Genomic DNA, 71545 nt, shown 5'->3' on the forward strand with positions numbered 1-71545 from the left:
TTCTTGCTCCTTGCGAGGAACAGAGAGAGAGCTTGTTCCAGCAGACGGGCCCCATCCGCTCCACCCGGCTCCGCTGGAGCGAGGGCTGGAAAAGCGGGATGCAGGCGAAGGGGGATCTCCCACCCCTGCGGGGCCCCCGCGCCGCCTGCGCGCCGCTTCCCAGCAAATACGGTAAGCGCTCAGCCTAAAAATGTGAGTCTGATCTCATGACACAGGGTGGCCCTGCATTCCTCACCTCTGACATAACCCGCTGGGAGTGTGCTCCGCAGAAAAACACAAACAAGATGTCCTGGCGGGCTGGCGGCGGGGGCCGGGCAGCTGGCAGATGTTCCGCAGAGCCCCCCGGGTGCCAGAGCTCCGGCACAGGCTGTACCCTCGCGGGGAGGGCACGGCCACAGCCCGTGCTGCCCGCACACAGCCGGCCGCTGGTGGCCGCCCAGCCTCCCCGGCCCTCGGGAAGGTACCGTGCTGCGGTTCTCTATCACCCGGGGAGGCAGCTGGACCTCTTCCCAAAATCTCCCCTGGGATTTTGCTTGGCCGATGCCCGAGGGCATTTGTAAGGACTTTGCGGTGCTTTTGCAGGCGGTAGGCGGTTGTTATTTTTTTGCCTTGTTTTTTGTTTCTTTCCCAGTGTCCCTGGGACGGGCTCTGCTCTGGGTCTGCCATGGCCATGGTCCCCTGTCTCCGTGTGCCTCCCGCTCCTGCAGCAGCTCCACAGCGATCCCAAGGCTCTGTTTGGTCTGTGTCATGCCCAGGCTCACGCTGTGCCCCGCAGAGCTTGGCACCCACAGCCCTGGGTGTCGTGGGGCGGTGATTCCTCCCTGCACCCAGACACAGCGCTGGGATGGGGTGATTCGCCAGGGATCACGTGGAGAATCCGTGTCCCGCTGCCGTAAACACGAAGCTGACTTTGCTCCCAGCCAAACCCTCCTTCAAGCACGGCCTTGTCTTGAGCAGGGGCAGATCCTGCTCTCCCCTCTAGCCCGGCCACGCTGCACCACTTGTTTACTTTCTTCTGCAGATGCCCTAAACCTTGACAACGACCTATTTTTCCCTTCTGTTACGCAAAGCTTCTTTCCTAGAAAGAGGCTTTGTAACACTCGGTCCAACCAGCCCAGCTCTCCTCCATGTGTGTAAAAGCAAACTGTAAGAGCCTGGCAGGTTCAGCTCAGCTCCAGCACATCCAAAACCCACACACAGATGAGTCAGGAGACTCGGGCAGATGTTACCTGAAACCATCCTGCGAGACAGTTGGCCCCGTTTGCAGGGGAATCAGATAAGCAGGAAGGCAGCCTTCAAGTCCACTCCTCAAACTTTGCTTTTTTTTAGTGCTTTTCATCCATCTCCTCCTTCTCCAGCTTTCAACAAAGCTGGGAGACAGCTTTTCTCCAGACATTTCTGTTTCTCTCCTTACCTTTTCAATGGCAGAGAAAACATCTGAGGTTTTGTTTTTGTTTATTTTATTTTCACATTTTTATAAAGGAAATTTAAAAAAACCCTCCTCCTTCCTCCACAATACATCCAAGTTTTCAAGATTGCTACTCTTCTGGCAGAGGATGGTTTGCAAGAGAACACAAGACAAACAGTGGTAATGAGAAACAATAGTAACAAGAGAATAAAAAAATGTTTCAAATTTGCTCCTCCAGAGCACACAACGCTTGATCCCAGAGTGGAAGAGAGCCTTTTCTCATGGGTCCAAGGCTCTTTTCAGACACTCCTTTTATCCTGGGGCTCTGATTCTTTCCTTTTTCTCAAGGAGGTGCTCTGGCCATGCTCAAGCTGTTGGCAGCATGGAGTTGTCTCCTCCTCCCCTCACTGGTGATCACAAACAGCTCCCTCCACAATTTCTTCTCCATCTCCAATCCACAACCCAGCTTTTTTAAGCAAAGTCAGGGATGGTTTATTTTAACATGCCAGGCTGTAACCTGAAGCTGGAGATACAAATTCAGCCTAACAAGTTTCCCTTGGCCAGCTAAGAGTGCAGGTTAGAGATTAATCCAACAGCAGCAGATGGTCTGGGCTGGACGCTTGCTGCTTGCCACAGCTGCTCTTTCCTGTCCCCTCAGTACCTGCAGCCTGGCTTGGCTTCTGTCCCTGCTCTTGCCTGGACAGGGACGAGCTGCTTTACACAAAAACAAAAGCAGAATTTGAAGCCCGATGTGCTGGGGGCAGGGTCTGGTTGTGAATGTCTCACAACACCAACACCCACACATGCACACTCGTGTTTTCCATCACTTGGAACCATCAGACTTCAAATCACTGCCAGTGGCTCCTTGTGTCTCTGTTACCTTGCCCATGCAGGACAAGGATGATTAGGACAGCTCAGTTTAAGCCAGAGGAGTTCTTCTGTGGATCTTATCTCCTGTTCAAACCAGTTTGAGATGACAGAGTGAGTTCAGATACTGGGGTAGGTAACAGACTCCTACTCGTTGGGAAGCCACTCATTAGAGGGATGAGTGATCCCATACATGACCTGGTCTTCCCTGGTTGTAAGAGTTCAGGTTGAATCCTTGGATGGGTTCTTGTGTCCCAGAAATAGTAAATCCCCCCTTCTCTCTCTCTCTCTCCCTCCCCTCTATACCTGGCTACCTGTTGGCACAAGCCTTGTAGGCTTCAGCTCTTTGGGAATGCAAAGGTACCATCAAACAAAGCTGGAAATTATCCCTTGGTTCACAAACAGTGAACAGGAAGTGACAGAGAAACTGTCTGATCACATCTACCTGTTTTCCTGCCAAAAATGCCAGGGACTACTTAATCCCAAGGTGCTGATGAATACTTTGTGTATGTTGCCCATAACAGTCTATGCCAAACCCCCAATTTTCCATGCTTTTAGACCAAAAGCAGGCAGCTAGAATGTCAGCAGGAGCAAAAGGCATAATTTTAATTTACCTGGAGAGGTATAGATCAGGTGAGGAGGATGTGGACATTCCTTCCCACTGTAGACCTGATAGGATATCCGTGGCCACACAGGAGCCATGAGGAAAGCTTTCCCTGGTCTGAGCATTGCACTTAAAGTTATGGTGGATATAAATGCATTGAGGGGCTGTACAGATCCCCCTTTCCACCCCTGGAATTAAAGGAAGCAATGGAATTAAAGGAAACAATGATTTTCGTGGTAATTCTGAAAAGCATCACATGGGGGCTTTTCCCAGCTAAGGGCAAAACTTGGAGAGGGTCACCAGGGTGTTGTGACTTCCCAAATCCTCCTGCCTGGCTGAGCAGAGCTGTCCTGCTCCTCTCCCCCAGCCCCTGGCCAAGGCAGGGGTCTCACACATGCCTGGAGAAGGTTTAATATCCTTGGAGGAGGGAGCAGCCTGCAAGATGGGTTTGTAGGAATTTTTTTACTCATTCCAGCTGACTCCTTTGGGATGAGATGAGCTGTGCTCTAAAAGGGTCATTCCTGGGTGGAAAGGGAGTACAGGGAGATTTACCCAGGGACTGCAGCTGTGACCCAGTGGAGCAACAGACAGCCCTCAGCATCAGCCACTCTTGACTGTCCCTGGGATCAGGAAGATGCAAAAGGACCCAGGTGTCCTGCCTGGAATCTAGTGGTACGACACAAAGCTGCTTTCAGTACCCACCAGTTTTCCTCCCTGAAATTCTTTCCTGAAAAAGAACATGATCCCTACGTCAACTACATAAGCCCTGCCTGCAAACCCCATGGAATAAAGGGCCCTTGACTGGAGCTGTTCTTTGAGCTTCGATAGCCCTGCAAATAATTTCCCCAGGTTTTCTAGTGAGTTTTGAATGTGACACTCAGCTGAGGTGATCTGAAATACAAGTGGTCTTCCAGGGAGTGTTATCCACTCACGCTATTTTACTTTTTGCCTGCTTCTAAATGCACATTGAATGCAAACAAGCCAGGAGCTGGCTGCTAGGCTGGTTCCTGTGCTTGCTTACACAGGGATTATTGGGCACCTGGGATTTCCAGTGGCACAGCATTTGTTAGGGGTGCTAACAATGTGCTGTAGCAGTGGCTGGGTTTTGTAGCTGATGTGCTGGTTCTGGTACTTTGGCCCATAATGATGAGCAGTCAGTGCCAGCATCCCACAGAGACAGAAGCTAAAAGTTGGATGTTATGGACAGAGCAGGGCTGGGAGGTTGACAGGCACCCTTCCCATGGAGGCAGCACCAAGGTATTTCCAGTTTCATCCATTTTCTCCATTGTAAAACTGAAACCCTTGGAATCAGCAAGTAGGGGAATGCCAATGTTAGGATTAAAAATAAAAATAAACTAAACTAAAAAAAAACCACAAGAAAAAGCCTTCTTTTGAGCACCCAGAAGGCACAGCACCCAGGGGGAAATAAACCATGTCCCAGAGTTATTATCTTGCTGTAATTCCGTGCACAGCTACAGGATAAATGGCCTATTCCTGGAAGTGCTCTTTCCATGGTTGCATCTCTGGGCTTGGATTTAAGGTCAGATTTCCTGATTTAACAAATTGAAGAGTGTCAGCTGATCCCAGTAACCAGCCAAGTGCGTGCAGCAGTAATGCTGTGCCTCCAACCTTCCACCTCGGTGTCTGAAACCATCTCCCCTAAACTAGCAGTTCTCAAACCTCAGTGTCTGGGCTGTGATTCAGCAGCATAAGGAACATCCCAAAATACCACCCTTGAAGTATTCAGGCATCAGCTAAAACCTATAATGGTCCCCATGCTTGAAAATTCCTTTTTCCGAGGCTTTCAACATTTCAAAGCTTGAAATTGCCTTTCACATTCACTTCTAACTAAAGGATGTCAGTGAGAAAACACAGCCCTGTGTGTAGTCACTGCTGGACAGAAAAGTCCCATTTCTGCTTCCTCCATCAGGCAGGAAGGACCTTCAGGCTGATGCTGGAAGGTCACATATTTCATTGCTGTCTTGTTTTCCATGGAACTGCAGCCAAAGCTGAGGATCCAGCCCCTCTGGGCTCACCTGGGAGATGTCACTGACTTGCTGCCATCCCTGGGTTTCCCTGATGAGAAGTTGGTCAGCAAGCTACTGATCCTCATTGCACTGGTGTGTCTGGAAATCTGCTCAGCTTTGCTCTAGATCCAGCATGGCATCATGAGCCCAGGAGCAAAACAGTGGCACTGCAGAAGTCTGCCATTTTTAATTCCTCGTTCTGATTTCCTCTTTCTGAACCCAAATGTGCCGGCAATTGGGTTTCCTCTTCCCTGAGTCGCCCAGAGCCGTAGGCATGCAGCAGTGAGAGTGGGATTTAATGAGGTTTGTGCTGTTGGTTGATCCAGGGATGGACTGATGTGGATAGCAAGGCAATTCCCAAAATCTGCAAGGAGAATTGCACGGGCAGCATCATTGTGTTCACAGAGTCATTTAGTTTGTAATACCTTTATAGAGTAAAACACAAACCCCAGCCTTTGGAAGATGTGTGACATGGAGGGGGAGGCCTGGAGCCAGTGACCCTGAGATCCTCAGATGGATTGTGCCAGATGCAACAGGAGGCTGGAAAACCTCAGGAATTCACTTGGACCACATTCAACTCCCTTCCTGTGGAGTCTGATAAAGCCTTAAACATCAGCAGGGCTGGGGACAGGTACAGGCACTGTCGTCCAGAGCAGTGAGGGACCCAGTGTGCTCTGTGGCCTTCAAACAACCCTGAGGTGGTGCTTTTATTCCTCCCCACTGATGAGGTGCAGGACTAGGGGCCTGGCAGCCCTGGAAATGGAAAATTCCTGATGTAACCATGGTTTTCCTGATAACAGCGGGCACTGAGTCTGTAACAAGCTCTGTGGCTGGCAGCTTGAGGAGAGTCCTTGGTTTCACAGTGCTGTATCCCTGCACAGTGGCCAGGACTCCCTGATGTTTGCAGCTGGAAAACTGCAAAGAAAGAAGCCCATAGTGCCCCATTTGCTGCAAAATACAGCCATTAAGGACCGGAAACACTCCTGATCAAAGTGCTACAGAGATGTGATGTTGTTTGTTCTCTCTGGAGCTGAGCCCAGGGCCTGTGACTGAACCTGTTGAACCCCCACACCTTCAAAGCCAGAGCCTGGTCTGTGTTCATGCTCTCCTATCTCAGGGTGAGAGCTTTCCTGGAGCCACCAAAAAAGCCCAAAGCCTTTCTTCTGTAATCTGTCCTGCCTGTCAGGATGCCAAGAGCCATGCCAGACCTGGAGCCTGGGCCAAAATTGCTATGTAGGCATGCCCAGAGAGGAGAGCTGGCACAAGGAGCTGTATAAAGTGAGATATGTGAAGCTGCAGGCAAATAGTTTGGTAATCACATGGGTAGGCTGGGCTTGGCATATACACATAGGAAGAGGCAAAACAGCTCGGGAAAGGTTTGGAGCCTGGTTTAGGGAGAGCTGAGGAGAGCTTCAAGGGGTTAAACAATAATTGTCTGAGGAAGGCTGAGGTGAAGGATATCAGGGATATCAGTGATATCCCAGTGAGGCCACAAACACCCTTTCAAAAGAGGTTTTCCCAGGGGGGAAAAAAAAAAGATCCCATTCCTGATAATGAATCCCATTCCATGATGTGGTTCATGGGGGGAGGAGTGTGTACCTTGCTCAGCACTTGTGCAGGGGGATATATTCCCTGGGAGGCTGTCACTGGTGCTCATGGCCAGCCAGTCCCCCAGTGAACATTTCTGATCAAAGCCTTCCCCAGCTGATCTATTTTCAGCCCAACCCACTCAATACCTTGATTGCCACACAGCTCTTTTAGCTGCTCTTAGGTAAACAGGCTGTCGCTCCTTGGCATTTTGCCTCGCTAAGCCCAAAAATACAAGTGGCACAGAAAATTAGAGAAGCTGCTCTCCCTCGCCAGGAAAAATGATGCTATTTCTGAAATAAACTGGTTTTAATACACCTCACTGGCCATGCAGGGATAAATATGCATAAATACACTTGAACTGGAGGTTCAGCTGTTGACATCTCAGTATGGAGACTGAGGCAGAGAGAATTATGTGTCTCACAGGAGATGAAGCACTGCACAGGACACTTTTCACATGTCCTCCCTCAGCCAGCATCCCTGGGGCTGAGCCACAGGCTTGAGCAGATCAAAAATAGAGCTCCATCCACGGCAGATCTTATTTTTGAGGAATGGCAGGAACACTGGCCAGAGCTGGAAATTGTGTTTTCAGTTTCCCCTTAGTAAGTAAACACAAAAAAGTCAACAACAGATGGAGCATCACATGGAGTTACACAGGTCAGCACAGACTGCAGAGAACCCCTGAGTCTGAAAAAGGAATAATTTGGAGGGGGGAGCAGCTGGGAGATTTTTCTGTGAGAGTGAGAAAGAAAACAAAAAACAAAAATGACATGAGCAACCTCCTCTGCAAGAAGCAGCTGAAAACCTTGGGTTTGTGGAAGGAGACAAAGATGGGCAGGTAACAGGGTAAGCTGACAGCTCCTGGGTAGGACGGGTTCTGGATTTTTTTATTTGGCTGGAGATTAGAGAATGCAAGCAAAAAGGTCTTGAACTGATCACAAAACAAGCAGGACTAAAGCAGGCAAAAAACAGAACAAAACTGGATTTTGTGTAACGAGCAGATCGAAGCTCTGCCAGACAGAGATTTTCAGTAGTTTATAGAGTGCTGTGGGGAGTGTGGGGTTAGAGATGAGGGATTCAGGTGAGTGGAGTGCTGCAGTAATGGGCTGCAGTGTGGAGGAAGATGAAAGGGAGGAAAGGGAGCAGAGGACACCTATTAATATAAAAATCCCCATTTCTTTTAAGATTTATTGATACCTCGGAGCCTGAGAGTCTCCCATGCCTTTGCATCTTTGAGCTAACATTACCCGAGAGTGGGCAGTGGCAGGGATCTGTGATGAGCCTTTGAGACAAAGTGGAGAAGAGCTCTCGATGTCAATTTGCAGAAATGAAAATAAGACTTTGGTTATCAGAGATTTCAGCCTGAGAAACCTGTGCTGCAGTAGAAAGATGGCATTAGTGTTTCTGAAAACCCAGCTGGCCGTTGCTGAACATGCACCACCATGCATCAAGAATGCAATCACTCAGCTGGGGACCTCAGGATGGTGGCTGTGGATTAATTCAGCACTGGAGGGAAAATTGATGGTTGCCCTGGGACCAGTGTTTGCTGGCCAGTGACATTCAAAGAAAGGATAGCCCCATCTGGTCATGGGGAGAGCAGTGACGGTGCAAAAGGATGAAGTGGTCACAGTGGACAAAGAGCAGGCCATGAACTCACCCCGAAGGAGGGGCAGAAGGGTTTTGTTGTGGAGGTGCAGGGCTGAGTCAATACGAGACAGAGGCAAAGTTTATTCCTTGCAGGGTGTTAATGAAACAGGTACTGAGATGTTGCCGTCAGAAACAATGCTGGGAAGTTCAGGACGGTGAGTCACCAAAATAATGTGATAATAAACGTGATAATAAATATTTATCATGGGGAGAGGGCTAACAAACAAAAGCTAAAATTGGGAGTGGACTTCATTACAGCTGAGGATTGCTTCCGAGGGGAGAGGATACAGGATACAGGGCTGGCTGACCTCTGGGAGAAAAATGTGATCGCAGGAGAGAGCTGGAAAGCAGGTCCAAGGGAATTTGTATAACAGAGGAGGCAGCTTTGGTAACATCGATGCTGACAAATGATTAGGGCACACTTACAGGCCAGCAGGCTGTATTCCTCACACCACACCTTGTGTGCAGCCAGCAGGCCATGGGGGGAAAGAGGCACCTTCAGGGCACTGTAACTCATCTGGTCCATTTGGGATTCCTGCTGGAAATTGGGACAAGATGTTCCTGGTCCCCATCAGCTGCTCCACCAGGATTTCAGCAGGTTTAAGTAGATGAATGCAGAGCCTGATACTTTGAAATCAGTGCTGCTCACGTGGCAAATGGGGCTGTGAGCCAGAAGATGGGCTCCCAGAGGGGTAACTGGTACCTTTAATAGCCTGTGAACCTCCAGAGGTTGGGATTTTCCTGGCTCCAGCCCCAGTAATTGAGTGGCATCCCCACTCAATGCCCTGTGAGACACGCTGGAGGCAATGCCAGGCAATTTTTACCTATCAGCAGGTCTCCATGCTGAGCAAATATTTGCCTTATCATGGCTCTAACGTGCCCATCTCAGCTGTAGCTAAATGTCAACCCCAGAATAAAGCCGTGCCACCTGGAAAGACCCCGTGCTGCTTGTGCAGCTCCAGACTGATAGAACATCGGGGCCAAAGTCCGGATGTGAAGCAACACCAAGAAACTCTGTTTCCAAAGGTGGCATTTGACAGGGGCATTGCAGCCTGTTGAGGATGTTTTTGAAGTCCCTGGAGAATTGGTGCTGGGTCTGCTGATGAACGACGATCACTGAGCGCGCCCCTTCTCCCCCCGTTCCCAGGCTCGGTTGTTTCTGACACCGCTTTGCTCTCTCTGGGCTTTGCAGCCAAGTTTCTCGTCCGGTGACCGAGTGTTCCCCCTCCGGAAGGGGCTGCTGCGGGGAGCCGCGGTTCCTCGGGCCACGGTGACATTTGCAGTGACCGGGAGGTCACTCAGAGGAAGAAAACAAAAGCAGCCCCGGAGCTGCCCCGCAGAGGGGAGGGCACAAGCGGGGCATTGAAGACCTGCATTTTGCCTCCCACCTCATTCCTTCTACTTTCTATAAATCATTTTTTAAATCACTGGCAAATCTTTTTTCTTTTTCTCTTTTCTCTCTTTTCTTTTCTCTTCTTTTCTCTTTTCTCTTCTTTTCTCTTTTCTTTTCTTTTCTTTTCTTTTCTTTTCTTTTCTTTTCTTTTCTTTTCTTTTCTTTTCTTTTCTTTTCTTTTTCTTTTTTCTTTTCCTTTCTTCCCTTCCTTTCCTTTCCCTTCCCTTCCTTTCCCTTCCCTTCCCTTCCTTTCCTTTCCTTTCCCTTTCCCTTTCCTTTCCCTTCCCTTTCCCTTCCCTTTCCTTTCCCTTCCCTTCCCTTCCTTTCCCTTCCCTTCCCTTCCCTTCCCTTCCCTTCCCTTCCCTTCCCTTCCCTTCCCTTCCCTTCCCTTCCCCTTCCCCTTCCCCTTCCCCTTCCTCTTCCCCTTCCCCTTTTCCCTTTATCTCCAAAATAAAGCCAGATTCTTCTGGAAAAGTCTGTAAAAACCTAATTCTGTAGGGGGTCCTGCTGTAGGATCCTTGGGGTTATACATGAACTGTGCTGCAGCATGACCAGAGAATGGACTGGAAGGCTCTGGAGCACAAATCTGATGAGGAGCAGCTGGGGGAGGTGGGGGGACTCAGCCAGGAGAAAAGGAGACTCGGGGGGACCTTCTCACTCTCCACAACTCCCTGACAGGAGGGGGCAGCCAGGTGGGGGTCAGGCTCTTCCCCCAAGTTACAAATGACAGGAACAGAGGAAATGGCCTCAATTTGTGCCAAGCCCTGGACCAGGCTGCTCAAGGAAGGGGTGGAGTCACCATCCCTGGAGGGTTTAAAAGACATGTAGATGTGACACTTGGGGACAGGGTTTAGTGGTGGCCTTGGCAGTGCTGGGTTAAGGGTTGGACTTGGTGGTCTTAAAGGTCTTCTCCAACCCAGGTGGTTCTGTGATGTGCAGGTCTGGAGGAAGATGTTCAGCATGGACTGAACTCTTCTTCACTTGCCACATTGTCTTCACCATCCTTAATGCAATCTGTGCAAGGACCCTGGTGAGCTCAATGACTTGTGCTCATAGGATCAGAGGATAAATGAGATTGGAAAGGACTTCAGGAGGTCACCAAGCCAAATAATCTGCCAAGAGCAGGAATCAGGAATAACCGGGCACTCGTTATTAGGCTTCCCTTCTCAGTTGGCAAGAACTGGTTTAAAAATGGTTAAAAAGTATTTTTGAGTGTACACAATGTGTTTGCAGCATCCCCTGAGTCAGAATATTGTTTGTTATTGCAGTCCCTGTCCACATGTCACCTTCCTTTGCCTCCTCTTACGCTTTCTTCCTGTGCCATTCTTTACTTTGGAAAGGGCTCTTCTTTGCACCTGCTCAGCATAAGGAGAGGGGGAAAAAGAAGCCTTGGCAGGTTTTACTATTGGTTTTTTTTGGAAAGGTTGTTGGTGGTTGTTTTTTTAAAACATTAATGGAAAATTTCAACACTGAAGCTTTCCATCCTGGTAATGGGGCTTTTACCAGAAAACAAAAGAAAGGGGAGGGAAGCCTGAAGGAGCAGTTAAATTTAGCTTTCCAACTCCATTGCATAAAGGAACCCTGACAGCTTTTACCAAGATTTGCACTTGCAGAAAGACATTTTGTTAGTGATTTGCAGGGTCTGTTTTTACTTCAGACGAAGACGAATAAAAGCAAAGTCTTTGCTACAACTCAGTTTGTGTTTATCTTTTCCATTCGGGGTCTGAGGACAAGGAGCCACAGTCAGAGCTGCTCCTAGCAGTGAAGTGCTCTGGATTTGGGTGCAGCCTCCATTTTGCTGAGCCCAAGGAAGAACACAGGCTGCCAGGAAGGAAGCAGACCCAAAACAGTAAGGAGACAAAGCAGAGTTCAGGGCTTCCAGCCCCAAACTTGTCCACCCAGAACCCTGTTCCTGGTTTTGGGCACCCATGATAAACAGCTGGAGAAGCAGCACCCTTGGATATTTCACTGTGTTGTCTGCAACAGCCACATATGGCCTGACCCAAAGCCCTTTGGAGCAAATAAGGAAGAGAGCCTTGCTTCCAGGAACAACCTGGACAGGGTGCAAGCAGGGAGAAAGGGCAAGAAGAGTTGTGCAACCATCTGCCACACATTTCTCTGGAGAAAATAAACGCCAAGTGCTGCTTATTCCCTCTCCTCTTCCCATCCCCTCCTTCAGGGAGATGAGCCCCAAAGCGAAAATCTGACTAGTTTTGCATTCAGGATGGAGATGGGGCCCAGGGTCAAGGCTGCCAGCTCTGTGCTGGGGACACAGCACGTGAGCAGGTTCAATTAAAACGTTTCACAGCAGTGGGAGTGATGGGGATCACGGGCCCGAGGAGCCGGCTGACCTATTGCAGACAAATTGGCCTTATAAATAAAATGAATGTGTGCGGGACAAACAGGGAGCCTGTCACCCGAGCAAGCCATGCTGGGGCACTGGGAAGTATTTTATTGGGATATAAAGCCTTAAATGCCATTCTCCATGCATGGATGGGGGCTGTGTGGCTTTTCATCAGGCAGCCCCGCTGCCTGCTCCTGAATATTGATTCACAGCTGAGTGGGAACCTTCAATTCCTTTGGTAGCTCCAGAGAGCATGACTGACACCCTGCAGGACAGAGGCTGACTGCGGCTCCCTGGTGCTCAGGAACACAAAGAGCGGAGCTCAGGGCTGTACGGACATCGCTGAGAGAAGTTCTGTCCTCGCCAGGCCAGGCTGCAAGAGCCCTGGTACTCCCCATCACACCCTCTCCTCTCCACTGATGCCATTAGCATGGGGGCAGAGTGGACAATCCCTTGCCAGTCGTGTTTTTTCCCAGCTTCATCCTCATATCCTTCCCTCCTTAGCCAGAATTAGAAAAAAAAATAACCAAGACCAGCCCCAAGCAAAACAACAAACTGAATTCCCATCTTTTTCCCACTGAGTTTATTCACCCTGCAAAGGGCTCAGCCCCTCTCACCTTTTCTGAGGACAAGGGGACTGGGGATGTTCAACAGGGTCAGACCCAATCTCCTGAAACCCCAGAACAGACCAGGTGGGTGTAAAAGAAGCTCTCCAACCCCAGCAGACATTTAATGGCACTTGTACCATTGCTAATTACATCTTAACATTTTCCCTCTGTATTTTGGTGTTTATTTTGGAAAAGCTCCTCCCTGGACTCATTTTCTTCCTCAGCTTTAAAACAATAACACCACCATGCTTGCTTTTCCCTTGGCTGCTTCTCTCATTATTTTAACTCTGCCATTCTGCTCCTGTACAGTCAGCAGAGGAGTTCAATCAGCCTGATGAGTAAAAGTGCATAATTTTATGGCTGCTTATCAACTGACTGTTATTAAACTAATCAATCAGCTTCAGTGCAGCTACCAGTACAGCACGGGAGAGGACAAGGCAGAGGAAATGCTATGCTATTATTTTTCCAAAAGGGGAAAAAAAAAAAAATACAATCTGGCCAACCAAATTCTTCAGCTTGTCCTTCTCTGCAAGGGGAAATGACTCAGTGAGTTATGGCAGAGGTGACCTGCAGCAAGGTAGCGAGGAGGAGTTTGCTCCGTCCTGCTCACCCGCAGTGCTCAGCCATAATGCCCAGCAATTGCCATGCTCCAGAGACCAGGAAAGTCATCAGCTGCTCTCCCATCCCACCTTGCATTGTCCCCCTGCAGCTGCCTCTGAGCTCCTCCAGCAAAGCATTTAGGCACATGTTAAATTAATCCCATTGGAGCCTGTGAGGTCATCACCTGTGCCCGTTTTTCCAGCCTTAGGGTCAGCAGTCATGGAAGAAGTTAGGGACCTGATTTCCAGTGGCCTTATCCCAGTAGCCCTCTCCCTGATGACCCCAATGAGACTTACAGGCTGGTACATGGGAGGAAAATATGCCTTAACCTCCTTTCCCATAAATAATTACACTCCTTCACATATTCACTGCCAGGAAATGCAGAACTGACCTCCCCATCCTGTTTGGGACATGGCACACAGGCCAAGGTCTGCTCCTGGAAGGTCACCAAGGGACAGTCTGTTCTCCATGTCCCTCAAGGGCAAGACAAGTAAGGGACATGCTACGAGCAAGGGAAATCTGGGATAAAGCAAAGCTTTCTGCTGGACAGGGGTGAGCAGGGACTGGGACACCCTGCCAGGAGGTTGGGGAGGTCTCCTAGAGCAAGCACCAGTTGTTGCTTCTTTTACAGAAACATCTGTCAGGGCCGGACCTACTGAGGTTCTGCTTGAAGGCACAGGTGGGCATGGTGGCCTTGGGGGTCCCCTGCAGCTCTGAAAGAACAACCCAACTTTCCTTGACTTCCAAGAGAAGGAGGAGAAGATGTAACAGGGCTTTGAACCTCACCACAAGTCAGTGGGATCTTCTTAATAAACAGAAGCAGAGAGAGGAAGGAATTCGGAAGGAATTCGGAAGGAATTCGGAAGGAAGGAAGGAAGGAAGGAAGGAAGGAAGGAAGGAAGGAAGGACAAAGACAAGCAGATCACTTGCCAGTTTGTGCCTTTCCCACTGCAGCTGGCACACTTAGTGCTTCCCTCTCTCAGCCATGCTCCCTCCATATCCTACAGATAAAGAGTCAAGTGGTGCAGAACAGAGCAGGCAAAGCTCTCCGTGCTGTATCCTCCGAATGCTTTTAGCCTGGACGTGCATCCTTAGACCCACAGAGGAAAGGAAAGCTGTTCTCAGCCAGCCTGAGAATCCTTCCCCAGTTAACTGCATTCACTTAATCCAGATTGAATTGCACTGGCTCCTGCTTGGGCTGTTATTTATCCCTGGTTTTACTGTCACATCCACAGGTGCAGAGTGCTCTGTGCTGGGCACTCCGGGCCGTACAAATAACTCTGGTCCCTGCGCTGGAGCTTGACACAGTGGGTGACCGGGAGTAACTCGGTGTGGACCCGACCCAAAGGTTTTTCCCGGGCAGGGAAAGCAGCCCTGCAAGCCCCCACGCCATCCTGCTGGCCAGGGCTGACAGCTGACGTCCTCCCCGGCCCGTTTTCCCCCGGCTGCTGCCAAGCCGCTCGCAGAGCACTCCTCCAAATGAATTTTCTGGAAAACAAATTAAAGGAGGGGTTACATCACGCAGCAGACAGCCCAACCCGCGCCGGGCTGCGCCGGCAAACCCTGCCTGGATTTTGGGCTGCACCACATTGCTCGCAGCTGCTGCTGGAACCCGCAGCTCCCCGTCCGAATGTGCTGCAACAATAAACTGATCAAAGCAGCCCAGTGTTGCTGTCTGCTCTCTGACGGGCGGCGCGGAGCGAGGGCTCCCGGAAACCTCCGCTTGCTTCGGTTTTTTCCCTGTGCAAAACCACAGACAAACAAAACCGGGGGGAAGCGAAGGAGACTCCAGTGGGTGTTGCGGCAGCACAGCCGAGGTCTCAGGAGTCAGGAAATTCCAGTCCCGGCAGCCTGATGGTCACAGTACATGGAGGCCAGGGGTGAGCAGAAGGGGACGGGACATTCTGCCTGCTGGGAAATCATCCTGAGCTAGGCTGGGACCTCGGTGAGCTGCGCTCCCTCCCCTGCGCTGCCGCATCCTCCTCGCACAGCCCTGGGCATACCACTGCAGGTTCTTCTGGCAAGAATCATCACCCTCCATCAGCCCATCCATCAAGAGCTTCCCTGGAAAAACCAGTGTGCCCCCAAGCCATTCCTCCATTGGATACTGGTAAATAAAGCAAGCAGGGATGAGTTCCCGGTGCCAGAGGCTCAGCACAGCCGTGTGAGGGCACGACAGCAGCTGGGCCAGCACCAGGATGGGGATGGGAATGGGGTCTCTGGTCTTTGCCCAGCCCAAAGGGACTGTGCCAGCCCCCACCTTTGCTTGTGCAAAACCTCCAGCCATCCGTTCTCCCCCAAAAATCTTTATTCAGGTGAGCTCATCGGTGCTGCCATGGAAAACAGGCACTGCTGCAAATGAGTAGTCATGAATAATCATGCTGGCTATTTTGAAAAGCTTTTTATGCTTTCCATAAGGGAGCCAAAGAAGATATGCTTTTAAATAGAAGAATAGTCCTTTGAAATGTTTGGTTCAGTATCCAATCAGGAGATGATCCACAGCATCTCACCCCAGGGACAGCGAGTCCCTGCCATGTACTGCCACAGGGTCAGGCAGGGAAGGAGGGAGGATGGGGCAGCAGTGGCAGCACCAACTTCTGAGTGTCCATCTCCTTCACCGTGGGCTGTCTGCAGGACCTCGGGCTGAACCTGCCCTGCCTCAGCTCTCCAGCCACAGAATGGGGAAAAGAGACACGTGCACGGGCCTTAAAAGGTGATGAAATTCTATCCTAGACAGGCTGAGAGAGCTGGGGGTGTTCAGCCTGGAGAAGAGAAGGCTCCTGGGAGAACTTAGAGCCCCTTGCAGTGCCTAAAGGGTCTACAAGAGAGCTGGAGAGGGATTTTGAACAAGGGGGAATAACCTAAAGATGGAGGAAGGCAGGTTTAGATTAGATATTAAGAAGAAATTCTTTGCTAAAAGAGCAGTGAGGCCCTGGCACAGGTTGCCAAGAGAAGCTGTGGCTGCTCCATCCCTGGAAGTGTCCAAGGCCAGGTTGGAGCAACCTGGGAGAGTGGAAGGTGTTCCTGCCCATGGCAAGGGGGTTGAAACTGGGTGGTCTTTAAGGTCTCTCCCAAACCATTCTATGTTTCCATGATTGCATCCTCTACAGAGGAAGCTCTCTCAGTGGCTGAAACTGAGAAAAGCAAATAGATTTGCATAAGAAAACCCTAAACCCCAGCTTCTGCTTGTGCATTAACATGGCTCCAGTTTCTGGAGAGGTTTCTTGTTACCTGCTTCCACTCAAGCTGGGTACATAACACCTATTAATTTAATTCCTTCCCTCCACCCAGTTCCTTCTCTCACTGCCCAGTACACCCCAACCAGGAATTAAGTATACAAATGCAAAATCTCCACTTGTTCTTTAATGTAAGCGCTCAGTCCAGCTCTCCAGCCTGCCCTGCCCAACGCAGGAAAGCCCAAAAAAAAAGGGAGAAAAATGAAGATGAAGAAAATGCTTGCCTTGCTGTAGTTAAGCCTGTAGAAAAATATTTCTTTTGCTACCTATTTATTAGTATTCGGCTACACCAGTGAAAGGGTTATCAAAACAGTTACTGGACCATGGGAAACCTCTTTTTTTGCTGAGAATAAGAGATTTTTGGTGAGCCACCTCCGGTAGCTTGATGCACTTCTTTTCTGAGGAATATTTTCATATTCTCAATTTCAATGCCTGACAACTGTTGTGTTGGGCCACATGGTGCACATCTGGTCCAGGCAGAGAAGAGACACGCAGGCCATGTTCTCAGTGTGATCTTCTTTCATTACACCTCCCCTCGAACCCAAACATCTGCCATCGTGCCCAGTGGTTTGAGCCAAGCAAGCCACCTTCAGAAAACAAAACCAGACCCAACTGATGTTAGCAAAAAGGAGAAGAAGCATGGGAGAGGAAATGAAAGCTGAGAGAAAGTGGGAGGAAGAAAAATGTGAGGAGCAAATAGCTGGAGAATGATCTGATAACCACCACAGAGCAGCAGCTCCTTATTTGTGAACAGCAAAAAAAACACAAACAGAAAGCAGGCAAAATTTGCAGAGAAGATGAAAACAAGACTGGTGGCAAGCAGCTGTGGGCACAGGCTGGTTGTGCAGGCAGGTGCTTCTGGCTGAAGTGGGAACCACTGAAAATTAATTTTGGTGTGGCCCCAGGAAAAGGTGAATGTTCTGGAGCAAGTGATGGGGCTCACACCTAAGGGATGTGTGTAGGGGGGATACATCCTGGAAATCAGTGACTCAGAACCAAGTGGAATGGTCCTGGTAGACAACTGCTGGTGTTTGAACTCCCAGCAATGTCTTAGCCAAGAAGGTTGGAGTAATCCTTGGCTGCGCAGACGGCAAATATGAAGTGGGAGTGCTGAACTGATATTATCTCTGTAAACAGCATTAGTGAGACCATTTCTGAAAAGTTATGTCTAGTCCTGATGTTCACATGTCCAAAAAAAGATCTCAAGGAAATAGCAAAGACTCCTGCCAGGCATTGGAAGCCTACTTTAGAGGGAGAAAAACATATCCAAGGGAAAAATGAAGTGACTTTACGGCAGGTTATCAACATCTGCACAGGTATAAACCCTGGAAATGGCATCAAGGAAGGTCGTCATGAGATAGAGTCTGGGAAATTCAGATTAAATCCAAGTGAGAGATCTGAACCAGCTGTGCAGAGGTCAGGTTTCCCCCACAAAGTCCAGATGACATCCCACCATCCAACATGGCTAAATGTTGGCAGGTTTTTATACCAGCTGCTCATCAAGGTGGCCTTTGGCTTGGTAGTTGGCTGACCCCAACTCTGGAGGAGTAGCATGGCCGGGTTTTGGTGCAAAAGCTTGAGGTCATGCCACTGGTACAACCCAGAGATGTGGGTGGACCTTCTGTTACTGGTGTAGGTCATGGTTTTGGGGAGATTTGGTGGGACTGGGCAAATCACAGCACACTAAATCACTTTGTGTGTGGAACAGAAGGCTGGCACAGGGAGATTTTTCTTAGATTACTCAGCCAAAAAGGTAGAAACAAAGGTAATCAGGCAGGAGAGCCCTTCTTTTGCTAACTGCTAAAAACCACGGAGGAAAACAGATGGATCAAAAGTTGTTGACGTTGATGGGGATCTTTCCAAGCGCCTTCAGTGGGGTTTTGGCTGAGGTACATTTGCTCTTGGGTATCAGTAGGCTGATTTCCACAGCAAATGAAATGGCCCCTGGATGTCACTGCTGTGCTACAGTAGAGCAGCAGAGGAGCCTCATTCTATGGGATGTAAAGAAGATGGAGTTAAGGCCTGGAGACAAGGCCTGGATAACTGGAAGTGTTGGCTCGGGCCCTTGGGCTGCCTCCAGCACAGATTGCAAATGACTGCGAGTTATCATCTGACAGATGCTCTGTCGTGGCTGCAGTCCATTTCCTACTACACAAGTCTATACATCACAGCCCGTGCTGTCGTCAAGCCTGCGTGGTCAAACCAGCCTTGGCTGCTGCTTTCTCTCCAGTTTCTCCTCTTTCCTTCTTCAAACCCCTCCCTTCTCCAGGAGAAAAAAAGTAAACCAAACCACCCAAATCCCCAGCCAAACCCAGTCCGCTATCCAGCACAACCTGAATTTGTTTCAACATAAAGTCTGAGCCTCATGGTCTCGTAGAAGATGTAGGAACCAATTCGTTGATGTCTCCTTCAGTTTGCAGTGTGAGACATGCTGCAACTCTTAGCAGGCTGATAACAATGAAACCTAATGATGACATTTAAACATATTATTTCTATCACCAGTCTGCCTGGGGTTTAATTTGATGACATTTAAATATATCATTTTATCAGCACTTTGCCTGGGGCTTAGTTTGATGGAAGGCCTTCAGATGAGTTGCTTGTTCCTGGGAAGGCACAGGACTGGATTGTTTGGGGTGGAGGAGAGAGAAGAACCCAAATTCCTCCCATTACCCCCACAACAATTCTCATGAGGGAAATATGTGTAAGTCAGCACAAGAACTTGTGGGAAGTGCAGACTGTTGGGGTGGAATACAATAGTTTGAACTTAATCTGAGAATAAGAAAGGAAGAGTGGGGCGATTGCATCACTCATTTTCCTGTTGGCTGCATTAAAAACCTTTAATTCAGCACTGAGATTTCTGCTGAATTCTTGTCCACTGCGCTGAAGTAAAACAGCCTTGCTTCAGAATTGACTTTGACTTTGCAAACAAGTCTGCAGGAATTCCTACCCAGCTGACTGCTGGCATTTATTTAAGCAGCTCAGTGCAGGATTAAGTAGCCTTGAAGACTGGGATAGCCTTTTATCTTGAGGAGTGACTGTTCCAGGTAAGCAACAGAGATGGAACAGAGAGAGATGTGGGATTTCTCTCACCTGAATTCATGTATCCACAGTGCAGATGTTTCTAGCAGAGCCGGTCACCCCGGGCTCCCTTTGTAGTCAGCAGAAACAGACACTTTGAGGGCATGATTCATCTGCCCTATTTTCAACATCTGGGTTGGGTTGGGATAAATTACAACCAGGACTCCAGAGCCTGCACAATCGAGGGCCTCAACCAACTGTCCCCAAATATACTGTGCTTGGAGATGTCCTCCTTGTCCACCAGCTTCCCATGGTGCTCATCCCCAGACCCACTGTGGGCACGTTTCTGGTCCCCTGAGAGGCCTGAGAGGGCACAAGATGCCTGCAAGCCTGCAGGGCTTCTCATTTGTGCCTTATTAAAGCTGTGACACCTAAAACTTCTGAGATTTGTCACCTTATACCAGTTGTGAATTCTCCAAGGTGGTAAAGATTCAGCTCAGGATTGACAGAGGAGGATATTCAGCTGTTTGGGACTCTCTTTAGGTCAAGGGGAGGCTGTTGCTTAAGTGGCTTGGCACTTTATTCTGTGTTGAGACCCCAGGAAAAGTTTAGGGATATATGGGACACTTTCAGGTTGACTCATAGCTCATTTGGCAGAGAGAGAGAAAGATGCATTACTCTTTGGGAGAATCCATACATGGTTGGTTGGCTCTAAACAGGCCATGGGGCTAAACTAATTCACAGAAAGTTCTGTGGGAATTTATAATTACAACTCCATCTCAGCCTGGTCTGTGGGTTTTGCTCAGTGGGTACCGTTGTTTTTTCAGGCTCAAGTGCCTGTTCCGAAGGAATCTGAAGTGTGCCCTGGCTCATCTGGGATGGGTTTTCAGTCCCCTCCTCATGTATATTCTCTGGTCTGGTTGAAGATGTCCCTGCTTACGGCAGGGGGACTGGACTACATGGCCTTTAAATGTTCCTTCCAACCTGAAATATTCCATGGTTCTATGACATCCCTGCCCTGGTTCTTTGGCTTTCCAGACACATGGAATCTCAAACAAAAAAGAGCAACCGCACACACGCACACACACGGTTTCTGAGCCTTCCTGCCTTAAATGTGGACTGTCTGGCCCTTAATACTCCCTGGATGGAACAGCTGGTGTGTGGTCCGACCTACACCAGGGCACCTTCACCTACTCCTTTTTCCAGCCCTCTCCTGGGGAACCTTCCACAAGCCAGGACTTCTGCTCAAGCAGTGGGTTCGTGGGTGCTTCCAGCCTCCCTCCTTGTACAGCTCAGGTATTTCTGAAAGCCCCACCGTGTATCCCACACCCTGAGGAGGGTTTGTCCATCCATCTGTTGCTGCTACCTTCCCCTGCTTCCCCATGCGGGGGTGCACACTGGAGCAGAGGCAGGACAGGAGCTTTCTAAAGGGCCAGCAATCCCTCAGAGGCAGAACTGTAATTACACTGCAGTTATATTGCAGTTGCTATGCAAACAGCCGCTTGTTTTGCTTTTCAATACGTAATTATCACTAAATCATCGGGGTGGAGGTTTAACTACCTAAGTCATTTACTTTCCTCACCCCTTGGCGAGCTCTCGGCATCAGCTGTGAGGACGGACCACCTGGAGGAGGCTTGGCAGGGTGCAGCAGTGCCCCAGGTCTGTGGGTATCCAGGTGCTGAAGGAGATAATCCCAGTCAGATCCCGATGGTTGCGCAGAGCTGCCACTGCTCAAAATTCATATTCCTCTGGTTCAAACCCAGCCTGTTTTTTACCATTGCTCAAAATTCACGTTGCTCTGGTTCAAACCCAGCCTGTTTTTCACCATTGCTCAAAATTCACGTTGCTCTGGTTCAAACCCAGCCTGTTTTTTACCATTGCTCAAAATTCACGTTGCTCTGGTTCAAACCCAGCCTGTTTTTCACCATTGCTCAAAATTCACGTTGCTCTGGTTCAAACCCAGCCTGTTTTTTACCATTGCTCAAAATTCACGTTGCTCTGGTTCAAACCCAGCCTGTTTTTCACCATTGCTCAAAATTCACGTTGCTCTGGTTCAAACCCAGCCTGTTTTTTACCATTGCTCAAAATTCACGTTGCTCTGGTTCAAACCCAGCCTGTTTTTTACCATTGCTCAAAATTCACGTTGCTCTGGTTCAAACCCAGCCTGTTTTTCACCATTGCTCAAAATTCACGTTGCTCTGGTTCAAACCCAGCCTGTTTTTCACCATTGCTCAAAATTCACGTTGCTCTGGTTCAAACCCAGCCTGTTTTTCACCATTGCTCAAAATTCACGTTGCTCTGGTTCAAACCCAGCCTGTTTTTTACCATTGCTCAAAATTCACGTTGCTCTGGTTCAAACCCAGCCTGTTTTTCACCATTGCTCAAAATTCACGTTGCTCTGGTTCAAACCCAGCCTGTTTTTTACCATTGCTCAAAATTCACGTTGCTCTGGTTCAAACCCAGCCTGTTTTTCACCATTGCTCAAAATTCACGTTGCTCTGGTTCAAACCCAGCCTGTTTTTTACCATTGCTCAAAATTCACGTTGCTCTGGTTCAAACCCAGCCTGTTTTTTACCATTGCTCAAAATTCACGTTGCTCTGGTTCAAACCCAGCCTGTTTTTCACCATTGCTCAAAATTCACGTTGCTCTGGTTCAAACCCAGCCTGTTTTTTACCATTGCTCAAAATTCACGTTGCTCTGGTTCAAACCCAGCCTGTTTTTCACCATTGCTCAAAATTCACGTTGCTCTGGTTCAAACCCAGCCTGTTTTTCACCATTGCTCAAAATTCACGTTGCTCTGGTTCAAACCCAGCCTGTTTTTTACCATTGCTCAAAATTCACGTTGCTCTGGTTCAAACCCAGCCTGTTTTTCACCATTGCTCAAAATTCATATTGCTCTGGTTCAAACCCAGCCTGTTTTTTACCATTGCTCAAAATTCACGTTGCTCTGGTTCAAACCCAGCCTGTTTTTTACCATTGCTCAAAATTCACGTTGCTCTGGTTCAAACCCAGCCTGTTTTTCACCATTGCTCAAAATTCACGTTGCTCTGGTTCAAGCCCAGCCTGTTTTCTCCCCGTACAAAAGCAGCCGGTGGGTGCATGTCACAGCCCTCGGCCCTGCCAAGGAAGCACAGAGGCAGGATTTCATCCTGAGAAGAGGCTGAGCTGTGGTCAGTGACCCACAGAAGCCGTAGGATGGACAATGGAGGGTTGCATTCCCCCGGGGCTGCATTAGCTGTAGGAAAATTCTTCCCCAGAGGAGACAGGGTCATCCATCACCTGCGCCCATCTGGGCTCTCGTGGGGTTTGGGCCTGCAACCCCCACACGCCTCCACTGAGCACTTTAATAGCAACACCCCCTGTCCTGGGGGCAAGACAGAGGAGATAAATAATTAACTTTGTGCTGGACAACGACAAAGATCCCCTTAACCGAGGCCTCTTAGCCTGAATATTCTCTGTCCAAGAAGGTTTGAGGTTTGTCAGTGTATAAACCACGCACAAGGACATCGGAGCATCCGCAGCAGCGTTCCTCAGCTCCACAGGACTGAGGAGCCACCACCTCATGCCCTGCACGTGTCCCCTCTCCTTCAGCACGGTGTCTGCCTTGGCAATTATTTCTGTGGCACACACACACATGTTGAGCTGGCATCAAACCACGGCTCAGAGCTGAACCAGCTCCAGAGCCATTAACAACCTCTGGAATTGTGCAGCCTCCCTGCTGGCTGCCTTTTACGATCCCTTTAAATTGTCAGCTAACAAGATGGTGGGGACGTCAGTTTAATGATCATTAGCAAGACCCAATTAGCAGGGAAGCATAATGAATCCTCAAATGCAGGCTTGCTAATTTAAATACAGATAATTCATGGCACCAGTTGAGTGCTTAAACAAAGATTTCAGAGGTCTTTCTGCGTGTCAATAATGTGGGCACAGGCCTGATCGATCTTCATGAATGACAATGGATTGGAGGCTTTGGCATGTTTGTGAGAAATTTAACACAATTTGTCTGCAGCAGCAAATGCTTCAATAAAGCTCCAGCTAAGAAACAGTCAAACTTCCACAACAATTTATCAGATTATCACAGAAGAGGAAGGAGTGAAAAGCAGGAGGGAGGGAGAGAAAAAAGGATCTGAGCACAGCTGCAAAATTTATTGTCTTATTGTACCCTGAAACTGTATTTCTTCTTCCTATTGTGCATGTGACTGGGTCATTTTACCAGCTAATTCCTGCATCTCAGAAGCACTTAGTATCACAAGGCAGAGGAACTTGGAGTCCAGGCTGTCAGCTGAACTCTGGAAGTTAATGGGCCAGGCAGCTTGCGTTGGCGGGAAGCGTTCTGGAGAAAACATCTTGATAAAAGAAAAAACATCCAAGGAGTGACAAATGGCCCTATGAGGCCAGAGAGGGAGCAGAACCAAGACAGTGGAAAGAAAATAACGCTGGGAGGAAAACAGATGCTCATAAAAATATACATTTGTGTATACATGTGTGTGTCTAACAGAAAGCACTCAGTGAAAAGAGGCAGCCCTGGCATGGGGGATGCAGAAGCAGCTGTGGTCTCAGGCAGATTTGTCACAGAGTGGGGTTGGGTAGTTTGAAACTTGCAGGAGGAAAAAGAGAGGAGAAGAAGTCGATTTGATGAAATGATTATGAGCGGGACAATGTGAGGGAGAAGGGAAGAGAAGGCTTCACAGCTGGCAGGCAATTGAAAAGGATGATCAGATCTTGCAAAGGATGGAGGGTTTAGCTCCCTTTTTTTGGCTCTTCACGTCTCTCTCATGACCTGAGTGGTGCGAGGGGCTTTGCCCCCACAATCAAAGCTCTCCAAGCTGGGGAGGACAGTATCAGACACTGCTGTTGCAGATGCACGGGCTGGTTTGGGCAAGTTGGAGCTCTTTGTCTCTGTGCTCAGCCCCATCTGCTTTCCAGCGCTGCCCTGGATGCCTTGTGCTCCCTCCCCCTCAAGCTGCTCTCGTTGCTGAGGCTGTACAGGTAGTGAGGACTTCCCACATTCCCCCTGGAGAGCACAGGAGGGTGAGGGTGCCGCTCTGGATGTGCGGACTGCATTTGGGATGAAATGCTCACAGTCCATGGCAGACCATCACCATTTGGCTCACAGAGCCCCACCATGGCCGGTGCTGAGCTCTTCATTTCCCTTCTCACATCTGATCCTCAGGGAAAGCCAGGGATGCCCTTCAGTGCTCACACACAAGGAATTACTAACCACAGAGGCAAGATCCAGAGATTCCTTAGCACCAGTTAAATGCTTCCTTGTTCATACTCAGTCCTGAGAGGCTGGATGGGCACATCAAGACACAGGACATAGGATTGTCCCTGTCAGCTGCAGGCAGCACATCCAGAACAGGTTGACCCTGCCATGGGAGGATGATTCAGTGCTTAACATAAGCAGCCAGTGGTTTTGAGAAGCTCCAGGGCATTCAGGACAGGGGGCTGACAAGTCTGGCCAGGTGGGACATGCTGGGCCACCTCAAATGGCACCAGAAAGCCAGGGGTGGGTTGTGACCCTCTCTAAGTACAAGCATTTGTATCACAGACATGCAGATAGGTGGCTGGTGAACCACCTCACATCTCCTGACCATCAGACCACTCCACAGGGAGGTTAAAAATTAACTTCCCTCAGCAGCTTTGGTGGCCTCGAGCAGACAAAATTCAAGGGCCAGTCCTCAGCAAGGGCCAGTCTTCAGTCTGAGATATTAAATTAGCAATCGTGACTTCTTCTTAGCTTCATCTGTGCTTGCATGTCTAAAAGTCACATTTAGGGCCTTTCAGCTGAAAATGGAGACCTGTGATTCTCACACCCTCGTGGACTCGTGACTGGAGTAAAACATAAAGGAAAGAAATGAGACCTTCGAGAAAGTCAAAGGTGAAATTCTGAGGGGCCTGTTGTGGATTTCCCACCACCAGCATAGCAGCCTGAGATTCCAGAAAAAACCGTGAGAAATGGAATGGTCACTTTGCAGCATCTTACCCAGCCTTGACCCAGAGCTGAGCCCAAAAAGCTCTCCCTTCACGAGTCCTGGAGATGAAGAAATTTCCCTATTTTCTCCACCCTTGCATAGTTTTCACTGACTTTCTAAGAATCCCAGTATCATTAAGGTTGGAAAAGACCTCTGAGATCATCGAGTCCAACTGTGCTGGCACTTTGTTGGTGCTGCTGGCAGATCAAGGAACCTCTGGGCTGGATTGATTTTGAGCAGTAACACAAGCCTGTAAAAAGCGTTCTCAGACTTTTGGAGGGTTGGCTGAGCTGTTCCCAGAAGCCAAGGTCTCTCATTTTCTCTAGAGACATGTGTGCTCTTGCCCATTTGGAAAGCTTTTATTTGGTCAGAGGAGCAGTAAATAAGGTTTTACTGACAACACCAGTCCTGTGAGCAATGATGGATTGTCACCACAGGAGCATAACTTCTCAGAGAAATAAGCTCCTATTTAGTGAAGAAATGGTCCTGAGAGTGACCATCCGCAGCTGATCCCGAGCCAAGGGTTATCTCTTGGAAAAGGTTGGTTAAATGACAGATATTATTGGCAATATTAATTGCCAATATCCTTAGATGTGCCTAATTTTAAAAACAATTGAAAATCTAATTAAAATTAAACTCTCTGCTTTTGAGTAGTCGTTCAGTCTTGTTGGTCTGGAAGCAGAAAGCTGACACTGAAATTTATTACCCTGGCATGTGATTTATTGATAAAGGTGCTCAAATATGGAAACTGGGCCTTTGATCTTTTCATGAAAAATAGTTTTCCCATCTGTAATACAGGGGCTTTTCTATCAGCTACTTTATAACTATGTAATAGCTGCAAAATATGAAATGAGTCTGAATAACTATTAAGGAGGTGGGATTTTCCTCTCATCAATTAACTTTTGAAAGCCCTCACCCTCCAGCAGCTCTTGTAGCACCAGTCCACAAATGGGATTGCTCATGCAAAAAAAAAAGAACACACAAGTTTTTTTCCACAAGCCTTGATGCCGTGATGGATCTTCCTTTTCAATTAATTTGGAAAAAACCCCACCATTTCTGTGTGTGTGGTTGGCATCACTGGGACTAAGGACATTCCATTATTTTTCCCCTCTCGTGAGCTATGTTAATAATATCAAGACAAATCTGCTCTTAGGGAAAATTGCCTGGCGCAAGTGAAAGCGAAGCCTTTGATCCATGAACCTTCTGCCCCACAAGAATAGTTCCCCAAGCTTGCTTAGTCTACTGAAATGGGAGCTGGGATGGGATGCAGCTGCTGTCTGCACATTTATCTCAGGGGTAAACATGAAAGATCAAAATTAAGGGCAAATGAGCTGAAAGTGAGGCCATGAGACTGAATGGTTACAAGAAGGTTTCTGACTCCCAGAGCAGAGCTGTCCTGGGGCAGCATCTGAGGAAAGGAGAAGGGGCCAAAAAACCTCTGCTGATTTAACAGAGGCTCCAAGTGCAGAGCAGGAGTGAGGAGGAGTTCTTGGAAACACTTTATCTTGCCAGTTCCTGCCTTCTCCTCTCCCATCCTTACTGTTCGGAGCAGCAGCCTTGGCCACTGGATAATGGAAGAGGGAGGAAACCCCAGAGGAATTGAAGAGAACAAACTGCAGGGGTTAAAAAGCACAGCACAAGTCATTGAGAGCCTCTGGGGAGGGGTTTCTGCACCGTGCCAGGGGTTGCAGGGAGGGATGGATGGATGGATGGATGGATGGATGGATGGATGGATGGATGGGGCAGGGATGACTGTCACTCAAGTGCAACACCCCAAAATACCGTGGCCATCCTCCAGCAATGCCCTGTCCCCCTGGTGCCCCAGAGCTCCACATTTCTCCCCTCCCAACAGCCTCTTCCCCCAAGTCCAGCCCTTCTCCTCCATTTGGAGTGTGGTCCTGCAGCTCTCAGAGCTGCAGCCCCTCACGTCAGCAGCCTCTCTTTGGAAGCTGAATGTGCCTGTGAAAGAGATCAGAGATGCTCTTTGAAGAGTCCGCAGAATTTTTCATTACAGATTCCCAGCTGCATTTTCCTGCTAACCTTGCATTCCTGAAGATGCAAAGTGAGACGGGGACATACGTATGGAGAACATGTTACCCCTCTCACAGGCTACTCCTACAGCCAGGAAAATATGTCCTGTGAGACATATTTCCTTTCCTTCCTGAAGAAGGCCAAAAATCGAATCAGTTTTTCCCCCGGAATTTTCCAAACGCTCCCAGGGCTGTTCCTGACTGCGTAGAAAGCTCCCATTTCATCCCACAGCCCACAGAGGGTCCAGCATGGTTATCTGTCACAATAACACTGCCATCATCTTCCCTACTGCAGCAACCATTATTTAATTCTTATTTATAGCCCTCAGCTCGGAGAGGAGCAGCTTGTGTTAGCACACACACAGAGTTACAATAAGCGACTGGTGACAACCAGTCCCTGGCAAGACTCACCACTCCTGTACTTGGGGAAGGAACTGGCATCTTTTTAGTGTTATTTTTATTATTTATATGTTATTGCAGTGCCCAACAAGGTGCACAACAATGGATAAGGGTGGGTTTTGAGTATTTCTTTGTAAGTTTCGCTAAGCTCTGCTGTGGGGAGCTCAGATGTATTTGAGTTTGGAGAGGGATGGAGAAAAGGGAGCCAGCCCCAGCAGCAGAACAGGAGATGGTGCAGGAACCCTGGAATATTCCAGTTCCACCTCCTGCTCCCAACACTTGCTCTGCCCAAACCAGGAGCCCTCACAAATCCACAGTTCTTGAAGGTGATGCCGAGGTAAGGAAGGTAAAGAAAGGCTGGATGCAGTGTCAGGAAGGTTTCCCTGTTCCCTCCTCAGGGACAGCCAGGACTGATCCATGCCCGTGACCATTCCCAGAGCACATTCCTGATCCCAGTGCTGTCAGCCCTGTTACTGCCTCTCCACATACAACCCATCATTAATTATTGCTCATTAGCAATAGTATTATCATGACTACTATTGTATTAACATATATAATTAATTATTCACTTTCTTAATTAAATACTTATTGGTATTAATGGTTTAAATCAGGCCATCAAAGCACTTACAGCTCATATAAAACGATACCAGCGCTGAAAGAGATCCTCATCCCCACCAAGCCCTGTCCATTTGCTTCTGGGTTAAAAATTAATACAAATTCTAAATAATTAATGAAAATAATTAATATAATTTAATACATAATATTAAATATTAATAAAAATAATTAAGAAATTATTTGGGTTAAAACATGTGTGCTTAGACTCACCACAACATCATATCATCACATCATCACTGTCTTGATGTGTGAAGTCATACAAACTGAAAAAAAAAATAAGGTGAGATAGACAAAGGTATGAAGAGACAGATGTTGAGGGTGCACAGCTGGAGCCACTGCAGCACCCCCAGCCTGTGTGCATCCCATGGGGACAGGGTGTGCCCAGGATCCTGCACAGACAGTGATACTTCCTCAAGGTTGTGGTGAATAAAGGAATTCACTCCATCCAAGTAGCCAGGAACACGCACTTTTTGTTTCACACCTGGGTTAGGCAGAGGATCCAAAGCAGCCAGCAGCCACCAGAGTGGTGAGATCAAATCCTGCTGCTCCTCTGCAAATCCTCTACCCAGATTTGGGGGCTTGATTTTGCTGCTCACGCAGAGTGGTGCAGTCAAGATGCCACCAGGGATCTGCAATATCCCTGTCAGCTCAGTGCAAGGGCTACAGAACATCTCCAGCATCCTGGAGTTCTGGTGGGAGATCAGGAGAGAGTCCAGGGTATCACAGCAATAAGAGATGTCAGTCTGTGTGTGTGGGCCCTCCATGCATGATGCCAAATCTGGAGCTTAAACCTGAATTGAACCTACAGTAACTAACATGCAAAAGGGAAGGTACCCAGACATTTTATCAGTCACAGCATGGTTTGGGTTGGAAGGCACCTTAAAGATCATTCTGTTCCAACCCTCTGACATGGCCAGAGACACCTTCCACTATCCCAGGTTGCTCCAAGCCCCATCCAGCCCAGCCTTGGACACTTCCAGGGATCCAGGGGCAGCCACAGCTTCTCTGGGCACCTTGTGCCAGCGCCTCACCGGGTCATTCTCTTCCCATTGCATGGGAACTTGGTTCACTCAGGACAGGATCCAGTCATCCAGCTCCTGCTGAGAAGTGAGATCTGACTCCATGACCATCTTTGTAGCTCTTCTGCACTGGATTTCCCTTCTGCCAGCATAAATCTGGGGTCACCCCACCTAAACCCTTGAGTGTTAGTGCTGTCTCCTGGGTCCCTGCCTTCCTGCTCTGCTCAGTGTTGGTTTCTGTACTCATTGATTTCTGCAGCAATTTCTGCTCAGTGTTTTTCAGTGAAGGGGAATGACCTGCTTGCCACCCTGTGCTGACAGATTTAACTCTGCAGCCTGCACTGACCTCAGCTCCCACATCCAATAAAGTGCCTCAATATCTTTTCCCCTGCAGCTTGTGCTGCCTCTCTGAGGTGGCAGCACGTTTTGATCACAGAGTGAGTGCAAAACATTTACAGGTTGAAAACAGTGTGCAGCTACCTCGTGGGAGAGAAATTCCTGAAGGGCAATTAAATGCAGGGACAGCACTTTTGGAAGTCCAAGTGCCACAAAGTGAGCCCAGGGCCTAGTGCTCAAGGCAGTGCCACTGCATGTTTTCCCTGCTCTCACTCTCTTCTCTAAGCTCTTGATCCTCTGCTCAATTCCTTGACTCTTGAAGCCCTGGTGGACACAGGACCAGAGCTAGATGGGCCATGAACCAACATGTGTGGATGTTCCTCACTCTCCAGTGACTCCAGGTGTCCTTTTGTGAAGTACCTCAGCTTGCACCAACCCATCCAAATCCTCTAAAGTCAATGTGACTTCAGGGTGCAAGAAGCAGCCTCAAGGCACCACTGGTCTCCTCTTTCATGTACCTGTGCTGTCTGGGCTGCACAGGCCACAGAGTGGTGGAGACTGGGGAATGCACCAAGATCGAAAGTGCCATTGTGTATGGGTTGGTGTCAATTAACTCTAGGAGCTCTCTGAATAAATTAAATTATGCTGCAATCTGAAACGAAACTGATTCTTAATTAAAAGATAAGATATTTTTTAATCCTCAGATGACTTAAACAAAAAAAAATAGTAAAGCATGGGAATCACAGTCACCCTTGTCAGTGGCTGGGCGGTTTCAGTGCTAAGGCCCTGAGCCATTCAGAGTAACCTCAGAGCTGTCCACTGCTACAGCCCTGCTTTGAGCAGGGTGCTGGGCAAGGTGACCCCCAGAGATCTCCTTCACCCCAAATCAAGGGCATGTAGGGATAGGACAAAGGTTAATGACTTTAAACTGAAAGACGGGAGATTTAGGTTGGATATTAGGAAGAAATTCTTCCCTGTGAGGGTGGGGAGGCCCTGGCACAGGGTGCCCAGAGAAGCTGTGGCTGCCCCTGGATCCTTGGAAATGTCCAAGGCCAGGTTGGATGGGGCTTGGAGCAACCTGGGATAGTGGAAGGTGTCCCTGCCCATGGCAGGGGAGTGGAACTGGATGAGCTTTAAGGTCCCTTCCAACCCAAACCATTCTGTGATTCTGTGACTCTGCTTTACCCTTGCATTGTGAACTCAGCTGTTGGATGTTGAAGGATCAGGATCTGGTTTGGAGACCTTGGTGATGAACAAGTGCAGCAATCAGATGTGAAGGAGCACAGTGTAATGTGTCAGTAAAAGCCTGAATAGTTCCTTTCTTATTTCCAAGTTTCATTCTGGAGAACAGTAGGTGGGTTCCTCTAATACCCAGAGAGTGGTCTCTGTGTACTGGGAAGTCCTTATTCCCAGGAGCAGGAGTTTCTGTTCCTGTTTCCCACTGAGCATGAGGACTTGGAAATCTTCCTTTTATCAGCCCTCAATAAATTCTAGGAAATACGGAGTCACTACATTCCAGTCACTACAGACAAAAAAAAGGTTCCTGCTTTGTCTTGGTGCTTACCAGGGGATGTGCTACAGCACAAAGGTATAACTCATGGCTAAATAACACGCTGCAAGGGAACATAAATCACCACAAAAAGCCAAGAAGGAAAGTCTTATACAAGCACAATCTAGCCCGTGGGAGGCAGTGGGTGTTGAGGCTGGGAGGAATGATATCTCAGGCCTGAAGGTTTCTTACAGTGATTTAATCCCACTATCACCCGAGCAACTCCCCCTTTATTTCAGCTCTGTGAGTGAAGAATAAGTCTGAATAGTCATTTTGCCTTGGCAGTCCCAATGCAGGCTGTCTTTTTGTTGACTCAAACTCAGATTTTTTGCCCCATTATTAAAATTATTCTTTTCAGTCATGGTCTTTTATAGGATGCTCTGCTGCAGTACAATAAAGCACACATTTTAAAACATCCCCATGAAGCCGAAAGCACCACCACAGTCCGTGGCTGGGTCTGATCCTTTGCTTCTGGAGGAAGCCTTCCAGACCCTGGGCATCAACAGAGCTGCTCCTGATTTATGCTGGTGGAAGCAAGGGGAGAAGCTGCCTTCCCACTTCATGGCTCATCACCTTGGGCGCCGGCAGGTTTGGTTCCCTCAACAGGAGAATTTAGGTTTTTGCGGGATGTGGGCTTGGACTCATGCCTCAGCTGAGGCCCTAAAACAGTCTGTCTCCATAAAAACACTGTAACAAACTGCCCCCTCACGTTTCACAAGTCCCTCTTTGCCTCTGCTCCTGCAGTGAACTCCATCGTATTTCACAGGGCTGAGTTCCCATCTCTGAAAACCCGGGGACAGCAATTTTAAGGCAACTTCCCCTGTAAACAGCAGCTTTTATGTTTTTCATAATGGCTGTCCTGTTACATCTTGAAGGCATAATTATTTCTCGAATTCTTTTCCTCTCAGATCCATAATCTGTTGCGATAAACAAAATTCAATGATTAAAGAGGCTGTACTCTTTCCTTCACTGAGGATTTTTTTCAGCATTTTTATTTAAAGGCCTATCCTTCCCCAGCTGTAAGGATTTTATGGATGTACTCACAGAGAGAATCAAGATAGATATGCAAAGTTAAAGCTTTATCAGCTCACATAGAAGTTTTTATTTTCACGCTTCTACTCTGGAAATTGAAAGTCATACCATCTTCTCACAGATACAGTTAAAAAACTTCTTTTCCTTTCTGTGTCAGAAATTCCAAAAGGAAATTTACAAATCTGGCCCAGAAAGTCATAAGGAACCTATTTTATATACAGCTCTCTTCCCTAGAATGCTGTAGGTTTAGGATAATCACTTGTTCTTGCAGTTTTGTGGGTTAAAATAAACTATCACTGTAGTTTATTTTTCTTACAGCCCAATGTTAAGGCCTTTGCCTTTCTGATTTTAACTGGAGGTGGGCTGAAGGATTAAGAGTTTAACATAATTTAATCTCTTCAAATATTTTAGCAGGAGACTGTGGTTTGCAGATGTTTTTGGTTTTGGTTTTTTGGGGTTTTTTTTTTGTTTTGTTTTGTGGTGTAAGCCTGGGGCTGGAAGCTGGAGCTGAGAGCCCAAATGCTGATCTTGCACTGCCACTTATTTCCTGGGTGGTCTGAAAGAAAACGCTCTTGAATTTCTTGCCTTAAGAACTGGGTAGGGATGTTCCCCTCCCCTCATGAACATTCCCACCCCATGGGGCACTGAGCAGAGCAGGTATCGGGGTGGGAGCAGCCTGTGGGGCTGGGGGGCTCAGGGTCTGGAGTCAAGGAATCATAGAATCATAGTGTCATAGAGTCATGGAATCACAGAGTCATGGAATCATAGAGTTGTAGAGTAGTTTAGGTTGGAAGGGACCTTTAAAGGCCATCTAGTCCAGCCCCCCTGCAATGAGCAGGGACATTTTCAGTGAGGTCAGGTTGCTCAGAGCCCCATCCAACCTGACCTCAAATATTTACAGGAATGGGGCATCCACCACCTCTCTGGGAAACCTGTGCCAGTGCCTCACCACCCTCATTGCAAAAAAATTCTTTGGTTTACCCCTTTTTCTATGGAATATTGTATGGTGAGGCCCTGGCACAGGCTGCCCAGAGAAGCTGTGCTGCCCCTGGATCCCTGGAGGGATGGGACAAGGCCAGGTTGGACGGGGCTTGGAACAACCTGGGATAGTGGAAGGTGTCCCTGCCCATGGCAGGGCATGGGACTGGGTGAGATTTAAGGTCCCTTCTACCCAAACTATTCTGTGCTTCTGTGATTTTAGGACTCCGATAAATGGTGTGGGTTCACTGGGAGGGTAAAGCTCCATCTGGGAAGGAGTTTATTGCTAACTAGTAATGGGTTGGAGGATGCAGACACAGACACTCTCCAGAGAGATGGCAGCAGGACTCATTTATCATGCCTGACTGTTTTCTGCCCCTTTTATTTTGACCTCTGTATCCATAAGCAACACCATGGCTCTTGCCCCTACACCCAACCCAGGGGATACTCACAGTCCCCCGTGGTGGGGATGTTCCCTGTCTGTGCTGGCCCCTGAGTCATGCCCAAGGTCTGCCCAGGAGGTTCCAAAGTTGCAGACCAGGCCCACACCATGGCCGTGACTAACACTACACCAGACTGAATGAACATTTCCCGATCCAGGCACGCATTTCCTTATCTCCTGCTTCATTATGAGCATGCCCACTGCCTCAGCACCTGCATAGTGGAGGATGACTGATCTTGGAAGAGGTATTTAGGAGGCCATTTGTTGATGGGATCTTTCTCTTGCCTGGATGAGTCATCAAAAACCCCAAGGTAGGGACACACAGAGCTTTGTGTCCCCCAAAGCCTCCCATCCTGCTGTTTGGAGAAATGGCCTCACCCTTGAGCAGTTACAGAAAAACCCAGTGGTTTTTGCTCTCCCAGGAAAGCTCTAATGGATGTGGAAAAGCTGAGTGAGGGCATGGCTCCTGCTGCAGGGACAGGAAGACAGAGAGAACACATGGGTAGGACTAAACTTGACCTTAAATGGAAAAACAGGGCTAGATTCCTCATCCCTGGATATCAGGACAGTCTCATGAGGAGGCAAAGGGGACAGTAGCACAACCACCCTGTGCATGGTGTGGCCTTGGGAGGAAAGAGCCCATCCTCCTCATGCCATGGCATCCGTGTTCTCTCTCCTCTTCCCACAGCCACAGCCTGGGACTGGGCTTATTGATACACCCTCAGAGTGAGCTATTTGCAGTCATATGCAGATGTACAAATCCCACCAAGCTATCAAAGTGAGGATAATTTATTATTCACAGAATCATTGAATGGTTTGGGTTGGAAGGGACCTTAAGAGCATCCAGTTCTCCCCCTGCCATGGGCAGGGACACCTTCCACTATCCCAGGTTGCTCCAAGCCCCATCCAACCTGGCCTTGGACACTGCCAGGGATCCAGGGGCAGCCACAGCTTCTCTGGGCACCCTGTGCCAGGGCCTCCCCACTGTCATTCAGTTTGTCACTGGGCAGTGTCTGCCCTTTGCTAGATGTGGTGCTACCAAAATTATGTCCATGGATGACCAGCTCTCATTGCTTTTGCAGAGGTGCAAACCCCTCTCTGAGCACGGTGTCCAAACTCAGGTGCACCCCAAGGTGACCTTGCAGGTTGTTGTAGCCGTCCCTTGTTCTGGAGGATGGTCCCTGCCAGTGACACCACCATTCCTGGGGAATGCTGGGGTGATGGCTGCAGGAGCCAGGGAACTGGGGAAGTCTGGAGAGCCTTGCAAGCCACCTTCCCTTCCCCCTTGCCTCCCCAAGCATTTATATCCCTCCAGCCCTTCCTCCTCTAAGATAATTAAGGGCACGGGAGAAATTAAGCTAATTCCTCTGGGGTTGCTGCATGTCTCTGATCACCAGTTCTGCCTTCCCTCCTTGCTATGCATGTGTAATTAAAGCAGGTTTTTCTGCTAGAAGATAAAACACCTTGTTCTTCAAGACCAGTTTCGGTCACAGCAGTGCTTGGCCTAAACTTTTAGTCCTTCTCACAGAAACTCCTCAAAACCTCAGCCAAAATGTTCAGCTCCCTGTGGATTCAGGGTGAATCCCCCTTCCCAGTCAGCCCCCAGGATGATCCTGCTGTAAAGGGCTGTCAATCTGTAACAGGTCACTTCGGGTCACTGACCAACCCTCCCTGCAATCCCTGCCCAGCTGGCATTAAATAACAGCCTGTGCCATTTTTAAATGCTGCCATGGCAGTCACCGTGGCAACCTTAAAACAGACCCCCGTGCCAAGCTCTAGGGCTGCTACAGCCACCCCGAGCCCCGGGGACAGATTTAGGAGGGGCATAAAGCAAAATAGCACCAAAAGGCACAAGGACAGCACAAGGCCTTTCCTGCCTCTGCAGGGGAGGGATGAGCCTCGTGAGATCCCCCCATGTCTCTGTGCTTGATATTGTGGGAGAAGGGAAAGGAGGGGGAGGGAAAGCTCTCGGCCTCCTCTGCCGGCAGGAAGCCTGAAAAAAAGAAGCAGGGCTGGCAGAGAGCAGGGAAATGCCCTGGCCACCAACAAGCAGAGGTTATGGCCAGTGCTGTGGGGAGAAAAAATGCTGGGTCACCAGCTCAAAGACCAGGAGGGACCTCATCTGAGAGAAGGCTTTCTGCGTGTCATAGAACTGCACTTGTGAACTCATCCACCAGGATGGATGAGCACTGGAAGGGTGCTGAGCACTGATGTCCCCCCTGCAGGTGACGCTGACCCATCCAAGAGCTGTGGTTGCCTCCTGCACACCCTAAATCATGGAATCACAGAATGGGCTGGGGTTTAAGGCACCTTAATGATCATACAGTTCCAAAACCGCTGGCATGGGGAGTTTAATTGTCTAGATTAGGTTGCTCCAAGCCCATCCAGCCTTGGACATTTCCAAGGATCCAGGGACAGTCACAGCTTCTCTGGGCAACCTGTGCCAGGGCCTTGCTACCCTCAAAGACAATTTCTTTTTAACATCTGATTTAAACTTGCCCTCTTTCAGTCATTCCCCCTTGTCCTATCCCCCCATGCCCTTGTCCCAAGTCCCTCTCCAGCTCTCCTGGAGTCCCTTTAGGCCCTGGAAGGGGCTCTAAGTTCTCCCTGGAGCCTTTCTTCTCCAGGTGAACACCCCCAGCTCTCCCAGCCTGGCTCCAGAGCAGAGGAGCTCCAGCCCCTCTTGCATCTCCGTGGTCTCCTCTGGACTCTGTTCCAACAGCTCCATGTCCTTGTTGTGTTGAGGGCCCCAGAGCTGGACACAGTTCTCCAGCTGGGATCTGACAAAGTCAGAGTAGAGTGGGACAATCCCCTCACTCTGCTTCCTTGCTGGATTTACGAGACTCCAAACAGGCAGTGCTTTATCAAGCCTTGGATCAGTGCCACTCTCCCTTCTTTCTTACCCTGTTGTCTCAGGCTCAAGGATACAATTCCCACAGTGTAAAGGGTTACAGGGTGATAGCTGAGCCATGGCTGCTGTGTTTTCCAGTGCCAGGTGTTCCTCACAAATGCAAGGTGGCATTTTCACCTCATTTCTTTCATTACAGCCACAAGTGTCCATTCCTTATCTCTTTAAGGCCCATGTGAGTCCCAGGATGCAGACCAAGGCTAAGGGTCACTCAAAGGGGATCTCTCAGCATAAGGCACAGTCAAGTGTCCAGGCAAATAAAGGTTTCAATGATGTCACTGACAGTGAATCCCAAACCTGTGCTAAACCCAGGATCATCCAATGGCCCCATAAGTCAGCAGATTTTTGGGGAGGAAGAAAGTGTTTTCCTAAGTGCTTTTTTTTTTACCTGAAAGTTCAGGTTCAGCACAAGTGGGTGCCTCTCCCAAAGACGCTGTGTCAGGTTAGGCCAGCTCTGAATTTGCTCCTGCAGCTGGTTTTTGTGACCATGCTCCCATAAATATGAGCTGAGCAACAAATGCAGGGAATATTGTGGTTGCCCCTGCCAGCACCTTGAGGCTTTACTACAAGGTGATTATTGATCCTGGTAGATAAGAGCCTTTCCTGTACAAACCAATAGTATCTCCCACAGCTGATTAGGCTGTAAATTATTGGTGATTATTTTCATAACTTTGGACTTGGCTCTAGTTTGCTGTCTTTTTTTCAGGGGAGAAATAGTCATGGTTTATTTTTGTAAGAATCTTCTTAAGGCTTATTGATGGGAGTCAGTTTCAGGGCTCATTTAAATGAGACATGTCCTCAAAGCCTTTGCCAAATCAAAGCTTAGAGCTCTCACAGCATTTCTAGTTTTTCTTTTTTTTTCCTTTTTTATTTCCACTTCACCTTTTATGTACATGATCCTGAGGGCAGAGATGGTGTGATAGGAGTTTCAGCTGTGAGGCTGGGGGTGCTGTGATTGCCATCAGGATGCAGGCTGGTGATAAGGCACAGCTCCGTGCAATGTGATAGGTGCTACCAGTGTCGGACGCATTTGATCCTGAACCATGCAAAACAAGAGGAACATTGCATTCCTCTGCCTCCCATTCATGTATTTCACCACAAGGGCTGTTCTCTGGCCATTCTACAGTGGGTGTGAAAGATTAACATCTACGATAGCAGAGCCAAACCCTGGCTGCAGATAATTATGCAGAAGGTATCTCATCCTCCCCGGGGTCACTCTTCTACCAAGTGTTTTTACTCAACCTGCCAGTTTTTTGGGGGGGAGATAAGCTCGCTTGAACATGTCTCCTGAGTTGCAGAGCTGTTAATATTGGATAGAGCTGGCTGCTCATTTCCTCTTCTACCTGTTCTCTTCTGTGCTTTTGACACGAGAAATGCTCTGTGCTTCTAGAACTGCAGTGAGGATGTTCCCAGTGGCTCATAACTTGAAAGCACCAGGGCAAAGAGAAGCTCAGCCATTAAAGCTTGGTTTGGAATGCAAAGATGTGCCCAAAACAGCCTCTTCTGTCTCCAGTATTTGTTGGTTTGTTAGGAGATCAAGGGAGCAGTGATTGTAAAATCCTAGAAAGGTTTGGGTTGGAAGGGACCCCAAAGCCCATCCAGTCCCACCCTCTGCTATGGGCAGGGACACCTTTCCACTATCCCAGGTGGCTCCAAGCCCTGTCCAACCTGGCCTTGGACACTTCCAGGGATCCAGGGGCAGCCACAGATTCTCTGGGCACCCTGTGCCAGGGCCTCCCCACCCTCACAGGGAAGAATTTCCTCCTAACATCTCATCTAAACCTCCCCTCTGCCAGTTTAAAGGCATTGCCCCTTGTCCTATCACTTCATGCTCTTGCCTGGAGTCCCTCTCCAGCTCCCTTGTATCCTGCTTTAATAAAGCCTAATGGCCTCTTCTTTGGGCTTGTCCCCTTTCCACAGACCACAGAGGAAACTAAAGTACATGTTCAGATCCCTCCAGTTAAGGGGTGAGACTCATCTCAGCCAGGATTTTCACAGGAGTTGTCTACAGCTATGCCCAGGCTCCCTTTAGAGCCAGGGGTGAGAAAATGGCAGTGCCTGAGGGGACCTATTTTAAAGGTCAGATTTGGGATTAAATTAATCATGTTCCAGCAGTTCCCATTGCTCTTCACTGTTATGAGTCTTGAACACCCCAGAGAGAGAATCCCCCCACCAGCGCCTGCTGTGGGTGTTGTGGTCCCCTCTCTCAGTGAGATGCAGCCTGTGCTCATGTGAGGAGCAACAGGAGATGGGATTGGGCTGGGTGAAAGTAAGGTTATTTTCTTTTCCCCTCACTGTTACTGAAGGACAAGGAAGGCAGCTCAGATTATTTGCTCCTCTGAGGGCTTCTGGCTTTGTCTTTTAGCTGCTGTGGTTATTAATTGATCAAATAGAGGAGCAGAAGAGGTTTTGGGATGTGTGGCTCTGCCATCCCAGCTGGTGAGATGAGCAGACTCAAAGCAGGAAATTAGTCCTGCTCCTGCAAAGGGCCCTCTTAAGATGTCTAAAGCTGCATGGGCCAATTATTCTGTATTAAGTTGATTTGGCATAGTTTGCTCTGTTGCCTCTTTTATGGAGAAGAGCAGCCTTCCTCCAGAGACTGAAAACCACCAGCATTTTCTAGATGTGGGCAATGACAAAAGAAAAGGCAAGTAGAAAACCAGCCATTAAAAAAAAACCCCTTTTAAATAGCAGATGAAAGACATATCATGCAACTTTTGGGGAACTCAGACAAACCTCAACACGCTCCAGTCACCACAGGTGAGAATAGAAATGTCGGAAGGGTGGTGTGAAATTGTAGGACCCTCCTGGTTCCACAGCCCGCGCCCGGAAAGCGCCTCGGCGAATTTCTGAAGTGCAGATGGAGCACAGCATCCTGGGAGAGCACATTTCAGTTCCTGCATTTCATTCATTTTTATGCCTTTCTAATGCAGATGCAGCTGAACTATAGCATTGATTCATGCACACACCTCTTTTCCATATAGATGATGACTGCATCAAAGAAGCCAGCGCTCTGAAATAGCACACAGTGAAATACCACAGCAATTCTCATTTGGAGTCTATAGTGGGAAAGCAATTTCCAAAAATGAAGGGCAAGGTTCCTAATCCATAGCAGCTTTTTTGCCAGAGAGATGTGGGAGAGAAGAAACAGGATGCATCCTGCATGAATCACCACTGTAACCACCCTGGATTTATTAACTGAAATTGTGAGGAATAACCAAAAATGATTAAAACCTCAAATGTCTGGTGAAAGGCGTCGCCTCAAGCACTGGGTGTTGTGAGATAGTGCCATAGTCTTCCTGTCAATTTCAAAGAATTGAGGGCAAAAAGGTCAAGTTTTCAAGACCAAATAATTCATTGTTTAAAATTATGGGACAACTGTCATCACCACCGACCACAGAGAGGGGTAAAGACATCCCCAGGTCCTGGGAGCCTTGTCCTTCCCCAAAACAGGGTGACTACAGCCACTCCTTTTACTTTACACTCACCAGCTCATTGGTATTTGCACAACTGGTGCCCCCCACTCCTACCTGAGAGACCCCAAATTCCCCCTTCATTACCACCACCACCCCCAACCTGCAGATTCACCCTCACCAAGGTGTTGAACCACGTCCTTTGCATGGACAATGTCCAGGTTTGGGGCCCAGGTTTTGGCAGAGCAGTGACAGTTTCTCCTTGGGGTTCTTCCTCCAGGTGTTGCTTTGTGAACCCACCCCTGACTGCCTGGCCAGAGGGAGAGGGGCACAGGCCACTGCCACACTGGGAGTGGCTCTTCTGTATCCAAAATTATGCTCAGTACTGCGTGTTCTGAGCTGGTGCCTTTGACCTTCCCGCAAAACAATCCCTGAGATCCCAAAAGCGGGGAGCTCTGCGAGCTTGGGGGGTGGGAAGGATCCATGGGGTGATCAGTGGAAGGAGCAGGACTTTCCTTGCCCTTCAAGTCACATCCCTTCCAGTGCCCTTGCTCTGTATTTTACAAGCTTATTTGTACATTCAAATTCTGCTCAGTTGTGTCCTGGCTATCACGGATTCCAAATCAAAATTCCTGCTCTACCCAGCGAGCTCTGCAGGGCTGTCCTTGGCAGCTGGCTCCTGCAGGCTCCTGGAGGGAAGCTTGGGCTGCTGCTTTCCTTTGCTGATTATCTCCCAATATCTGCTGCAGACCCCTGCTCCTCCAGTGCCCTGCTCAAGCTCCCCCTTTCCCTGTCCTTGGACATCTTCACTGTCCACAGGCTCCAGTGCCCCTCCTGCCATGGTTCAGCCCCATGAGCTCCCTTTGGGATAACAGTGTGCAGGAATTGCGTGGCCCTCCATCTCCTACGTCCTGGCCTGAGTTTCTGCCCACTTTCAGCCTCGTCCAAATCTCCCAGGTGGGAGTTTTATGGTCCTCAACAGAGAAAGCATCACTGCAATGAAAAATACTGGAGGATGAGAGTCCAGAGTATCTCCTGAGTGCAGGAAACTGCCCTGAACAAGCTGGAAGAAAAGTTTCACTGGGTAACGTCAAGGACACACATCAAGGACTCACAGCGAAGCTTGGGCTACACAGCCCTCGTCTCCCTCTGTGCTCACTTAGCAGCTGGGTCTGTCCCCCCAGCCTTCTTTGCCAGCTGCTGATGGAGAAGTGAGCAGGGAAGCAGAGATGAAAATATTCCTCCCGGAGGGGTCTGGTTCTCCTCAGGCAGCCCTCAGGATCTGGAGATAACAACGTATTTCCTCTGTATTTTAGAAGGGCCAAGAGAGGCAGGGAAGCTCAGAACTGAGTTACCAGCCAGGTCATTTCCACTCCATGCTGTCAGAGCTCAAGCAGAGGGAGGAGAAGGGCTGTTTGTTGGTTTTTCCCTTCCCAGCTCCACAGGCACACTGACACCTCAGCATCCTGGAAAACACAGCAGAGGTAGGTGGCTCTACCCAGGAACAAAACAGCCTAAATTGTAGCGCTTAAAGACAGAGACATCCTGTCAGCGTGGTGGTTTCTGTATAAACCAGCCAAGGGGTGAAAGATCTGGAAGGGATGGGCATGAATTTGCCAGGCACAAGAAGAGAGGGTGAGGAAGTCCTGGGAACAAGGACTGGAAAGAGCATTGAGACACCAGGCAGCCTCTCCATGGTCTGCATGGCTCAGCTCTGGGCTCTGCACCATTGAAAGCTGTCCCCACATTCAGGGATGTTCATCTGGGGAGGCTGGATACCCACTCCTTGCTATTTTTAAAGCTGAATGTTAATATCTTTAATTGCCAGAGTTCCAGGAAGAGAGCCAGAGCTAAAAAGTATCTACTAAGAAACTGCCAAGAAACACTGTTAAACAGGATCTAGGAAAAAAGCCAGGCACAAAAATTTATGATCTTTATCTGTGCAATAATAATTTCTCAGTGGTCAACCGAGGAGCAGAACAAAGGTCACTGGTTTTGTATCAGCTGGAGTTTGTGGAGTCCTTTGTTTCCTTCACTGTGAGCTTGCCCTGCAGGTCTCCTGCTGGAGACCCTACAAATGACCACAAAAACCTGACAATCCAGACTGATCCATTTGCCCCCATTCTTTCCCCAAGACCCAAAAACTCTGCAATTCCAAGTCAGAGACCTTACCAGCACTGGATGAAGCCCAGCCTGGATCCTCATCCAGGGAAGAGGCATGTTTCCCCTCGTTTATTAAACAAGATATCCATAGGAATGGTCCAGTGAACTTCTGTGTTGCTAAACCCACCTCACATGAGCAGTCACATCGATTCTATCTAAGAATTCTGCATTTTCACAGATGCAAGAACCAACCTCACCTCAGGTTTCCTTCTTTCCAGCATGATGGGGGACAAGCAAGGGACCCATGAAGACCTCTGCAAATAAATTAAAGGAGAAGAGGCTCTTTTGTTTATTATTATTTCCTGGTTATATGGTGGAAACAATTCTAGGCAAAATATACACAGTTTGCTTCTTGACATGGCTGCCAAGATTCCCAACTTTACAATGAGGATCAGATTTCAGAATACTTCCAAACCAACCCCCACAAAAATTAATTGACTATCCAGGAAACTCTTGGCTTTGGATGTTGTTTATTTTTTAAGGTAAAGTCCTGATCCCAGTGGCTGCGGAGGAAAACTTTGAAAATATGATCTCTGTGAGCCTTAATGACTCAGAGGGTGGGATTCAGTGCCTACACTGAGCCTGGTGCCATCTGAGATGCCCTTGTATATCTGAGACATCCCACAGTGCTGGCAAAGGGACACAGAGCCAAGGGAAGACGAGCAGTCCTCAGAAGCAAGAGCTGGAGTCTGGGGCTGGATACCCCAGAGCTTGTAACTTGGCTCTGGGAAATGGTGTTTAGACAGCCAAACCCAGCCCTAACACACACATATAAAATATATACAATCGAATCAATCAGTCACTCAATCAATCACAGGAGATACTTCCAGATCTTCGGGTTTCATGTCAGCTCTGGAGGCAATTTAAGCAGTATTTCAACACTCAGGACTGTGTTAGAAACACACTATTTGCTTCACTGACACTTCCAAGCATGCTGAAGCACTCAGCTGGCCCAGGCTCCCTGCTCCCACCCTTGCTGCTCATGTCCTCTTCTCCATCCTCTGTTCCTTCTGCAGCTCTACCACAGATTACAAGAGAAAGAGCAGAGGATTTTTATTTTTTTTTTCCAAAGGAGAGGTGTGCAAAAAGCAGGAGGCAAAGACTTTCCACTGGGCAAAGCTGTGACGAGGTTTATGGTGCCCTGAGGGGTAATAGAAGGGGCTGGCACATGAACCACTGGCAGCTCTGGGGCAGCATTACCTCAGAAAGTCAGCGTCCTCGCGGAAAAGCAAGATATTTTTAGTTTACCCAGTGTATTTAAATCATCATGGAGTACATTAAAATTATAGTAATTATCCCACCTTCTCGTGTGGGATTCTGGGAGGTGATGGATTGGTGGATTGTGTGCTCATGGAGCCGTCTTTGGTGAGGTCCTTCTGCAAAATCAGAATTGTTTTGTTTTCCCCATTTTATAGCTGCAGCATTCCTGGCCCATTAGTGCCTGCATTTGAGCACTGGGATCTGTTCTCAAACCACCCTTCCCTCTCCAGCAGCCGCCTCTCGCAGCACCCCAGAGCCGAGACAACCCCCGTGACACCAACTCCTTCAAAAGAAAAATGCATTTACACGCTCCTGGAGTTGTGAGCTTCCACATGCAGGCGAGGCTCATGTTTTCTTCATGGCAGTATTTAACCTCTGAATCATTTCTGCTTTCTCCTGCACGGCTGCACTGTGGGGAAATGCAGGGAAACCTGATGGCCCCCCAGCCCCTGCTCTTATCTCTCTGCCCCACCAGTGCAGGCAGGAGAAGGGGATTTATTTCACTGCAGCAGCAGCAGCAGCTTTGAAAAAGAACTGTGAAAATATGCAACTTTCTTCACAGGGAAAAAAAAAAAGATGCATTCTTTCCCAGATCAGAAGCTTCATGTTTGTGATTGCAAAGAAAAAAAATAGGGAGGGATTGAACAGAACAATCTTGACGAAGAAACAATTTCCCTTATAAATTGTCATCACCAAATCCTGGGTTATCTCCATTTTTAAACCCTCTGTTGAAGGACAGTGCTTCTGACCTCAAGATAAGGTCTCTTCTTCTTTTTGTTTCTTTTCAGGAAACCAGGAATATTTGTCTTAAAAAATGGTTCTTGATTCTTGATGGATCAATGGCGGGGAGAAGTCCCCAGCATCCCTCCTGGCAGAGTGACAGGTTTCTGCCAAGCCTTGAACTGTTCCCCAGCCTAGAGTGGCCCTGGAGGCTCCCCCAGCCCAGCAGGACCTTGGAGGTCGCCCCAGCCCCCTGTGACCTCGTGGCCCAAACCACTGTGGCAACTCTGAATCCCTGTGGGGTGTGAGACGTCCCCATTGCCCTCCTCTGCACACGGGAAACCCTGCCAGCATCTGGCCATTCCCCTGCCTCACACCCATGTTCCCTGGCCCCTTCCCAGCTCCTCCAGGAGCATGTTCCTGATTATTTACTCTCTCTAAATGCTGCAGAAAAATGCTGCTTCTCCTGAATACTAAGTAAGGAAGGGAAAATTAAAAAAAGCTCATTCCCTTGCTGGTCTGTGTTTGTTCTGTGGTTTGAAGTTCGCTGTTGCTGCTGAAAGCTTTTGTGACCCTTGTAGGTATTTGTTCCAAGTGACCTCTGGTGTTTGGGGCACTGACACAGTCCCACACCGAGCTTGTTCTTGCACAGATCTCCAATACCTGCGCATCCATCTATCCATACATGTAACTATCTTCCTCTCTCCCTCTCTCTCTCTCTCTCAGTCCAGTGCTAGCTGATCAGTTCTTGGCTTTCCTTGCACTTCTTTCATCGAATTAATGTCTTTCCCCTGAGGATGTGTTCTCCCTTTCCCGGATTTTCTCTTTTTACACCCTGTCACTTCCCTCTCCCTCCTGCCTCCTCCTGACCCGCTCCCCTTCCCTCCGCGCTGCCGATTCGCAGTTGCCTTATGCACCCAGCATAACACATATATATTTAAATGGGACGATTTCCACTAATGTAAGGAGTCTGGCCCATTAATTTCAATAGTGGAGCTGACAGCCTAGGCCTGGAGTCTCATTGCCTGATGACACATGAGTACAGCTGCTCGAACTTGACGGGGAACTGTTTCCAGCGCCCCGGCTGCACATCTGCAGAAGGAAGGAAATTCTTTCTGTAGCGCTGGAAAAAATAAAGCTGCCTAGATTTCCCTCCCTCCCCCCCGCCCCCAGATGATGATATTCATCATTCAAATGTTTCAGCTGAGTGGGTGTTTAATTCAGAGTTTGGAGAGGGACGTTTATTGTGTGTTACGAGCTTTGCTGTTGAGCCTTTGTTCCAACCACAGTGGTGTTGCTTTTACCAAGGGCTTCTCCCAAACCCCTCCGAGCACCAACTACATCCAGCAGTGCTGGGGACCCTGATGTTCTCAGAACCAGCTGCTGAATTAGAGCAGAGGATGTTCCTCTCCTCAATGAGGTTGTTATGTTGGTAAATTAGAGCAGGAGGGGACAAGCAGAGGGGTTTATCTGACATAGCTCTATCAGGACCTTGAACAGACAATGTCAAGTACCGGTCAAGTCCTGGTCTGAGGCATCACTGAGGGCTTAAGGGCTTTGAAGATGGTGAAAGGCCTAGAGGGGAAGCCATATGAGGAGCAGCTGAGGTCACTTGACTTGTTCAGCTTGGAGAAGAGGTGACTGAGAAGAGACCTCATCACAGTCTGCAGCTTCCTCCTGGGGGAAGAGGAAGGTCAGGTACTGATCTCTGCTCTCTGGTGACCAGTGAGAGGACCTGAGGGAACAGCTGGAGCTGTGTCAGGGGAGGTTTAGGTTGGATATCAGGAAAAGGGTCTACACCCAGAGCATGTTTGGGCACTGGAACAGTGTCCCCAGGGAATGGTCATGGCCCCAAGGCTGCCAGAGCTCAATGCTCTCAGGCACAGGGTGTGATTCTTTGGGCTGTGCAGGGCCAGGAGTTGGACCCGATGATCTTTGTGGGTCCCTTCCAACTCAGGATGTTCTGTGATTCCGTGATTTTATGACCAGCTTTGCTGATGGGACCCAGAAGACCAAGCCAGTAAAGCTTCAGGAATTGACTCAAACTTTTCAGGGTTTCGCTTCCAGCTGTGCCAGGAAAATGTTTTCATTAACACCAAAACCCCCTCCAGCTTTGCTTCCTCAGAGTAAGCTGAGTATTCTCACCCACCACATCCTCAGGTACCCAAAAAGACTGAGATACCTGTAGGAGAGGTTTTGTGCTGCAGCCTTTGGATGGGCTGTGCTCCCACATTTCACCCTTCATGTGGTCTTCTCCTGCTTGGACAGAAAGAGAAGGAGGACCATAAATGCCACTTACAGGATGCAGCCATGGGGGATGATCCCTAGCTCAAACCTGAGTGAACATGGAACAAAGGGAGGGCCGTGGAAGCAGGGCTGGTACTGTTGGTAAGAGAAGCCAAGTCCACAGGATGGACTGCACACTCCTCTCCCCCAGAGTACAAACCAATGTTTTCAGTCTCTGATGTTGCTTTCCCATCTTTCTGAGTAAAAATCAAGTGCTGAGGATATCGACCTGTCACTATTTATTTAATTCTTGCCGCAGCATGCACCAGCTTTGCCTGGAAATGGAAGATGAGCACAGGTCTAAAAATGTCACAAAGTGTCAGAAAGTGCATTAAACTCTGGGCAACTCGAGGTGAGACACTGAGGGCTTTGGGCTGGTTTTGGAGGGTGATCAGCTGCTCTAACATGGGGGAAAGGGAAATAGCTGCCACTGAAGTTGTGGAGCTGGAATTCAGATGATATTTAGGATACAAGTGAGGAAGTATATAGGGGAAAGTCACCCAGCCTGCTATGCTGCCAAGATCTCCCTGGATTAGGTCTTGGAAAGCAGAATTTTTACACAGTTCCTGCTGAAGGAGAGCAGATTCACTCACAGACCTTATTTCTGAACACAGGCTGAAGAAGTGTAAAGATATGAGCAACTGTTGAAGTTGGCCCTGCTTTGAGCAGGGGGATGGTTGGATTATTTCCAGAGGTCTCTTCCAACCAGATTTTTCTATGATTCTGTGGTTCTATGCTAACATTTGCTGTATCTAGGTGGAAGCTGAATTCTGCAGCTGCTAACATACAGTGGGCTAGAGTTTTGACCTTTAGGTTGGAGATCTTGTGGGAAACCTCAACCATCCACTCTCCTGCCAGGCTCTGATCCCCTCTTCTTGATGAAGGAGAGAAATTGTACAAAATAGGTTTGGCAGTGCCATGCACCATAGATACCGTGGACTTTTTTTTCCTAAAAAGAGACAAATCTGGTCTAAATTAAAAAATCAAGATCTTATTTCGGAAGTCTGTTGGAAAGGCAACAGCAAAAACCATTGCTCTGTAACTGAATAACCAAACCCCAAGAGCTGGTCAACTGATCCAGAGTACATATTTGCATTCAATAATACGGTCATTTACTGCACCTTGTGACCTACTGAAACATGAACAGGGCTTTTCCCTTCCCTGTATTTCACTGAGTTTCCTTGCAACACTACCCCAGACGTTTGACATGACAAGCTTGGATTTTCCTGAGAAAATTCCTACATATTTTGTGGCTTTCATTTTGTATCCTTTCTAGAGCAGCGAAGTCCAGGTGATGGGTTAAAGGTGGGAAGGAGGGGACATTGTTTTCCTTAATGTAGTTAAGAAAAGCTTAGATTTTGTGATGTTGAGACACCCTGGGAAGCTGATGGGCAATTTTACACAAGTACCAATGCTGAGCCAATCTCTGCATTAGCAGCTTTAAGGGCCTATGTCCAAGCATCCCTTCCTTCTTGATTTGGTTCAGGGCAGGTCATTAGGTGTTTCTAGTTTGTTGCCCTGCCTCATTATTGGTTTGGGGCTGAAATGATGCAACCCCAACTTGCGGTGGTGATGAGCTGAACCCTTGTTGGGAACTCTGTTGACTAATCCAGATGGATCCCAGTGTAGTCCCAGGGGCAGGAGACCAAATGACCCAACAAAAGTCTTCCCAGCCACGTTTTCAGGTTGCATCTCCATTCCCACCACCTTTAAAAGCATATTTAAAGACCCTGCTTCCTCTGGTTGCTTCTTGCACGAATTTGGCACTACCTGGGTGTGCTGAAATGCAATTCTCTTAAACCTGCAGTCCCCAGGAATCCAGTTCTGTGATTTTGGAGCCACATGACAACAAGCAGAAGCCTGTCCTCCCCTCTGAGCCTCTTGTCCCAGCCCACAAGCACTGCCAGTCCATGGCCCTGCTGCAGCTTTCCCCAGAAGACAGGGGATGACGCTTATCTGACTGTCTAAAAGGGTTCAGACAAGATCAGGTGACTCATTCTGTGGAAACGACCCCTTCTCTCCACAAAGGGAGCCTTCCACAACCAGTCCTTAGGAGACAACCACGATGTGGCCATCTAAAGGCTGGTGAGATGAACCCTAGTCCAAGAACACAGAGAGATTCCTCCTAGGACCTGGGAGAAGAGGATGGGCACATTCTTTCCCATCCTTGCTTTCAACTCATTTGATCTTGTTTGCTTGTTGCAGAGCAATAAAATAAATGTATGGCTGCTCCCTTGCCTGTCTCTGACTTTGAGTAGGGCTCTGAAAGACACAGCAGGAATGGATTTGGGCTGCCTTAAAGCATGGGTCACATGGTAAATTATTTATTTGCCTGTTTATACCCTGTAATAATAAAATACACAAACAAAACCTTCCTCTTCCCCTCTTAAATGTCCCGATTTATGTGCATAGATAGTTTACACAACCCCCAGCTCAGTTTGTTTGGGTCATACTTGGCGTCTGAACAATTTGCAAGCACTTGGAGAGCTCCAGGGGCACAAACAAGTGCCAGTGCCCCTGGTCCTGCAGAGAGGGAACTGAGGCACATTTGGACACAGCTCCTTGCCAAGGTCACAGGCAGAACAGGATTTCAGGTTCAGAGGAGCAAACGTGGGAAGACCTGCAGAGGATCTGAACTTTGCAGGATCAAAGTCCAGAGGCTGTGTCCTGCCTTGCATCTTGTTTGTTACTCTGGCTGATATGCCCTCCTTTTTTCCAGAGAGTTCCTTGGGTCAGGAGAAGATTCTCTTTAGAAGTTTACAGCCAGCACAGGATAATGGGATCTTTCTCTTGAGTAACATTCATCTTACAACTCCCTTCCTAACCCAAATGCTGAAGAAACCACAGCCAGAGGTTTCCTGCCTTTGGCACTGATTGTGAACTGAGATCTCCTGGGATTCAACCTGTGAGTGATGGATTTTGCAGTGATGTGTAGGGTGAGCTAAATCCCACCAGAACAGAGAGGGCTTTGAAAATGGGCATTGCCCATGAGTCTCACAGGGCAGATTTTGTCCCAGAATTAATGTAGCTTGTAGACATCACCTTGATATATAAAAGCAGGCTGGGAGTTTCACTTGCTGACCAGCTGGATAAGTGCATCCCATGTGTCTGTGCCATGGAGAAATATTGCAGCATAACTTGTCTCTTAATCACCTAAAATGAGTGCTCAGGACATCCAGCTGGGACTGAGAGCTGAACTTCACAGGAGGAAGGACAGAATCAGCTTTCTGAGCTGAAAGGAAGATAAAATAGTGTTTTGGTGAGAGATCACGTTGAAAAGCAGGTCAGAGAGAACAGTCAGCCTGTTGATAGTCAATCAGCTCATCTTGCTCAGAGTGCTTTCCAGAGCACCTGACAGCATGTGGTGTGTTTGCCCTCACAACTCACTATGGGGCTGTCACAGGCAAGGAGAAAGTGGCTGTCTTCCTCAGGTCTGCCTTTATCTGTGTGTTCCCAGCTCAAACGTAACCTTTTCTTCCCTTTAAGTCAGCTGCCTGTATAAACCTGCTGAGTGATGGTGGGACAGGATGCTGATTTGGGCAGTGCTGACCCAACTCCACCATTTAAAATGATGGCTCCCCTTCCATCCACCCTCAGGAAAGCTGGGTGTTCACACTGATCAAAAATGGTCCTTCTGAATCTTCAATGCTGACCCTTTTCTTCATTGCCACAGGAACCTAAAACATACTTTCCCCCAAGAAATGAAACCTTGAAGGGCCTGGTAATTGCCTGACCCCAGGGAAATGGAAGAAAAGCAAGAAACTTCATGAGTCTACCAAGGAGAGCTGGAGGTGTGTTTTCTTTTGTGTCTGGTCAATGGTATCTAAAATGCCACATTCACCAGGAACATGCAACACTTGATGGAGTCTGAAGGAAAATTGACCTGAGGATTGAATGTGCTGCCCTTTCCTTGTTCTGTTTAACTGCACTTCTTTCTGAGCAAAAAGAACTTGCTGACGATTTTCAGAAATGCATTTCTTCTGCTTCCCATTTTCTGCTCGTACAAAGACTACTGTATGTTTTTACAGTGACTTTAGTCACTATAGCTACAAGAACATGATTGGTACCTTGATATTTGAGCTTTAGTGTCCTTACTGTGCATATTGGGATTCAGGTCTTAAACACTGAGTCCTTTAAAATTATGCCAGCATTAAAAGTCATGGTAGCGTTAATGTCTGCTGCTAAAACTTTGACGAGCTTCAAAAACAAGCATGACAACAAATTCAAGTCTCACATGGCAGGTCTGAAATCTCCTCTGGGGCCACCACATCCCTGCCGGACATGACCACTTCAGTGTTTCTTTGTCTTGGCTGCCAACAGGTCATTTCAGGAGGGAGATGTTCACGGACAGGCCACCAGGAAAGAGCAAGTAACCGCTGTGGCCACAGCCAGGAGCACAGCTCACACCTTTGCTGTGGCACAGGGCAGATATTGCCTTCCTCAGGCTGAGAGGAGCCACCAAGAGCAGGGCAGTGATCTCCTTCTGAGGGGTATCATGGCTTTGCCTAAGTCCTCGCCACACGCAAGGACCTAAATTCAGGTAATTCGGTCGCTGCATTGCAATCATGGGGCTTCACCTGTAGTTGTTCCTCAATCTGCAGGTGACTGTACCCAGGGAAGTGTGGGGCTTGTTGTTCACATTCTTCATGGGAATCTCTGCTGAGAAAGGTCCTCTGGTCCAAAGCAGACCTTGCCAATCTCCATCTGCAGGGACATTTCCACGTGCCTGTGCTAGGAAGCATCTCATTTGGTTTATCTGCTTTGTAGATGTCTACCTCTAAGCTTTTCAACCTGAACATTCTTATGTTTTTTACAATTCAGATCTGTCTAACCAGTCTGGGCAATGGAGACTTGCACACAATTCATCCTGGAGTTGGCATCTAAACCAGAGCAGATGAATTACATCTTAAAATGCCTGGTTCAGTTCAGTTTGGTTCAGTTTCAGTGCCTGACTGAAGGAGGGACCTGGGACAATGAGTTCAGAGACAGACATTGGTGCTGGAGCCATCTAAGGAGAGGTGAGTGGGATGCAGTCTCTGATTTCTGAACCATCCCCACTGTTACCTGTGTGAATGAACAGGGCAGAGCTGCACACACAGCTTGGGGGGATCCACTCCACGCTCACAGTGGTGGGCACGGGAGCCCAGAGGGCTGCTGTGGGTGGGAGTGAACAGCTCACTGCCATCTGGAAGCCAGGCTGACAACCAGAAGCAGATGGGAAGATGTGAGGCCTTGATTAATAACGATTTGAATGCCTGCTCTCTACAAAAGGCTTCTCATCAGCAGATCTCAGCATGTCTCACATGGTCGTCAGTGTCTGAGGAGTTACCTGAGATCACTTTGCAGCCAAACAAGTCTCTGGAGACCCAAGTCCAAACTGGCACCACGTGTGTCTCCTGAGTAGACCAGACTCCAACCAGCCTTCAAATGCATAATTTTGGAGTCAGATCTGGAGGTTGTCTGGATACAAACTCAGAGGCAGGTCTGGGATCAGACTAGGGATGGCCTGAGGCACAAGGCACATGCCAGGGGCAGCTTTATGTGGGGTTTGTCTTTTTTTAATCTTCCATGCCAAGCTCCTGGCCTTTTCTCTGCCTCCTGTGGCAGGACCTGTCCTGACATCTCTCCACCTGTTCTCCACTCTCCTCTCACTGAAGTGCTCGTTGCCTGATTGGGGACTCAGGCTGGAGAAAAGACATTTCTCTTTGAGAACAGGCCCTCCTTGGGCTGGTCAGCAGTTTCTGAACTTCTCCACCTTCTCACTGTGAGAGGCATAAAATTTTAGCACGTCAGATGAGAAGCCTCATTTAAAACCAGCATGACCTGGAGGCCTCTGTGTATCCCAGAGCCCTGCTTGCCTTGCCACGTGTGTGCTTCCCTTGCAGCCCAGCACTCCAGACACATTCCCAACGCCCGAGCAGCCGTGACAGCCTCGGCAGATCCAAAGTGTGTTTGCACAACTGCTGCAGCTGCACAGGCCCCCATGGCCAGGCACACGTGCACAGGGCCTGTTGCACACCCAGAGTGCAGCTGCGGGAAGCAGCAGCAGCGCAGTGGAGCCGTCCAAGCCTGTGGAAAACCTGGCAAGGTGGATGCAATCCGGAAAAACGCCTTTCTCCCATCAACCCCTTTGTGCTTATCGATTGGAATATTAATAAAAACTTGTTCAAAGCTCCCTCAGCTTCCCAGATTACTTGGGAATAGTCCAAGGCTTCAGCCCCAGCCACGCTTGTAATGAGGGGGATCAAAAGCATTTTAAAATGGCCTTGCTAATCAATCATCAACAATTGGGTAAATTAAGCCCTGCAGTCTTTCCTCTGTGAGCGAGGGATCTGCCGGACGTGTCCTTAATGAGCAGATTCCTATCCCCTTAATATTCCTTAATACCTTTCTGGAGGAAATGAACCGCAGGAAGACTTTGTTGGTGGAATGAGAGGAATGCAGATAACCGTGGGCCTCTGCTTTCTCACACTGAGGGCTGAGAAAACCCCTGGTGGACAAGGGATGCTGGGCACGGCAGGGCAATTTCCTTCCCGAGATCCTGATAACACTGCTGATAACGCCTTTGCCCGCTGCCATTGCCAAAAGCAAGTGTTTGTTTTCCTTCTCATGGCCAAGCTGAGCCCTCTCCTTACTCATCTCCTCTGAGGATCATGTCCATCTGTGCCTTCGAGGATCGTGTCCATCTGTGCTGAGGGCTTGTTTCCTAAACCCACCAGGAAGATGAGCACATGCCCAAGGTAATGGCCCTGGAAGCAGATCCCTGTTAATTATTAACACACAAGAGGCAGTGCAAATATCCCAGGAAGGCAGTGAAGCTTGGCTTATCCTGGGGCTTTACTGGGATTGCTGGCATTTGTCACCTTTCTCCATAGTAGGAGGCATGGCTCATTCTGCAGCTCCCTCTGGGAGGCCTTTAATGAGTCTCTCTGGAGCTCAAGTTGTGCCAGGGGAGGTTTGGATTAGATACAAGGAAAATTTCTCCACTGAACGGGTGATCAGGCCTTGGAACAGGCTGCCCAGGGAAGTGGTGGAATCACCATCCCTGGAAGTGTTCAAAAGCCGTGTGGATGTGGCACTTGGGGACGGGGTTTTGTGGTGAACAGGATGGTGCTGGACTAATGCTTGGACTTGATGATCTTGGATGCCTTTTCCAACCTCAGTGATCCAATGATTCTATGACTCAGGACATGGGACATGCCCCTTGTGTGTCTTCCTCTCTTCCTGTGGTACATTTTACTTTTATTTTTGGTCTTCATTTTGTTAAGAGGGGGTTAGAGAGAGTTTTGTGGCCTGTAATAAGCCTTGGCTATGGGATGATGGGTTCTGCAGGCCGTGTGTGCCCATAGACATCTCTCACACTGCTGTACTCCACCCCAAAAATCAAGACACCAGCAGTTCTTGGCAAGTTTGGGAAATTTCTAAGCATGGAAGTCATACCCGTGTACAAACGGTACCTGTGGGGAAAGGGGTGGGACTCATCAGAAGGTGCTCTGGTAAATTCAGGTGGATGCAGACACAAATAATTTGGATTCTTTGGCCACTCACTGGAAGATCACCAAATTACGTGTAGGAAAGCTGCGTTGTACCTACATGTTAGGATTGCACTGGTCTAAATGCCAGGAGAAGACTCGGACTCGATGTTACGCTACAGGGACGTTTTCCAGCCGGAGGGAGCACACGGTGTGGGCAGAGGATTTCAAGGAGATTTAATTCCTCCAAAGGGAGCCCAGCTTGGCAGTGTTTTACCTCTTAAGTGCGATGGCACAGCAATTAGCACATGCAGCGTTTAGCACCCTCTGGGAGCAGGGGGTGGGAAGGAGGAGCAAATCCGAGCTGGAATGGAGAGTCCGGGCACTGCTGGGATCACAGCAGCCTGGGGACCCCCTCCACCTGCCTTTCCTGAAGCATCCATGGTCTGTTCCTCCTGCACAGCCACTCAAAACACAAGGGGATTTATGAGATTTTGTCCATAGGCAGTGAAAGCCGCTATCGATTACTGCAAGGCTCTTAAATGAGAGTAATTCACAGCCCTCTTCAGTTGGGAAGGCAAGCTCTAATTTAATATCATTATGTCTTCATGCCCCCACACATTCCACTGTCTCATTCACTGAGCTTTTATTGGGCTCTGGATAATTTATGGCTAGATACGCTGCCTTTTATCTGACCTATTTTTAGCTATTCTTGCTTTTTACATATTTTTTTCCCCTGCCATCACAACTGGCAATTAAAGTAAAAAGATTTAAAAAAAAAAAAAAAGATAAAGTTCCACCCAGCTTTAACCTTTACTTCTTCTCTTTTGTGTGCTGGAGGATGCCTTTGTTATTGCCACAGCATTTCGAAGACAGGAGTTAACAATAAAAACAACACCCCAGATTTTATTTCGTTCCTTTTTTCTTCGTTTCAACAAAGTGCAAAGTGACTTGGACCCAGTGGCTGAGTACTCCTAAGTCATTCCATTTTCCCTCTGTAACTGAGGTCCAGAAATTTTCAGAGACTTTTCCTGCAGGAATTCAGGTGTCCTGAGTCTTCAAGAGCTTCAAAGGAGGTCTGTGATGGTCACCCCCAAGGTTGGACTCTGAAGTTTTCAAATCTCTTTGATCCAGAAGGAAAAACATGGAGAACTTGTACCTAGGGATCCGTGTGGGTGTGTGCATTTTTTTTTTAATAAGGAATGTTTGTTTTCTGATAATATAAATATAAATAATATTTTGGGTTTATACTTAAATTCTACAGGAATAGAATATATACTGTACATCGTTTGTTTTATAACTGAAATATTATTTAAATGTTGGGTAGTTGAATGTCTCAAACATTGGAATTATTCATCTGAAACAGCTGAAGAAATTAAAGAAATGTTTCAGACTTTGAAGGCTGAAGATGTCCTTGTGCCCCTGAACCTTTGTTCACTTTTTCCAGTAAGAACAGTTGATCTGCCTTTAAAAAAAGCAACCAAGCCACTCCAGATACCTATATTTCATGCTATTTGGATTACAAATAAGGCCACATGATGGTGTAAATCACTCCCACTGACTTCAAAGCTCTTATTTCCTAAACTTTTTCCACTAAAATTTTTGCTCCATGAAATCTCTCCGCGGGGAAGGGTTCGGCCTTTTGCTCGCAGACTGCAAGCCTTGGGTGCTGCATCCCCTGAGTTCTCCTTTGCTCTCCAGGGACAAACCAGGGTTTTCCTGCACTGGGAAGCCCAGCCAGCAGCTCTCAAGGTTGGTAGATGGAGAGGAGGGTGGTGGCACTGCCGTGGCATTGGGGGGAAGGCAGCCCAAGGGGGACACACGAAGAGCAGTTTGGCCAAGGGCACCGTGTAACCATTACAGGAGAGACTTGCATGCTGTGGATGAAGCTGGATGGTGTCTGAAAAAACAAAATTTTCCATAGGATGGGGAGATTTTGTTGGGATCCAAGTCAACTGCAAGGGCTTGGAAGTTTTAGCAGAACTCATCCATGAGAAACTTTTCTCTTGCCTCAACGCAGCTCGAGGCACTCAGAAACATTTCCTTTGCTTGAGGAATTTTATACGGCTTTTCACTGCTCCCTCCTTCACCTTTTCTGTTCACTCCCCACCTCTGTAAACTGAGGCAAACCCCCAAGCTCTGGAATGTCTCACTTCAGGCCTCCCACATTTACTTGCAAAATGTTCTGCTATTCTGAGGCTTTTCTGATATTTTTAAGAAAAATGTCATTATGTTGATATTTCCTCCATACAACAATTCCAGTTTCTGGACATATTTTTAGACACATTTTGTTCATAAGTATTAGATCACTTGTCATGTTTCTGTTTTTCCCTTCTGCATTTCTGGTAAATTAAGAATTACCTCGTTGTATTTCTAAAAGCATCCATAGCTTAGTGTGACACTATAAATATTACTTGTAATTAACTCTGATATTGATATAATTATCCCAGATGAATAGAGGAGTGTTAATTAAACATATTGAACACACACAATTTCCCACGTGCCAAAAATCCATAGTTTAACTCAAACTTCTGTTGAGCCATGGCTTGACTTCCATAGGTGACTGCCCCATGCTGTGGATCCCCCTGGATGTGCCAAGAGTCCTGTGGGGAGTAAGACAAGGGATGCTGCAGTGGTGTTTTGTGTTGGAGCTGCACATTCCCACACGTGACAATCGTGACAGTGCCACTAACGAGAACCAAGGATCACGAGGCAGACCTCCCTCTCCGCAGCCAACATGGAAAAATCATGAGACTGGATTTGGAAAAGAACCACAGGGTTTTAAAGACCATGCGTGTTAGTTGTTTTCACAGATGAGTTTCTTTCAAGCAGCTTTCTCCAGTCATGAGGGAAACCTTTTTTTTCTTTTTTTTTTTAAGAAGGAAAAAAAGTTCTTAAACTGATAAATAATCACCAGGCTCCAGGAGCTGGGGATTTTGAGCAGGCACTGCATGAGGCCATGGGTGGAAGGTAAGTTTTAAAGGATATATTTTGTGCTTGAGCCTCACTTCAGCTCTCCAATCACCCTACACAGAGAAGAAAATAACAGAGAACAAATCTAACATAAACACTCTAATCCCACAACACTAAAATATGAGGAGGAAAATATGTGGCAAGAGTTTACTCTTGTGTCTGCCTGCTTATTGTGTTTGCCTGCATGTGAGACACTGTGCAGGCTATTGTATCAACCCTCCGGCAAAATCTTTTCCTAGCAAAAACACTATAAATAAATAATGTGAGGGGGTTTAAAAAAAAAAAAGCAACCTTAAATCACCTGATGCCATCTGATTAGAACATCCAGCTGCTGTATTTAAAGAAAAGGGAAAAAATATGAGAATTTTATCACTGAAGGTAGCATGGAGTTACTTTGGAGATGTCCTTAGGAGGGAGAAGCTCCCCGACAGCAGCAGTTGCTGCAATCTGTGCTCTGCAGAAAACTCCTGGACATAGAAAAGGGAGTGAAAAAGTGGTGTGTGTCTCGAGTCATCAGAAGGGCTCTTTTTAGGTTACATGGTGCTTTCCCCATAGCTTATATGGGCTTTTTTTAGGATTTATGGTGCTCTCCTGCTGGGTTATACAGGCTCCTGCAGGATGCATGGCTCTTGCCCTCTAGGTCCTAGGGGTTATTTAAGGATATATGGTGCTTGCCTGCTTGGTTTTACTGAGGTGCAGGGGTGAGCAGAGCTCTGTCACTCCAGTGTCACTCAGATATAGCAGTACCAGGACAGAAAAACTACAGCCACATCAGGTCCAAGCCTCCCAACTGCCCCAAAAGCTGATTTTTGGGTGCTCCAGTTGCAGAGCAGGCTGGTGGGAGGTGCCGAGGTGGGGAAAATGGAGTGGTTTGGATTCGTAGAATCACAAAATCATCAAGGTTGGAAAAGGCCTCTGAGAACATTGAGTCCAGCCCAGCAGAGTTTTTGCTGGACATCAGACCAGGTCAGGCCCCACCAGGGGCAGGAGGATGGTCAGGCTGTGGTCACCACTGGGGTAAGTGCACACATGCTCTGCAGGGAGAGGAAGTTCACCGAAATCCATAAATTAACTAGGTGTTTTATCACTTTTAAATCAACAATGCACTGGCACACAATGCACTTAGATACCTCTGAAACAGTATAAATAATAAATGCAAACAGCAGCAATTTCTCAGTGCAGTGGGGTTTGGCTGGATCAGTATCGATCGCTCTTTACAACTACATATTGTCACAGACAAAAAATAAAACATCCCTTACTCACAGAGTGGTTAATTACTGCCTGAAATAAATCAATATTAACTGGCCAAGAAACATAACCCATTAGGTGTGTTTAAAGTGAATCAGTCGATGTGATTTTTTCAGGAATTATTTTTGGGGGGGGGAGTTATTTACATTTCTAGGTGTGAGGAATTTGGGTCAAAGAAACCTGTGGTACTGATAACAAGCACTTCGTTAACTAATTAAGCTGATAAAGCAGCTCAGTGACTGGTATAGTTCACTGAAAGTTCAGATTTAAGCTGACCAGAAATGCAATTCTCAGAAATATTTGAAGAGAATCAATCAATTAATAAGGAAAAAGTCTTGCTGAAGAAAGCATTTCTTTCAGCTGGGAACTAAGGAAGTTCTTTTGACTTTGAAAGGTTTCAAACACTTGTAAAAGCTAGAATTAGGAAAACACTAAAACCAAGAAACTAATTTTAAGTTAAATATTTTTTCTAGATTTTATAATCCTGAAAGGCAAACATCAGGTTTTGCTGAACATAATTCCTACAGACTCTTTTTTTTTATTAATTATTGTTATTTTAGACAATTTGACAAAAGCTGACGCAAATCTGCACGGCGTTTCTGGATAGCTGTATTTCCTTTTTTCCCCTAAAAAAAGGTTTAGTAAAAAAACTGGCACTGCAATTTAGAAGTATTTGAATAAGAGAGAGCAGAAGCTCGTGTTCCTTTCCTCCTGAAGTGTCCCTGTGCTTTGTGCCGAGGATATTATTAGGACATTGTTGTCCCACAGGAAAGATCCCAAACTGAGCTCAGGGCCTCGCTGAGTGCCTTTGCAAAGGAAGACTTTCTTCAAAGCCCTTCAGAAGGGGGGATTGAAAACCTCAGAGAAAGGATGGAATTGAGGGGGAGGAGAGGACAAAACCCACCTCGTGGCAGAGCCATGTGCTCCTGGCACAGACAGGATGCACCTCCCTTAACATCAGGTACCCAAGGCTGCCGTGTGCCTCGGATCCATGGGCCCCAGAGTCACTTTATGATTAGACACTTGTAGGATGAGGTTTTTCCACCCTAAACTGAGTGATAGATTTAGGAGAAAAAATCCCTGCTGGGCTCATTGACTGTGGAAGCAACCCAGAGTGGTCTGCTCTTCTCCATGTTTGGGACCAGGAACAGCAGATGGAGCTGCTCTTTGCATCCCATCACCTCTTCCTGCTCAGGCCTTTTATCTGGGAATGCTTCAAAAGGCTCATCACCTCTGGCTGAGTTACAGTCTATCAGCCAGAAAAACATCCAGACGTGATTTAAAGGCTTTGTGTGCAGTTGTAAGGAAACACTTTCACCGGTTAATCACTCATGCTGTTAAAAACTGTATTTCATTTCTACTTCCAATTTTTCTGGCTCTGCCTCTCACCCTCTGGTCACTGCCCAGAAAGGGCTACCCGTCCTCCAAAATCTGTTCCCTGCACAGATACTGGCAGGCAGATCAATATTAAGATATTCAATACCTTTTAATTTTCCGTTGGATAAGCCAAGTGGACCAAACTACTTAATTCTTTACTCCTACTATGGAGCAAGTGGCTGCTCCCAAACAGCCTCAGAGGCCTGGGTTTGGTCCTTTTCCATGGGCTAGAGGCACATTTAGCACTCTGCCAAATGGCTGGAGTCCTTGGGTCTTCCATGTCAATGGAAGTCTTGAGCCTCAAGTAGGGTGAAGGACATAACCCTTTTTCACAGCTAAGAAGAAAATTCATGTTTTTCATTTATGAGATCAGCAAAAGCAGCAGGAGATCCTGGCTTAGGAGCCATTTTCCAGCTTGTCCATCTTAGCTGGAAGATCTCAGTCGCAGGAACCTCTGAGACCTGCTGTGAATTCTGTTCTTCAGGTTTCACCACGCAGCCTCAGGTCCAGCTCACCCAAAAACTTCTTCTGTGGCACCAAGACAACCTGGTGATCCAGCACTGCCTTGATGACGTGTGCCAGGAAGCCCCAAAATGTGATCCAGTCCTTTCCATGAGGGTGTGAGGGGGAAATGCAAGGCGGGTGGTTTGCCAGCACAGACAATGCTCAGGATGTGATGTGAAAGCAAAAACTGACTTGTGAAAGCAAAAACTGACTTGTGAAAACCATCATGGAGCAAAAACAGGCTGGAAATCCTGGTTTATCCCAACCCACCACACGGGCAGCTGCAGTTCTGTGCTGCACCATGCTCAACTCCACAGCAGATGGTCAGGAAGGCGCTGTCTGGCTGCCCTGGGTTTGAGCAGCCTCCCAAAGTGCTTCCCTCTGTCACTCCCTGACCGGCTGCACAATCAGCACTGCCCTGGCAGGTGATGGGCTGATAAACAGAGCGCTTGGACGCTGCCTGGTGATGTCCTGGCACATGCTCCAGAGTCCTGCCTTTTGGACAAATACCTTGTTTTTCTCAAGTTTCTAAAGAGAAAAGAAATATCTCAGCTTCTGTTTAGTGACAGTGGCCAAAGGGACACTCAGACACTTCAGTCCATTGTTGCTTCTCTGGGTTTTGTGCCCCTGCACAGTCACTGGAGGTGTCCAGGCAAGAAATTTCAGTGCTCTGGTAAAATAATTCTTGAAGTATGCGAGATAACAAGAGCCTTTGTGAACACGAATCCCAGACATTCCTCAAACGTTTCTTCTCGGACACAAAGGTCGATGTGGCGTCCAGGTGGGAGGGAATCTCCCCTCTGTGCCAAGGAAGGGAAACCAAGGGCCAAGGAAAGGAATTGGAGCAAAGCAGTGGTGAGGATGCACCTGAGCATCCCCTCCTGCAGACACGATCTGAAGGGCCTGAGCCCACATGCTGCAATCAGCCTGGTGGTATCGGAGGAGCTGCATCTCTGACCTGGGCAGAAGGGAACAAATGAATGAATAAGAGACTTGCCCAATCTGCACAGTCCTGGGACAGGCTGACATCCAAACTCATCCCTCCCCAGGCTGGGGTGTGGGCTGAGGTGCAGGGTTCTGGTTTGAGCTGCTCTCGAGCAAAGACGTCAGGCACGCTGGCTCAAGGCTTCCATTTTTCACTGCAATGCCGCCGCCTGCCAAATCAGCTGAGCTGGGAAAACAATCTATAATTGACTACAGAGGCATGAGGTTATAATGATTTACTCCTTTTCTGAAGCATGCACATAACCTCTGCCAATTAGCCAAAAGTTAGAAAGATTTTTAATGACAAAACATCCAGAGGAGGAGGGACTTGGGTGGGGTGGGGGGAATTGTGACTGTGAGGGTCTGAGCTGCAAGTCAGGAGCTTGAGGTCTAATGATCAAAGAGGAGAAGGCACAGCGAAGAGATTTTCCAGTTGGAAATGGGAGGCAGCCTGGAGCTGCTTAGAGAGTTTTCCTTGCTGGTTGGAGGCTTGGTGCTGTGCCCTTCTTTCCTCACCATCACCCAGCACCTACCTGTGGTGCTGTGGTTCATGGCAGGCAGAAGCAGAGTTAGTAATGGACATCTGTCCTCTCCCATGGGAAATCTGATGGCTGAGACCTGGGGCAGTGCCAGGGCCAGCTCTGTGTTGGGACAAGACCAGCTGGCCCCAAGGAGCAGTGGCAGCATGGCAGCAGCCAAAGGGAGCTTCTTATTAATGGGGCAAGAGAACAACTCTTCTCCACGCAGCCTGAAGAGCTGAAGTAGCTTGGAGTGAGTATTCCCATGTTGAACACAGATAGAAATCACTTGCAAGTGCCATCACCTGGGACCGAGGGAAGAGACAAAGGTCCTGCTTCTCTTCCCATTCCCTCCTGCTTTCCTCTCCCTCACTCTCAGCTCTGGGAGTACTCCCTCTTCCCTTGTGGCTGCTGGACTCCACTGTGAGTGGCTTCAGGGAGAACACCAACTTCGCCAGGAAAAACACAGGAATATGTTTTTTTCCAATGTCATGAGTTGAACTGACTCAGCCAAACCTTGAAGAGTGTCCCTGCTGTGAAAAAAGATCTGGGCTGCCTGGTGTGAGCAGTGGAAGAGGATCAGGTGCCCACAAAACCTCATGGAGATCTGCTGCTGTCATTATTGCAGGGCAGGCAGGGAAGAAGCAGGGTGAAGGCCAGAGAGCCTGTGGGTTCATCTTACTGGAGTCTGGTTTACATTTCTTCACAGAATGGTTTGGATTAGGAGGCACCTTAAAGATCACTGAGTTCCAACCTCCTGCCATGGTCAGGGACACCGGGCTTCCTGGGGTGCAATTCCTAAAGAAGACTGAAGGAAAGCAGCTTTGCCATAAAGATCCAGACCCGAGTCACTTGGTGCAGTGAGTGCAAGACTCTGAGATCCCACTCTGCTGAACAGCCATGAAATCAATGGTCTTAGCTGGCTATTGATTGGACCCAGTGGGTGTAAATTTGACCTTGACCCTCTTTAATCTTGATGGATTTGTCACAACTTCATGAGCACAGAGCTCTGAGGCTGGACTTTGGGAGCCTGGGTTTGCCAGCATATGCTGCATACTCTGTCTTTCAGATCCAGCTGTGCTGGAAACATAAATCACAGCTTTACACTTCAGTTGCTCACATCTCTATATATGTAAAAAGTAAAATATATAACAAATATTGCTGTATACTCAGACTAGGGTACATAGAAAGGGAGTGATTCCAGCTTCTGGCCCTTCCACATCAAAAAAGCTGCAGAATTAGGATTGATTAAATACAGGTGCAGGATCCTGACAGTGTGCAAAGTGGTGAGCAGAGTTCTGTGTGTTTGCTGCCTGAACCACACTCCCCACTTGGCCATGGCAGTCACTGCTGCCTCTGGCAGAGCCGATGGAGACTTAAAGATCTGATGCACTTAGACAAGGAAAGGGAAACCTCTGATGCCTTGTTCTCCTCATGAAATCAGCCCAAGCTTAAAAAAAGAGAAACCAAGCCAGCTACTCTGCTCAAGATAGGGAGCCCCTTCCTTCAGCTCTCTTGGCTCTGCATGCTTTTCACTCCACCTCTCGTGTTTATTATCACGTTGGGCACAAACATATTTGTTGCTAGGAGGAGTCCCGGGCAAGATTAGCTATCTCAAGAGCCAGAGCACAGCAGGCTCCATGCAGAGATTGCTTCAACTGGAAATTCAGGGCTGATGGGAGTGAGGGCTCAGCACCAGATCCACAACTTGGAGGAGCAGCACCACCAGAGGAGCAGTGTCAGTGAACCCTGCAGCCCACGTTCCTGCAGCTCCCATGCAGCCCACGGCCAGATGTGGTCCCGTGATGCCAATCCATGCAGGAGTCAGGTAGGCAGGAGGAGCCTTGAAGGGGAACAGCCACACAACAGCCTTGGGGAACTCTCCAAAGGCCACAGCTACAGAGCACAGAGTCTGTGCTGAACAACCTCACTACATCTGGCTCTCCAGGCAGCCCGCCAGGGAACCAGGACTGCACAGCTTTCCTGGGAACACACGGGGCTTTGGGTGCCCTGTTCCACACCAGCCTAGACTTGGCCTCTTTGACACCTGGGCAAGTGCTTTAGGGGCAAGGCTCTGTGTAATGACAGCCAGACACTATCTGTGCTGATGGAGGAAGGCTTCAGGACTCAGCTGGACAGAAATAATTCCCTTGGCAGTAGGTTCAGGGAGAAAACACACGGAAGGGAAAGTAGGAAGAATATTGCTTCTTTATTATCTCATGAAAGAAAATTTATATCATACCCCAGAGGGGTCCAAAGCCCTATGGAACACATTTGCACAAGTCTTCATGGGCTTCTGGCTACATCCAGAGCAATCTGGGCTCATGGGGGAAGTAACTTTGTCCTGGCACAGCACCTTGGCCTTGGCTTTCACAGGTGCTCAGCCCAATGATGCGAGATGGTCCTCGCCTGCTGCTGTGTTCCCCAGCTGCAAAAACTCCCCTGAAGTTCAAAGGCTACAGGAATTCCAGTCCCTGTTCCAAGTGTGTTTGTTTTCCTTGGGTCCCTCTCCCTACCTAATTTGCTGTTGTGTTTATTGGAAATAGGAGACACATTCTTGACGAAGTGGGAAGTGCTGTGCTTAATGGAGCCCCCCGAGAAGGTTACAGCAGGAGCATTTCTTGAACAAACAAGCCTCACACTGCACCATAATCTTCAGGCTGAAATGAATCACGGGCTCCAGATAGCAGTAGGGACTGTGACACATGCAATTTGCATCAGACCTTCAGTAAACAATCGCTCGGAGGCCGATGAATAGAAAGGAGGCTTTGCTCTTATCAGCTTTGATCGCAGAAGCACTCACAGGAAAAAAAGCAACTACATGAGCAAAACTCTTTGTCTTCTTCAGTTGAATTGCTACTTTCATTTGTCTTTAATAACATGGTATTTGCTCACTCTCAGACAGCCGTTTGCAAGGTTGTTCAGATCCAAGGCTAACTTGCTCAGGCGCTTGGCTCTCCCAAAGTGATCGCTGAAACTCCTGGTACACACAGTACTTTTCTTGAATGTTAAAGCATTTAAAGCTTTTTTTTTTTCTTTCTTTTTTTCCCTTGTCCGTGCCTTGAGTAAGTATTTACACCTAGTCAGAGACAGCATATAAACAAGTTAATGTTTTGACTGGGGAATGTTTTACACCTCGTTACACAGGTGGAAATGGGGCCTGCGCAGAGCAGGGCCAGGCTATTTCCAGTAGGTCATTTTCTTGTGCTGGTCAGCCCTTATTTTAGGCCAGCCCTGCCCCACAGAGGTATGTGCAACCACGCCACTGGGTCCTGCCTATTTCTGGGGGCTGCTGCTGAGTTTGCATCGCACAAAGCCCAGAGTTATTTTCAACCCAGCTTTGGCCGCGGAGCAAAAGCAAATGGCTCTCCATGCACAGCCTCTTGTGGGGGCACCAGCTTGGAAGTTCCACCAGAGAAAGTTGTCACAGGTGGGTCAAGGGCCTGTCTGACCCTAGGTTGCCCACGGTATGACCAAGACTCATCTGCTATTGGCAGTCTCTCATCGCACAAAGGAGAAAAACACGCAGTGTCACGTCCCACCACATTTGGGAACCAGCCCTTTGAACATCAGGGTCTGCAGCTGCTGATCAGGCCTTGGGCTGGTATTTTTGGTCAGAGGATACAAGCCTGCTTTGAGTGGTAAATCTGTGATGTGGGCTGTGGCCACTGAACAGCTGGTCTCCTTCTTCCTGCCTTGCTGGGAATGATGAGAAAGCCTCAAGCCAGAAGGGATCATTGTATTCTCTCCTCCAAGCTCCAGGATCCAGCAGACCCCATCTGTCTGAGGTCCAGCACCCAGGAACTGGTGGCATGATCAGAAAATGCTCTGCCTGGATCCCAGGAGATGGAGCATGGTCCCCTCCCCAGAGAGGTTTTAACCTTCACAGTTAAGGGGAATACACAAATCCTTTTCCCTGGCTGGAGTTTGACTGGCCTTGCACTCCAGCACCACTTCTTGCTGTGGCTTCTCTGATAGATTAAAGACATGCTTAATACCTGATTTTGTTTTGGTTTCGTTCAAGAGAAGGTACTTATGAGCTACAATGTCCTCTCCATCTTCTTCCTGATAAGCCAAACAGCTCGAGCTGTGCAAGTCTCGCATAAGCCATTTCCTTCAGCCCTTGTATCATTTTTGTGGCTGTTTTTGGCACCTTCCTCAATTTTTCAACTTCCTTCTGAAAACGTGGGCATCAGAACAGTACTCCATGTTCCAGCTTCGGGCTCGGCAGCTCAGACACTGTCTAATCAGCAGGACCATTTCCAGTGTCAGTGACTCGGAGGAGGGAGAGGGGGAGGGAGGAGGGATCCTTGGCAGCAAGCTGTGCTTCATGGAGGGCCCTCTGCTTTGGGATTCACACTCTTTTCCCAGCTACAGAAACCAGCCTCTGTCAGAGCAGATCTGTTTCCACAAGCTGTCTCCTCGAAGTGCAGGAAGACCTTGTCTTGTACCCTCCAGGACTCCTGATTGGGCTGCCTTGGGCTGCAGCTAGTTTGGTGCTTGCCTCTGCATCGTGCAAATATGTACACGGAGGGCCTGACAGCCACCTTTCACAAGCCTTAAAAATCAACATTCTGGCCTAGTTCTGCTCTCCTCTGCCTCCTGGCTCTGTAACAGGTAAGCCTGAACAACCCTGAGTCTCAGGACGCCGGCCTGAGGCAAATTTCTGCCCATCTGCGTGGAGACTGCACAGCTCACAAGCGAACACTGAGTTATTTATAGCAATTCCCATGTCCTCAGCAGCTCTCTCTTTCGAGGATGGTGTCACCGTCGCTTTGCTGCCCCTGTCACCATGCCAGGGCTGAGCTCTCACACCAGTTTCAAGCCACCCTGGCAGCAAAGGAACAGATGACTGTGGTTGTTGGCATCCCAGTGCCCATCAGGGAGGCAGGGAGTGCAAAGGTGCCTGTGCAAGCCATCTGCAGTGACAGCTTCTCCATTCCTTGCTGCTCAAGCAGGGTTTCTCACTGCAGATGGATAAAATCCCAAGGTTGCATGCTTTGCTTTTGGCCCTGCTGCACTTTTGCAGCTTCTCCTGAACCCCATGATCACGCCCAAGAGCTGATCCCTCCACCAGGGTAAAAGAGGTGTCATTGGTAAATGATCTTTTTATTCCCTGGGCCTAAGACTTCGAGGCTGCCATGCAGAAAATCAGGCTTTCCACAGTGCTACATATTTAATCAGTGCATGAAAAGGCAACTCATCCAGAAGGACAAGCAGAGAAGTTCCTCCCAACCCTGTCCTTGTGGCTGCATCCGCAGGCAAGGCTGTAGGGCTTTGCAAAGCCATAGATCATCCCAGCAAAGCAAGTGAAGTAATGTCATATTACAAGAGCCAGGATTTTCTAGTGCTTTCCTAGAATGGAAAACACTTGCAAACTTAGTTTCCTGAACACCACCCTGTTCATGAGTAAAGTCATGGATCACCTTCTGCTGCCCACCAGCAGGCAGCCACTTTTCCGTGAAAGCTTTTTCTTTTTTCACAGGGGCCTTATTCTTTGAGTGCAGAAATAAGGCCTAAAATAGCATGTTTTGGAATAAATTCCCTTCCAAGCTACGTGAATGGGAACTTCAGGTTTCTCTCCCTCAACACCTTTGCTGTTCAGTCCGTGTTTCCAACGGAGCAACCAGCGCAAGGGAGGAATCTCAGCCCCAGGCCTGTATGAAATGAGATCTGTGGCTGAGACCTGTCAGGAGAGCCACAACACTTCAGAGATCGCTTATCACGGAGCAAGTGAGGGAAAACATCAGATCCAACCAGCTACCAGCGTGGTCACCGAAGGAAACACTGAAGAAATAGTCCAAAAATGGAAAAAATCTTTGGGAATTAATCCAGATTTTAGTGCAGATTTGATATACATAGTTGTGAGTGAAGGCTTTACCCACCGGAGCAATGTGAGGTTTTCCTTTTGCCTCCCATTTTCTCCATCTTTATGCAGCTGAGGAATGTGTTCCCCATGCTTGGTACCCACAGGTGATCTGGGAACAATAGCAGCCTGGGCTGGATTCAAGATACGCCCAGAAAAACCATCATTCATCGCTGCTAGACATTTTTATGGAGCTCCTCAACTTATCCCTGGAGTGCCTTACAAATATTAACATACAAATCCTCACACTTCCTTCCTCTAAGAGGCTGTTATTGCCTAGACTTTAAAAGTAAGGAAGCTAAGGCCGAGAGGTGAATAGACTCACTGAGATCACAGAGGAAATGTGTGATCTTTGTGGTCTGGACACTCCTGACCAACAAATCCTTAACCTAGCTTCTTACCCGTGGCAGATAAGAAAGGGTGAAGGTTTGAGTCATAATTTTAAGGGGGTGATTCCACCAGCTTTACTGTCCCCTGCAGAGACCAGGGATGGTGTGTCACCATCCACATAGGGGCGGGTGGGACATGGACCCCATGGGCACATGACAGGATGAGAGCTCTCCCCCTGCAGGCACCCCAGATTTTTTTCAGGAATCCGGTGGAGAATTCTGCACTTTTATTAGGACCATTATAAAGACAGGTGCCTGTGGCCTGTCCTATCCACCTGGATAAAATTCAAGGACAACCCAATAAACCCCTCTGCATCCTCTGCAGTGGCTTTGCTTTGTTTAAAGCTGGCACCAATTTAAAGTTCAGTACTTCAGGCTCTGCTCCTGCATCTTCCATGAGATGACAGTGAAGATGGCAGCACTTAGAGGAATTACTGGCTGGAGCACAACTCGGGCTGTATGATTTTCATTAGCACTAACAAGCATTAAGCAGGAAAATGCTCAGGAAAATGACTGTATCTCCAAGTATTCATCCCAAACAGACTTGCTAGGGGAACAACGGGCTCTGCAGCCTTGGATTTCTCAGCTCTGCAAAGGGATTAAACTCTCCCTGGGTTTTCCTTCTCTTGTTTTAGTGATGGTGACATTTGATAACAAGCCTGTTATTGGAGTCTGCTTTTCCAGCTTCCCCAGTCATGTTTCCCAGCTTCCCCAATCTGTTTGGTTTTTTATTTAAATGAGCCCATGGGTCTTGAAGCTGAAAACTGTGTGCAACAGATCACTTCAGTTTTTAATATGATTTTGTGAGCCTCTCACCCCTGCAAGGAACACTGAAAAAGCAAAAAGCACCACACAGCCCAGCCCTACATAGTGCAGCCAGCCAGGCAAAGTACCCTGTGTATCTTGTTCTATAAAATAAAATTTGATGGAGATGTTGTTTCCTCAGTTAATGCAAGATGCTGTAAAGTCTGACTTACAATTTTGGGGTGGTTCAAGGCTTCTGGGAGTAGCAAGGCAGCAAGAGGTCTGTGAATTGGCTTCTGGTGAGGTTGGGGAAGTGACAGGATGCTTAAATTGGAGAGGGGCTGTTACTTTGCCCTTGGGCATACCCATGTCCACCCTTCTGCCTGCAGAGGAAGGGCTGGGGGCTGCTGCAGGTGGGTTTATTGGGTTGTCCTCACCCCATAGCTGAGACAAGGATGCTCTGCTGACCCTGCCTACCCCTGCAATGAAAGGTCTCTGCCCCACGGAGCAAAGTCCTTGGGGAGTCACTGCCTGCAGCTTGGCTGATATCTCCCCTGCTGTAAGTGGAAGCACCAAGGAGACAACCGGACCAAGTGGGAGACAAAGGGAGGCGTGTTCATCTTCTGATCATGATGCTTGGGCCACACATCTTACACACTCTGTTGGGTGCATTCAGGGGTCCCAGAAATGTATTAATTGAGCTGGATTGAGTGAATTTATTGCTGACATCAGTGAAAATCAAAGCACAGCTGAACAGGCATAAGAGCTCACCCTCTTTGTGGTCAGCAGCCGTGGCAGGAATCCCCTCTGCTGCTGCTGCCCATCCCATCACCACCACCAGCCCTTGCCTCACCATTAGGGTGAGCGGTGATTCATGGTCTCCTGGTGAGTTTGGGAAAGCCTGGTGAGTCTGGCATGGTTTGTGCTCACAGCTCCTCTCTAGATAGATCTCCTACCTGGTGCTCGCCAGCAACTGCAGCTCGCGCCAGAGTGCCCAGGGATGAGGCCACTACACCTCTCCAAGCAGCAGGGAGCTGCTGGGATGGTTTTATCCTCTCTGTAGCCAAGAGAGCAAGAGGCAATAAATAACACCTGCATCCAGGGAAAAGGCAGGTGTTATGTGTAACAGGGGAATCCAGCCACGCTGGTGAGTGGACTGGCTTCCAAGGAGAGACGGGAGAGGTGAATAATAACACATAGATCTCAGCTAAATGGCAGTCCTGAGAGGCAGGGCTTGAATCTATATGCTTTTCAAGAGCATACCCTAAGATGAAGAATATTTAGTGGCAGGCCAAGGGGACAGCAGTCAAGAAAGTGAAGTTTTTTCAATCTGTCTTAGTGTGAAAAATAAAGTCCGTGTGGGTACATTGGAAGTGATGAAAGCCGAGTGAGGAGATGCCTGGAGAGTCTGAGCACAGGCAGAGCAGCCAGGATGGAAAAAGCAGGTTTGCCTTTGTGGTGAGTGGCAGGGGAGGGCTCATCAAGGGCTTTAATCAGTCATGGTAAAGCAATACCAAGGAAACAGTCAGATTACCAGGCTCTCCACATCCTGCAAGAGCTTCCCTGCAAGAAAAACCAGGAGTTTAGGGAGCTGAATGGAGGTGAGGGATGGAGACAGGCAGACAGCAGGGTCTTATGAGGGTGGAGCAAGCAGTCGCTTTGCTGTCAAAATATCCCAATTTTCAGCTGTGCTGCCAACTTTGACATGCTCTTGGACAATTCTTCACCCCATTTTCTGTGTGTGTAGTGAGGGTGAGGATGCCAACTCCCTGAAGCTCCGCAGAAACAGGACCGATGCCATGTAGAACACAGACTTTGTGGGGCAGAGCAAGCAGAAATGCTGCTCTGTCCTCCATACACACTGAGGGTTTACTTGGAGAAGGCGAAATCATGAAGCAGCAAGCATGGAAGAGAGAGAAATCTAATAAAACACATTTTTAAGACAAATATGTGATTCTAGAAGCCATCAGAGGATGTTTAATGCCAGACTTAACATGTCCCCCGTCCCATGCTGATCAAAAGACCTGAAAAAGCTCTAATCAGCTGCTTGTGAACACTTTTTTTCCTACTGTAAAAATGGAATTTAATTAAAAATGGAGAGGCAGAGGCTCAGCTGACTCAGTGGGACTTTGGCCCCTGCCTCGCAGAGCACTTGAGGACATGTTTTAAGTTCCAGCTGATGGCTCTGGAGAATCAGTTACTGGCTGGCTCCAGGATGGATTCCCCACTATGTTTGAGGGTTGTGCTCTTGGGGGATGGATTTAAGCACATGCTTAATCTTAAGCATGTGCCAAGCATCCTGTTAATTGAGGGTTTTTCAGAGAAGGTCCTGGTGTTATTGTTTCTCCTTGGAGCCTGTCCCTGAGCACATGTGAGCAAACACGTCACAACAGCCTGGAAAAGCAAAGCATTTTGAAATGCTTTTCCAGACAGTAAACTCAGGACAAATTTATTTGGTTTGAACAGTTTGGCACTGGTGAATGTAAACCTCTCCTGGTTTTTATTTTCCTCTGCTTTCCACTTCGAGCAGTATCGATGTCAAGCTGCTCATGGACTGAGCTCTCCAGTGCTTGGGCAAAGGAAGTCTGTAAATGGGTAAAGGTGTTTGCAACAGCCCAGGGGAGAGCTGGGCACAGCACATCCTCACACAGCTGCATTTCTTCTGTATTAGGAATTGTGTGGCCAGCAGGAGCAGGGAGGTCATTCTTCCCCTGTACTCAGCACTGGTGAGGCCACATCCTGAGTGCTGTGTCCAGTTCTGGGCCCCTCAGTTCAGGAAGGATGTTGAGGTGCTTGAGCGTGTCCAGAGGAGGGCAACAAGGTTGGTGAAGGGCTTGGAACACAAGCCCTGTGAGGAATGATTGAGGGAACTGGGATTGTTTAGCCTGGAGAAAAGGAGGCATGGGGGAGACTTTATCACTCTCTACAACTTCCTGAAAGGAGGCTGCAGACAGGTGGGGGTTGGTCTCTTCCACCAGGCAGCAACTGACAGAACAAGAGGACAC

The 71545-nt window shown here is 48.2% G+C and overlaps 1 long non-coding RNA gene across 1 annotated transcript; it reads left to right on the forward strand.

The window, feature by feature from the left end:
* The first annotated feature begins 645 nt into the window (after positions 1 to 645).
* On the forward strand, positions 646 to 15967 carry LOC125332635. Its single transcript, XR_007206574.1, has 3 exons — positions 646 to 657; positions 14099 to 14104; positions 15829 to 15967. It is a non-coding gene; the product is annotated as an uncharacterized LOC125332635 (long non-coding RNA).
* Positions 15968 to 71545: the final 55578 nt, after the last annotated feature.

The sequence above is a fragment of the Corvus hawaiiensis genome, chromosome 1, assembly GCF_020740725.1.
Source record: "Corvus hawaiiensis isolate bCorHaw1 chromosome 1, bCorHaw1.pri.cur, whole genome shotgun sequence".
Lineage (NCBI taxonomy): Eukaryota > Metazoa > Chordata > Aves > Passeriformes > Corvidae > Corvus > Corvus hawaiiensis.